Source organism: Lutra lutra, chromosome 2, assembly GCF_902655055.1.
Source record: "Lutra lutra chromosome 2, mLutLut1.2, whole genome shotgun sequence".
In the NCBI taxonomy this organism is placed as follows: Eukaryota; Metazoa; Chordata; class Mammalia; order Carnivora; family Mustelidae; genus Lutra; species Lutra lutra.
This window is the reverse complement of record NC_062279.1, coordinates 171304614-171376702: the sequence shown is the minus strand read 5'-3', so window position 1 is coordinate 171376702 and position 72089 is coordinate 171304614.

Here is a 72089-nt window from a genome sequence, read left to right as displayed (position 1 = left end):
GTATAAAAGTTGTGTTGGTCCACAGGTATCTTGAAAAAACAACAACAACAACAATAATCCTTTTGGTGGAGAAATGACTTTAATATCAAGAACTTATGGGGAGAACACATTAAAGCCAACAGCTAAAGCCCTCATCACCTCTTCATTGTTTTATTCCCTCCACTTTTCCCAGCAAGCTAGAGGACCAGTCACTTTAGCTGACTCAGGATGAGCTAATCATGATGAGAACAAGGTTTACAATTTGAGGCACCTCCAAACAATGCTGGCTAGAGGAAAACCAACAAGAACAAACAATGGGTCTATAAAATTTATGACCCATTTGAAAGGACAAACACTGACATTTGTATTTTCCTTAGAGACACCAAAAGCAGAGATCTTTAAAGAGAAGAGACTGTGGAGAGTAAGGGGAGAAATGATAAAGATAAGGAACTTGGGAGGTTTAAGCTAAATATCCTCTTGAGGGTGTAGGGACAATCCCTTACCTTTTTTCCTTATTCCAGTTGGTCAAGCAAGGAGGCTTCTTTGAAGTGTGGCTTGTGGACCAAGGATACATGCTCTGATTCTGTCTCACCAGTCCCTGTCCCTCTATACTTTAGTAAAGAACTGCTTAAATCCTCCTTAGAGCATTTTCTGGCAATATTTGGGATAAGTCAAAAAGTGACAGCCTCTTCCTCTTGGGCACAGGCAGACCCTGGTAGCATCATTTATGTGGATCATATGTCATGGAACATCTTCTTTTGTGGAATATTCTTTTTTTTTTAAGATTTTATTTATTTATTTGACAGACAGATCACAAGTAGGCAGAAAGGAGGGCAAAGAGAGAGAGAGAGGAAGAAGCAGGCTCCTTGCCGAGCAGAGAGCCCAATGCGGGGCTCAATCCCAGGACCCTGAGATCATGACCTGAGCTGAAGGCAGAGGCTCAACCCACTGAGCCACCCAGGTGCCCCTTGTGTAATATTCTAATTAAAGAAATAATATGGGAAGTTATCCTTCTTTTCCTTTTCCTTTCAAATTCTGAATGTGTCAGGACACATTGTATGGGCCAAGAAAGAATAGTGTTACCACATTCACTAAGGTTGCTTTTTTCATGTTTTGATTTAGACAAGCTTCTAGCCTATCAAGTCCTTCAATGATAAAGCACAATAAAAGTGTTCTTGTTAAAAAAGATGTATTTATTTACTAGAGAGAGAGAGAGAGAGAGCACTCAAGCAGGGGAAGGAGCAGAGGGAGAGAATCTCGAGCAGACTAGCCACTGAGCCACTGAAGGCAGAACCCTACTCAGGGTTTGATCTCATGACACTGAGATCATGACCTAAGCCGAAACCAGGAGTCCAGAACTTAACTCACTGTACCACCCAGGCACCCCAAGAGAGTTCTGATTCTACTGTAACTGACAAGAAGCTATTAACTTCTTGAGTTGGTATATTCACTCATTTTGCAGGTAAAGGAGGAGAGGTGTCAAGACATTCCAGATGGAGACAGAATGACTCTACATCAATAATAATGTGAAGAGGGTTCTGAAGTGGGAGTCAAGAGACTGAATACTGATCTTACTTGTGCATAGTGTCCAATAATGATGCTAGTGACCAGGGAGCAACACCAGTGACCATAAGTGAAACAACAGAAAATTCCATAGCTTGACCACTAACCTCAGGCCATGATGCATGATACAAGCCTGTCTGACTGCTCTTCCAAAGAATCTAGAAATTTATCATAAAACAGTCTCAACTTTATTTCTTACTAAAGACTTGCTGAAAAGAGCAATTACAGTGAACAATTACAGAACAATTGAATCCAAGTAATGGTACACATATAGAGTCGTTGTTCTAAGTAACTTTAATGATGAGAGGACATTTTATGAAGATTAGGCTTGAGAAGTATTTCTGAGGCATAAATTCTAGTGGTGTATATATCAAGTAAATTTGTTTATGGCAAAAGTTGACTATGTAGAGCTTTTTAAATGTGTCCAAAATGTGATTTATCAAATTATCAAAATGTGATAATATATTGCACATGCTTTTTAGTATTTTAAAATTGTTTGTTAGTTGAAGATTACATGGGTTGTGCTGTTTATATATGTAACATATATTTAACATGTATTTCCAAATTTTCACAAACACATATAATAAATAGATACCTGTCCTTGTAAAACTCTATTTACTGTGTATTCCATTAATGTGGTACACATATTTCTGTACTTATTGTGGAAAATGATGGAGCCTCGGGTGTCTACTGTATTTTAACAAGTATTTCCAAATTCTTGCAAACACATACAATAAATAGATACCTGTCCTTGTAAAACTCTATTTACTGCATGGTCCATTAATACAGTACACATATTTCTATGCTTATTGTGGAAAATGATGGAGCCTCAGGTGTCTACTGTAAATATCAAATTATGTTCAGGGTTATCTTTATCCTTATTTTTAATATAGACTTCTCATGAGAAAATACTATAATGACACACCTGCTTCTTTAAACCTCATATGTTTCATGTAAAAATAAGGGATCAATTATCATTTCAGCAGGGAGATTAAATGTTTGATCATCTTAAGGAAATATCTCTCTTGTACCATTTTGGGAGTCTGGTAACTTAACAGCTTAAAAATATATGCTTTTCAAAAATAGAGGTCTATTTAGTCAGGAAACCTTAAGAACATGTAATTGAGAACATTTTGAACTTGTTTACGCATTTTAGAATTCAAAATGTACCTATAAAAGTCAATTATTTAAATTGTTCTAAGGCTAGCTCTCCTCCACTAGGAAATTGTCATTAAACAGATGACTTAAATTTGGGCATTGTGAGTTTGTCAGGTCTGGAGGAAATGTTAGTGAATGGTAGTAATTATGATGGCAAGGTCTTCTAAAGATAGTAAGTAGTCTCTCTTGCTCTTTCAGTTTGCACCATGATCTCTGCCTGCACAAGCTGGCACCCAGCTGGCCTCAGGGGATTGGCTCATTATATGAAACTAAACCTCACCCACCTAAGTTAGCTAGTACTTTGTGAAACTGGAGCATGCAATATTAGTGTTAAAATATTCACCAAGCAGAATAAGAGGATACCTCAAAGCATGTGTTAGACTCAAACTCCAAAGACATTAGCAAATACAATCAGTAATTCTACCTTTCCCTTCCTTTTTTCTTTCTTCTTCTTCTTCTTTTTTTTTTTTTAAGATTTGTTTGTTTATTTGAGAGAGAGAGCACAGAGGAAGGGAGGAGGGAAAAGGATAGAGAGAATCTAGAGCAGACTCCCTGCTGAGCATGGAGCCCAATGCAAGAGCTTGATCTCAAAACCTGGAGATCATGAACCACCTGAGGTGAAACCAAGAGTTCCAGGCTCAACCGACTGAGGCACCCAGATGCCCCCTTTCCCTTCCTTTTTAAAAGCATTTACTAAATTGAAAAACACTAAACAAACATTAGTTACTATTGTTTATAGATCTTAATTTCCAGAATGTTGCCAACATCATAAATTGCTCATATATATTCTGTAAGGTAGTTAGTTGTAAGGTGAGCACTCCACCTTAAATCATCTAATAGATGACAAAACCAGCCCAGAGAGCTTATGAAGCTTCCTGAATGAAGTTTATACTGCAAGCCGGGAGACAATGAGATTAGAACTCTTATTTGTGACTTTTATTTCACAACTGTTTTCATATTATAACACTGATTTTTTTCTTAAATTCACTCTATTTGGCTTTCTTTTTTTCCCCCAACAACGTATTTCTTTCTTTATTTTATATATATATATGTATATATATATATATATATATATATACATATATATATAGTTATTTTGTTATGTTAGTCACCATAAAATACATCATTAGCTTTTGATTCAGTGTTCCAAGATTCATTGTTTATGTACAACCCAGTGCTCCATGCTATACATGCCCTCCTTAGGACCCACCACCAGGCTTACACATCTCCCCATCCCCCTCCCCTTTAAAACCTTCAGTTTGTTTCTCAGAGTCCACAGTCTCTCATGGTTTTTCTCCCCCTCAGATTTGCTCCAATTCATTTTTCCTTTCCTTCTCCTAATATCCTCCATGTTATTCCTTATGCCCCTCAAGTAAGTGAAACCATATGACAACTGAATTTCTCTGCTTGACTTATTTCACTCAGCATAATCTCCTCCCATCCCATTCATGCAAAAGTTAGATATTCATCCTTTCTGATGGCTGAGTAATATTCCATTGTATATATGGACCACATCTTCTTTAACCATTTGTCTGTTGAAGGGCATTCCGGCTCTTTCCACAGTTTGGCTATTGTGGCCATTACTGCTATGAACATTGAGGTGCATATGGCCCTTCTTTTCACTACATCTACTAACACTGATTTTTTAAAAATATTGATTCTTGAACTAAGTCTCTACTCTTACTTGTGAAAAGCTGCCTCAAATTGATACACAGACATTCCAACTTGTCTACATATAACAACAATAATGTCAAAAGCACCAATGGAACCTTAAAGTCCCATTGTGTCTCAACTCAGTAATGAGCAAATCCTGGCAAAGAGAGGCAGGGAGAAGCTCCATGATTCCTTAGGTCATTGGTGACAAAGACAGGACTTGAGTGGGTTTTGTTGACATTTCAACCATGATAAAAGTTAAAAGTTGTGCCTAAAGAGTATCAGTACCATGGGAAGGAAAAGGTAGAATGGGGAAGTATGTCAGTACTGGGTGGGTTCAGTGAGGCTTTGACCCCAAGGGCTTGAAAGTAAGGGAGCAGGATGGTTGCCTTTTCTTGCAGAGCCACTTTCCTTTTGCTTGACTTAATTTTGCTATTATTCTATACGAAGCACCTGATCCAAGACTGAGTAATTAAAGACAATCATCATGATTCCATTTCTCTTTGCCAGTGATTGGATTGGTGGTGGCTGTGTGGCCCAGGTATAGCCAACAACATATAAGGGAACATATTCTGGAAAAGATTACCAGATCTAGCAAAAGAGAAATATAAAGAGAAAGCTTCCTGGCCCTCTTCTTGGCTTTGAACTTACTTGTGTAATGATTATTTGATTAGAAGAGAAAATCAGGAGGTCCTTGAAGAAGTTTAACTAATGCCTTACATTATTGAGCTGCTGCACCGGCTCTGAAATTTCTATCATCAGACATTTTTTTAATGAGAAAAATAATTACATTTTGCATAAGCCACCTTTAGGCAGGTAACATATTACTTATAACATATTACTTATAACATATTACTTATAACATATTACTTATAACTTACTTATACATATTACTTATAACATACTGCCATAATGCACCCTAGTTCCCATTAGTCTCCCTTTGCCTTGCGTCCACTCTTTGACCTTATCTGTCTTACTATGTGCCCTGGAAGGGTGACCCTTGTGCACTATATCACCTGAAACTTTCTGTCTGTGATCACTGTGCTCCTGCTCAGCATAGTTCTGACCATGCTGTGCTCCCTAAGATGGTGGATTCTGTATGGTAGCCTTTATTTCATGACTACAGCTCTCAATAAGACTTATTGACTATTTTTTTTCTCTTTCTTTTTCAGGCAGAGGGGAATGATATCAGCCTTTTGCTATTTTCTTCTTTTTACAGGTCCCAAAATTTTGTGGATTCCTTTAGCCTTGCCCCTTTAGCCTCAAAATATTGTTTCTTCAATAAAAATTCTCAGCTGAGACTGTTAACTGTCTCTAATTGGGACCTGGATGATACATACACTTTCTAAAAGCTTTTAAAAATGAATCTGAGTAGAGTTATGACATTTCTTTTTTAAAAGCAGAGTAATTTTAGGGGCCTGAGTGACTCTGATGGTTAAGCATCCAAGATTCAGCCCAGGTCATGGTTTTGGGATTGTGGGATCCAGCTCCACACTCAATGAGGAGTCTGCTTGAGAGTCTCTATCTCCCTCTCCCACTGTACCTCCCTCCTCATGTGCATTCTTTAATTACATAATTAATTAATTAAAATCTTTAAAAAAGAAAACAAGTGGAATAAGTTTAGGCCAACACATGTTTATGATCAGGGTGGAAGTCTTACCCTGTGTACTCATTTGGTAGGGCTGTTGACAGTGTAACACAAACTGGGTAGCTTAAACACCATTAATTTGTTGTCTCACAGTCCTTGAGGCTAAAATCCAAGATTGAGGTATTGGCAGGGTTTATTCCTTCTGAGAGTCATGAAGGAGAAACTTTACCATGCCTTGCCTAGCTTCTGGTGAATTGCTGGCAATTTTTGGCATTTCCTTGACTTGTGGATGCATCACCCTGATCTTTTGCTTTCATTTTCATGTGACGTTCTCCCAGGGTGCATGTCAATGTCCAAGTTTTTCCCTTGGTAAGAAGCTAGTCATATGAATTAAGGCCCAACACACTCCAATATGACCTCAACTAAACTAATTACATCTTTAATGACCTTATTTTAAAATTGAATCATATTTTGATGCCCTGGGGGGTCTTCAACAGAATGAATTTCAGGAGAACGTGGTTTGATCCATAGCACCCTGTCTAAAGAAACCAGTATAAGCTGGTTCTGCCATGGAACAGAAAAAGGATTTAGAAAAACTTGTCAAACACTTGCTGTGGTTCATGAGACCCTGGACTAGGGATATAAACTTTCCACATAAACTCTCCAGTTTATAGTCCCTGGACTAGGGATATAAACTTTCCACATAAACTCTCCAGTGTGTAGTAGACACACCACCATCTTAGGCATGGTTATCTCACATAACTTTAACCTTATTACCAAGAAATATTCTATTATTTATCTAGCCATTTAAAATGTAAACATTTATTGAACATTTAAGGCACTGCTCAGAAACTTTACATGTTTTATTGAATTTGATATTCATAACAGTCTCATAAGATACAATTATTAGTATCAAGTTTTTCAGATAAGTAACTAAAGTTTTGGATCAAGGCACTTGACCAAAGTTTCCTTGGTTGGTCAAGCCAGAATGGTAAAGCCAGAATGAAAACCTAAGACCTCAGACTTCAGAATGATCATTCCAAACTGCAATACTTTATTTGACCACAACAAGAGAAAATGATTATTAAAGATGTTGGGACATCTTGGCTTTTCAGTGTTTTATTTGTTTGTTCAGATTGTGCAACTGGAAATCCCATGTGCATATCAGTATCAGTACTTTGTTAAATGCTGGACTGTCCTACGACTGATGTTTTATGCTGTCAATTCCAGTTCCCAATACTCAAGTCTAAAGTTCACCGGTGGCAATGTCTCCATTCATTTTCTTTAGAGGAATAGACAATGGAGTTACTCTGAAAAAGATTTAGCTAAAAATAAAACAAACAAAAAAACAAAGAAATGAAACCAAAACCCTGCTATACGTCCTAAATATAATTTGAGTAAGCTTCCTTAAAAAAACTTTTTTCATGTTGAATAAGAAGAAAATATTCCTCAATACCACTCATACCCAACCACATAAGAAATTATAACCTTCTATAGAAGCCAACTAAATGGGAAACTGTGGAGCAGTTAATAGGAATTGCTGCTTGCATTAGGAGTTAGGATATTTGATCTTTGGCATTGCCTGCCCATGCAAAACAAAAACAAACAAACAAACAAACAAACAGACAAAAACATTGTGAGCAACCTGCTTCCCTTTCATTCAGCGGGAAATAAATAAGCAACAAAGAGAGATACATTGTAAAGCAGATCAAATTGGAGGATTGAAAGATGAGCATTGCTCCAGGAATCAGACATTTCAACCTAAATTGCTTTTCTTTTCACATATTGCTTACTAATGGGTGTAATTCCTTACATTTGGTCAGAGAAAAATTGCCTTATTGAGCCAGATAAACTTTTCAGGTAAATCTTGTTATCTTTAAGGATGATTAGATGCCTATGGTCAGAGTGGGTTTTGCTACTGTTTTACCATTTCTAATGTAATTTAAAGGCTTTGATTGCATTTCAAGCCAATATCCTCTCCTTTCATCCTCTCATAATTGGGCTTCAGAGACTTGAGATTCAAACTGGTCTTTATATAAAGTCATAAATGGAAAATTTATGGATGTCAAATAAAACAAAGTGTTGGATTCTCAGTATTAAGGAGATTTGGGGAGATGAGTGTCCATGATGTGCCAACCAATCTCTTTCACATAGGTGAATTCCCTTAATTCCCTCAACAATTGTTTGAGACAAGTATGCTTACATTTACCAGCTTTATGAGGATGCTAGCATTCAGAGATATTAAGTTGTCCAGGGTCTCATAGACAGTAAACAGAAGAGATAAGAATGTATATGTATGTATACCCATCTATCTATCTATCTATCATCTATCATCTATCTTTCTTAGTTCTGATCTTAAACTCTTACAGCGCATTGCATATATATAAAATTAAATTCCTCACCAGATATATTATATAACACAGTGTTTCAAAAAGCATGCTTTGTAGTAACTGCACCAACCAATTTACATAAGGACATTTCCTTTCTTCCCTCTCTCCTTCGTCTCCCTCTCTTCTTCCTTCTCTTCCAACATATTTATTATACACCACAATGAACCAGGTCATATTTCAGTTTAATGGGAATGTGGGTTCATTGATCCATATTTCTTAGGGGATGACTGACTGCTGACTCAGAAGGTAGCAGGCCTCAGAGAGCAGAGACCTAGGACTATATGGTAAATGAGGTAGGGACTCATATCCCCACTGCCCAGTGAGAGCATGTACATCTGGTGGGAGAAAAGGAAAATTTGAGAACAACTCACAGTCTAGGTACCTCTTAGAGAGAGCAACATGGCCAGTTCTCTTTTTCACACTGAAATTTTATTACCTTAATCTTCGCTAACAGAGCAAATTTAAGGCTTAAATATGATGTTGTGTTGCCATCTTTATACTTCTCGGTCAGGTACTTCTGTGTTTCGAAGTCAGCCTGGGGAGGGTAGCAATTGACTGTGTGGATGTAGCTGCTGGACAGTCCTTTGCCCCACATCTCTAGAGTCAGATTTAATACATTTTTGACATACTACCTCTATACCTGCAAATGCTAATTAGAAATCAGTCTCTGATTTTTTATATATTCATGATATACTATAATTATACTTTAATTATGATTTTTTACTTTTGTCCATTCACAATTCATAAACTAAATATAAAGTTTAACTTTTTCTCAGTTCAGTGGTAGGCTCTGGAATTAAAGAAGAGAAGATACTAGAAAAGTCTCTTTTTCTGAATGCCATCCAAAATGAGACTGGAGTATGCTTGCTGTATTTCCACATTTTCTATTCAGCTTTCAGCAATAAGCATATTGATGAGTATTATCAGAATAGGCATATCAATGTATTTAACAGAAATCAACATTAACATGTTTCCTGCTCCTAGAATTTGAGTATTGAATTATTTTATTGATGTAATACATGACATGATAATATAAGACATGTGCTTCAAAAAATCCACCATTCAGATTTAAGTATTGCACGAAAAACTCTTTGGGGAAAGTCCCAAGACACCACTTAAAAAATCTTGAGAGGAGTCCAAGATGAGTTGATTGCCATCTTGAGACAAGGCAGTGCTGAACTTTGTCAGGATTCAAGTCCGTCCAATTACCTTTGTGCTCTGTACTTTCAGAACTTGATTTAGCATTCAACACCATCTCTTGGCATTTGAAGCTCTGTCGAACTAAACAGCTCTGTTTTAGACACATGTTTTGAAAAGCCTCATAGGCTTTCAGTTTGCACATACAGTATGTCTTTTTAAATATTATAACCCTGAAGCAGCACTGAGATATTATTTTCATAAAAGGAAACTAGAAACCAGTGAAGCTTACATAGTTGCTGTCCTCACAGGAAAAAAAGAACATACTCCTTGCCTTATTTTCACACTTGTAATGGAGTTCTGCCATTTTGAGATTGTAAGCTCAATTTTTTTTTTCCAAATAATTTGAAGCCAAGATATGGTCTTGCTTCATTTCTCCCAAACCCTAAGAGCCTTTCAACCAGAAAGTAAATGTTTTCTCAAAAAATTGAAATTCTGGGGCACACATTTACCTATTATTTGTAACCCAGAATTACAATGAATATCATTGGTAACCTATGAATTCAAAGACTGGTGACAACACAGAGCCTACTACAGTTTGCGCTTAAAAAACAGAGTATGAACAATAGGAAAAAAATAATTTTTGTGGTTTTCTTTTTGTTATGCCATGGTGCTACCTACATTTGTATCTTAATATTAAACCCTTTATGAGATAGGATACTATCTTATATACTAAATAAAATTTCTTCTCAGACATTATAACATAGTATTTACAAAAGCTATGTTTTATAGTGATTGATCCAGCTAATTCATACATTTTCTTTCTATCCTCTTTTCCACCCCCCTTTCTCCTGCAATTACTCCCTTTCTCCTTCCTTGACTTTGTCCTCCTTTCCTTCTCTCTTTCTGTACAACACATTTATTGTGTTCCACAATGAACTGGGTCACGTTCCATCTCCATGGAATACACGTCCTTTGATCCATAATGCTTTCAGGATGATCTTTGTCCCATTCCAGAAGTTTCAGAGCTTCAGAGATCAGAGACCAGGGCCTAATAAACTTTTCAAAGTTTAGAAATCTCATTTTTGTTCTCTACCTGTTTCCATGATGGATGTATATGAACCCTTCCCTTCTAGAGGTAAATGTCTCTTAGCCTTTTCTATTCTCTGGACTTAGTACTGCATATACAGATCTGAATTCTATAGGTGTTACTTAGAATTCTGAATCTAAAGACTGCAAGCTTACATTAGAAATTTGATTAAAGGAAGAACATTTTAAGGGGCAAGATCGTGGGACTGGAGTGCTTCGGTGATTTAATTTTGCACATTCCTAGTTAGTGCCACATGTTTCTAGCTCATATCCAACAGAGATGAGCACCTTAACAGGCTTAGAAGTAATTCACACTGTCAGCTCATAAATAAAATCACTGACATTGTGCGATAATAGATAACATTATCTAGAAGAAAAAGATTGGCACAGAAGAAGAGACAAAAAGAAAGAATATCCTGAAATGTGACATTTCCATGGTCTTCTCACTACAGTCTTATAAGGATATTTGTAAAGATAGGCAAATTATTTGAATTCATTTAGTTCATAGGTAAGCAGAGTGATATAAGTTAAAAATTTATTTTATTTTATTGATTTTTTTCTTTTAATTTTAGAACCATATCTTGAAGTCTATACTCACTCCATTATACTGATATGATCCTTCCATTTGCTTTAGCCTGAGGCATACATATTATAATCATGTATTTTCCAGTCTTTTGATATTTACTGAATATCTGGCATATATAAGGCATAGATTTATAAGAAATGCAAAAGTGAATGAAGTAACATGATGTAGTTGATTAATTGTTGGAATCAGCTAGACTTGGATTGAATTACCATTATTATTATGGAGACTCAAGCTTGTAGTGGTAATAGTCATGCATCAATGGAATATAATAATGTCAAAAGTAAGCACATTTGTAGTGCCATATGAATATGAGAAGAAATAAATGCTCAGAATTCACTCGAGGGAAACTTCACAGTGTGTGTTTGTGTGTGTGTGTGTATCTTAGTGCACGTGTGTGTATGTGTTTATATTTAGTTGTTTTATATCTATATACATAAATCTGTCTAGTACAACCAGTCTAAGAAAGACACCCATGTCTTTGGAAGTCCCCTTGGAATTATTAAATTATATAGGTCGTTTCTATAATTTTGCTATATTTAAAATAAAACTGCTAAAAATTTAACAACATTTAATAATCCTACTATAACACTGTGTCTTTGCTTTACTTTCTAGAATGGGGTACACATTTAAAAAATATGTATAAATGGAGTAAAAATATTCCTAATTTATTAAACAGAATCTATTGTCCAGGACTCCCTTTTAAAAGTTGTTAACCTCAGTGCTTTATATCCTGTCTGTTGAGTAACTGGAAGAGGAAGAAGAGACATAAACTCATTTAGAAACATATTACTGGTTTATCCTATTCCTGCCTCTCTTGGTTTCCTGTGCTATCTTGGCCTGAAACAAATCTTAAGTGCTATACTGAGTGTGTTTTCCTATCAGAGGTTGCAAACCAGCAGCTGGAGGGCCCCCTATGTATTTTGTTTGACTCATACAGTGTTAGCCTACACAGTATTTATATTGTATTCTTAATTAGAACTGGGAGATTTTACTTCATATGTAAATAATTGACTTTTCCTGAAAAAAAAAAAAAAAAAAAAGAAAATTTAATACCGGTGAATTTTTTTCAAACATGCTGATTACTGGCTGATTACCTTCCCTGTAGTTCACGGTAGTACCCACCATTTCCTATTGTATCCTAGCACTGAGACCAAATGTCATTTGCTGTTTAGCAGAGTACTAGTGCTGTTAGTTTTCTTATTGTTAGGTGAGAAGGAAAATTCAATATTTCTTATAGTTCTGCCTCTATGTGATAGAAGGCCAATTTTGCATGTTCATATTATTTGCCTTCCTCTAAAATTACATGGTATTAGGGCTTTTATGTTATTGGATAGTTAACCCAGTAGAGTGAAAAGAATCAAGAAGATTTAGAACCTGATGGAATTGGGTTCAAATCCATTTGCCATTTACCAGTGACATAACAGTATATGACTTAAGTGAAGTGATTTAACCTGCTGGGCTTTGAAGTACCTAAAAAAGTCTTAAAAATATCCCTTAACCAATCCAGGATTCAGCCAGTCTAAAGTTCATCCTTACATCTCGTATTAGGAAAATATCCAGTGGAATGATGTTTGGTACCAGTGCACCATTTGACAAGTTCACATATCCAACAGATATTAGAATTTCAATACCAAGCAACGAATAAATAATTTAAGCCTTGGTTTTATGAGTGTCTCTCCCTAACCAAGAATGCTGAAACACATTAGATCAGAATTAAACACATGGAAAAATCACAGAAGTGTGTCCCTTAGGCAGAGTACATGGCAGTCATTCTACTCTTCCATTCCTCCTTCTCCCAGAATAGAATTTCATTCACTATGGCACACTTCCTTTTGATATTAGATACGGTTTCATGATCCTTGCCATGACGGCACACCAGCGCCATCAGCACTGAGTGAACTGAATTGGTATGTGAGGTGAAGCAATCAGGCAGCCCGATATTTATGTATGAAGAACCAGGCATGCATCCCTTATCATGCCTCATGTGGGGGAAGCTTTCCCATTGCTGGTGCTATTCAGTAACTCAGTGGCTAGAGTAAACTGGTTGGGAAGATGGAAAATGAAGAAATACTGGTTTGGAAGTGTATGACTTGAAGTTTCCAAAGTTTTAGTCATATAATGAACCCCGAAAGATGCCCACCATTGCCACAGTAAAGGAACAGATCCTATTCATATATGAACAGCTTCCCCCACATCAGCTTAGTGATGTTTTTCTCTTTCAAGAATTCCCTCGACATTAATCATAATACAATGTAATCTAGTTAATAGGATTGGTTGAACAATTATTAAGGAGAGAGTTTTACTTATCCTGTCATAATTCATAACTACTGGGAATCCACAACTCTTTGCTATAGCACTGAGTTTGGGAGATGAGAAAAGATCAACTAGTGTAACATAAAGACCGAGGCTAGGCTAGAATTTCAAAATAATATGACTAGTCATAACCAAGTTACTTTGTTGAAGATTTAGACATTGTTACTTCTCTAATAACTACAATATGCCAGACAGGGAGAAATATAATGTAATAGGTAATATATTTGAAGCACATTGATTTTGAGAAGTTTTTTGAAAGACATTCAAGGATTATGAAGATTTCAAATATTGCTGTTTTATCATGAAGTTATTATCTTATTTTAAAGTAATTTTAAAGTTTTGCTGAATTCATTTTTTATTATAAGAACTGACCCATTTCTTTTAGTTGGATGCACCTGGTTTTATAAATCATGTAAAATAGAAAGAACTATTCTCCTTATATAAATTCAGGTTACAAAGAAACGCATGCTAGAATCTTTTTCCCCCCTTAACCAAATGGGCATGTGTCTCTTAACATTTCCATTTTTTAATATCTTTCCTTGAAAAATGGAAATGATAGATATCTGTTCACATTTAAGTATCACTTTTAAGTAAAAAAAAAAAAAAAAGAAAAAGAAAGAAAGAGAGAAAGAGAGAGAGAAATAAATAAATAAATAAATAAATAAATAAATGCAGGCTAATTGTAACATGAATCTTCTTCTTCCTTGGGAATTGTGATGAGCTGTGTTCAGTCAAGAGTGGACCCATGACCCAATATTGTCAATTTTCTCAATCCCTTTCTCTGTCTCTATCTCTCTCTTCACCCCACAGATTTGATTCTTTCCCGTGGCAAGGAAGATAGTCATCAGTAGCTCCAGAATCATATACCCTTCAGCCTCTTGACACTGGGGAGAGAGACAGTCTTTGGCAACAACTATAGCTGGAAGTTTCACACTTGACTGCTTGACTCAACCTGGATCACACCATCATCCCTGGCTATTGTGATTGGCTGGGCCCGGGTCCCATGCTCATATGTGTGATACAAGAGATAAGCTGGATCTGTTATGAGAAGAAGAATAAAAAAAAGGTAAAAACAAAGGGCAGCCTAAAACAATTACTACCACATTTACCCAAGGAAAAGGGCCACATGTTTTGGTTTAGGCCTGATACCTGACCTTCATTCTAACTCCTTCATATTTCAAAGATGGATTATTACTCTTTGCCTTAAAGGTAAAACAAAATAAATTTGGTCAGCTTCCCATTTGTACTTCCAGCTTCTGCTGTGGAGTCTTCCAGTACTTGTGTGAAACGCATGTGTTGTGAAGAAAGAACTCATTTCAACACCTAGTTCAATGTGCAAAACAAAAGAAAACAAAACTGAGATACTTCCCTCTCTTTTCCTTACCTTTTCTCAGAATGTAAAATACGCCCTGATGAAATGAATTCAGAAATAAGCAGCTGGTCAGTCACCTCCTAGTCTGGGGTGGCAGTAGGTGAAATATTTGATCTGATGTGCCTGCCTTTCTGCCACTATGCCAGCCAATTGGGTTGTGGTCCATGTTTGGCTTGAGAGATGCAAGAAGGCTGCCACTTAATGGGCCCAGTGGTAAACATGGAAAAGCATAGGTACAGTACTCATGAAACAAACACAGGAAATAGGGACCAAGCTGTTTTGCCATAGTGAATAGTCTGAACTCTCTTTGCTAGAGTGATTTTTGTCACATATTATGTGGTGTAAATCAACAGCGATTTATTTTATTTTTGGTAACAGTTTCTTTTCAAATTTGGCAATAACCCTTTCAGCCGTATGAGTTAAATACAAATGAAAATACATTTTTGATAAAATATTAAGACACTGAATATGGCAATATGCAACTTGCACAAAACACGAATATTCAACATTCAACTTGCATAAAATATTTTGACATTTACCATCTACCATGGAGATCATAGTGATGTTGCTGACCACATGCAATTCAGAAGAAACAAATAGGAACAACAGTGCTGAGTTCGAAATTTAAAGAAGATAGAGTGCCCAGAGAAGATTTAACCCCATAAAGTGTTTTTACATTAACATGGAAAACATGACCTCTTATTTTGATCAGAAATTGTTCTTCTAAATTAAATTTTGTAATTTCCAAGTTTCTTATACATATACAAATTGGGTTGAAATGTATTAATATATTTGCTACATTATTTGAAGAATTTAGTTGTTTCTCAAGAAACTAAATACTAACAGTTTTATATCATCATCATTGCATGCTTCAAAGTATCAGTTAATGAAGCACAATGATTTACTTTTATATCCCATTCAATGAAAATATATTTGAATTTCATACTGTTGAAGAGGAAGTACCTGTTACTATTATAAATACTACTGTAAATTCTGTTAAGATTTTTGCTTTAACAGTGATATTAAGAATACTTTTTTTTTTTTTTTTTTTTTTTTTGCTTAAAGAAGTTACCCTGGCAAAAATCAAAATCAATGTCCTTAATGAATTAAGAATTCTATGGAGCAGAAATGTACTTTGAATTGGTTGAGCTGTCCATAATTCCTAATTGTCTCTAACCAAGCTGTAATGTACCACCAACCCAAAGAAAAGCTATGGTTGTCAAAACCGACAAATATTAGAATACACACGCAGAGTAACCAAACACATTTTTTTAAAAAATAAGGATGATGTTGAATACAAAATAATGTATCTTTGTGAAAACATGTGCTTTCTTTGGTGCTTATCACCAACTAGATTTTAAAAATGTTTGACTCCTACAGGAACTTCTAAGCAGAACCTACTTAGACCCTCAGTGTCCTACAATGATATTGGACATTTTAAGACAAATTTTAAACTTGGTTTGCATTTTGGTCAAAATCAGTCGGAGATCTTTGATTATTCCATGAATCAGGCACTGTGCAATTGTTAAAACAAAACCTGCAAACAAAAGGCCATTGAACTTTATTCCAAAAATATCAAGGCAGAAACTGAAACTTAATTAGTAACTGAAATTATGTAAAAGATTTATGTTTTATAATTCTATAAATGTATTTTGGGTATCTTGACCCATGGAAAGTATCTTTGATGGACCTCTTATTTTTAATTGCATACATTTCTTTCTGCAACATTATGGAATAAAATTGAAAATGCCTATTATTTGGCAGATCTAATTTTGATAAAAATAATTTTATTTGATGAGTTTATCTTCTATAATATACTTGTCAAGGAAATGTACTTTTAATGGGGATAATATTAACTATGGATATTTTAGGGATACAATATTTATGAATTTCAATACAAAGATTGAATTTAAGGTATTTGTCTTTGAGCATATTGGCTTTCTATGGAAAGATTTACCAAAAAAAAAAAAAAAAAAGTGTGGCTGCTCATATTTTCCTTTCAGAGAGACTGCTGTAGGGAGAGTAGTTGTCTTATAGCCTTCAGCTGCCACCTAGGGATCTGCTGTGGCATTCATGCTGAGGCATATGTCTTCTGAGATCAACCCAGCTGCAATGAATTGAATTGTATCTCCTCAATTTATATGTTGAAGCACTAATCCTCAATGTGACTGTATTTCAAGATAGGACCTGCAGGAGGAAATTAAGGTTAAACGAGCTCATTAGGATGGGGCCCTATTCTAACAGAAGTAGTATCATTGGAGAGATGTTGGCGAGCTTGCTTTCACCCTCTCCTTCTGCCATTTGAGAAAATGGCAAAATGGTGGCCATCTACAAGCCAAAAGTGTGCTCTCACTAGGAATCAAATTGGCCAGCATTTTGACCTTGGACTTCCCAGCCTCCAGAACTGTGAGAAATAGATTTCTATTGTTTAAGCTGGCAAGTATGTGGTATTATATTGTAGCAGTCTGAGCAGACTAAGACACTGTCCAATAAGTGAGCATTATGGAGGCACCAGCGCTGGGTCCTTTGTATACACAAAGAGCGGCCTAGCTAGACTTTCCCAGACCACTGCTCTTTCTATAGCGTCTTCATTTTTTCAATCTCTCTTTGGACAGATGTCAGACCTGCATCATGGTCTTGAGAGTTTTCCTGTCAACTCTTGGTTTTTCTCTCCTTTATCCTCCATAATTTTTCAAGTATAAATCCATTTTGGTATGTTCTAGAATCTGAACTGACACAAAAGCCAAAAGCCAAATGAAAGTGATGACGATTTAAACATAAGTTTTAATTTTGAAGTAGATTTCACATAATTTTATGAGAACAAAAAAGAATAGTCAGACCATATTGAAAAGATGCATTTTTTTGAAAAATAAAACATTAAATACAATAAATACATTATTAAAGAGATAAAGCTAAGAAACTAGTTAAAGTGTATGACTAGGTACCTAGAATATTTTTTCTGTTCTTTTTCAATTTTAATGTCTAATTAGATCTTAATATACAGTTTATTTTAAATTTTTATATTTACTCACAGTTTAATTTTTGAAAATGGCTATATCTTTTTTTTAAATTTAATTTTTTAATGGAATAAGTATTTCTTTTTTCTTTTAAGATTTTATTTATTTGTCAGAGAGAGAGAGAGCACAAACAGGAGGAGCGATAGGCAGACAGGGAAGCAGACTACCTGTTGGTCAAGGAGCCCAATGTGGGACTTGGACCCAGGACTTTGGGATGATGACCTGAGTGGAAGGCAAAGACTTAACTGACTGAGCCACCCAGTCATCCCCAGAATAAGTATTTCTGAAAATAATTTTTAAACAGAAGTATTACATAAGTCTGCCAAAATAACACATATTCAGTAAAAAAACAAATAATTCAAGAAGTATATAATTATAATTATTTTAGTACTCAATGTGACTCAGTTTAGACAATAAATAATATAGTCACATTACCCTCAGGGTGCTAATTGTGATCACATTGACCATTTAGGTAAAAAGGCTATGAAGATTTTAATGTGATGTCTCATTCAGGATAATTTAGGTTATTCTGTGACAACAAGTAACTAATATTGTAGTGGCTTTAGGCAACAAGCAGTGGCAGTTACCTATTTCAAGATAATTTCCTCTTATCCTTCTTTTCCTCCTCAATTCCATTTCTCTCTTACCTTCTTCAAATGTGAATAGAGCATTTATTCTGTTTATTGTTTTGTACTTTGAGCAGTGGAGTTACAGAATCAGCAATGTACAAGAAATTTCTCACAACAAATATAAAATTATAAAAAGCTTCTAAAGAAGTATTTGATTGGATATCAAATGGCATTGAAAAGAAACAATTATATATTTATTCAAAAATATTTATTTATTTATTGACAAGCTACTGTATGCCAGACATTATTCTGGCATTAGAATAGAGAAGAAAAATAGGGAAAAAATTATTTCCTCATTGAGTTTATATTCCAGTCAAGAGAGGTCAATGGTAAACATAAAAACAAGAAGAATTTCCATTTTTCAGATGTAATAATTGCTGTATGTCAAGGAAAGCTTCACACAATTGTGACATTTAAGCACAGACTTTAATGGAGATAAAGGACCAGGTTACATAGACATTTGGATGAATATTCAAAGCAGTTAGTAGCTCGATTTAGAACATGGAACTAACATGGCTTGCTGATGCATAGGACTGTCAAAGTATAAAGTTCCCATTTATTGACATAGGGATAGACTGGGAAGAGTAGTTTTGGCATAGGTGAGAAGATCAGAAATTTGGATGTGTTAGGATTGATGCTGGCAGCTGAATTTATATCCTTGAGGTTTCATGGATAATATTCTGGCTCTAGATATAATGTTGAAATCATTAGTATATACATAATATTTAAAGTCAAGGGGCTAGATGAGGTCACCTATAGAATAAGTATAAAAAAAAATGGAAGTATTTGAGGAGGGGGTTCACATCAACATATAGTGGTTGGGGCATTTGGGAAATACCAAAAAGGAGGTTGAGAAGGGACAAGCATGAGAAAGAAGAAAAATCAAAAGAGAATGACGTCCAAGGAGCCAAGGATGCGTCTCAAGGATAAATAATGAAATTTGTCAAATGCTGCTGATAGTTTAAGTAAGGTAACAGAAAAATAACCACTAGAATTATCAGCTTAGAGCAATTCCTGACCTTGGTTTTTGTACTGTCAGTGGAACACTGAGGACAATGTTTTCATATGCAAGAGTTCGAACAGGTACAATAAAATGAGAAAAAGAAATCACAACAGGGAGTACATACAAGCATTGGAAATAGGAAAGAAATGAGTCACTATCTGGAGGGGGATGGTGAAGGCACAGTATTTTTACTTTATAAGAAGAAGAAGAAAAGCATGCTTGCTTCTGGGACTAATTCATTGGAGAGGGAGAAACAGAAGGAGTCAGTGAGAGTCGGTTGGAAGTAGGAATCTGTGCCACAGTAAGGATAGAGAACCTGCAATGTCTCTCAGGAAGTAAGGTATCTCAGTTTTTTTAACGTGAAAGAAGTTTGTCAAAAGGATACATTTCTTGCTTTGATTTAAACCCCTTTCCTTTTGTACATACATTTGTGGCCAGAGAGAGCAACAAAGGAGATCCCCCACCATGAAAATGCCTGAGCCCAAATAGAGATAGGTAATATTATTTTGTCCTTTTTCTCTTCCTTACCTTTCTTTTATTAAATCAAGGGGCTGATATTTATCTCTTTTTACTTCCTTGCTGCTAAGTGGAAAACTACATAATGAACTTTAGTATAGAACAGGGCTATACAAGTGATTCATTTTGTATTTATTATCTTTATATTCTTGCTCTATCTTCATAACCTTAAGTATTTTTAGTGTGTATTTTAGATCCTGCTTCTTTAGGCATGCTCTTATGTCCCATATAATAGATTAACAATAGACTTAGGTTTATCATATATGTGTTTGTGCTCTTCTGCTACCACGTTTAGTTGTACACATTTTAGCAAGTTACTCAGTGACACTAAACCACAGATTCTTCAAGTATGAAATGGGCATAACATTTCTTTTTTCTTTCTTTTTTTTTTAAAGATTTTGTGTATTTGTTTAATAGACAGAGATCACAAGTAGGCAGAGAGGCAGGCAGAGAGAGAGAGAGAGGAGGAAGCAGGCTCTCCGCTGAGCAGAAAGCCCGACGTGGGGCTCAATCCCCGGACCCTGAGATCGTGATCTGAGCCGAAGGTAGAGGCTTTAACCCACCGAGCCACCCAGGTGCCCCTGGGCATAACATTTCTTGATGCATGACTTTAATATAAAGACGTATTAAGTAATTCAAAAATAAAAGTTCACTTAAGGATTTTTTGCAGGTATATTTACATGTAATCGAATTCTAAAAATGCATTGATGAGGTCACTGTTATTGGGGTGGTCATGCCCACATATCATTAACATGACTATTGTGAAGCCTGATGTCCACTCCCGTCATACTTCTGAGTAATTTTGAGAGCATTCAAAATATCATTATGGGTTGAGGTTAATAATAACTTATGTGAATCTAAAAGTAGGACCTATGCAAGGAAATAATCAGTTTTGTTTCTTGTAGAGGTCATTGAGATTTTTCTCCCCACCATTTGTTCTGAAGAGTTATCATTTTGTTTGAATTGAGCACCAGTTTAGGATTGATTTCTAATTTGTAAAAATTAACCATGGATAATTAATCATAGATAATTCCATCACCATGAGACACTCCCCTGATGTTTCCTCACACCCAGGTATCAGCTGAATGATAATATAAGCAGTTTAACTGCATCATCTTTGGTGGGGAAAACATTGTGGTGGTGCATATGTCCTGCCTAAGAGTCACAGTAATTTTGCTGTAGTGACAGAAGCCTGCTTGAATTCTGTATTTAGAATAGGACAGAGCAGAGAGAATTGCAGGGGAAAAGAGTAAGAGCTCTAATCAAACCAGACTTGAAACCGACTCTACTTCTGGACTTTTCCACAATGTGAATAAACCAAAGTCTTTCTTAGAGCTGTTTGGGTTTTGTGTTCCATAACTTGCCACAGGAAGCATCCTAATTCATTCAGTTTAGCAGTCAAGAGTGAAGGAAAATCAGACTCAATTTTTGTGGCATTATTCTCTTTGAACATAAGCCACTTCCAAATGTAATATGAGTCCCTATTTGCTCTATAACTTATCTAAGAATTTTTTTTGCAGGTCTTTTGGATATGCCTTTTCATTATGAGCCTGATTTCCCATGCGAGTAGGAGAAACTAATTTATATTAAATTATAGTTCCATATTGATAAGACTTTTTGCACATTTTATCACAGTCAGACCATGTATGTTTTCAGCATCTAGTAAGCTGCAAATTGAATGACAGAATAATAGTAATCAAGGAGCATGATTTTAAAAACTTGTATTATAGCATCTGTTTATGATAATTTACAAAAGATCACTAAATAAACTTTTTTTTATTATGATCTAATAAAGTATAAATATTTGTACTGATCCCTTAATATGTACAAAGTCTAATTCTAAGTAATCTCTAGGATTCACAAGAAGAGTTTGTGGAGATATTTTCTCCCAAGGAAATTAAAATCTAGTCAAGGAGATGAGACACTTCTGAAACACAAGTGAGAAATCAAAGACCACATGTAATTAGCTGTTGAATTATGCCTTAACCTCAAATTCAGAGCAGAAATACATCGTTAGAGATTGAAGAAATCAGAGAAAGCCTGCCTGATTTTTATTGGGTTGTGGCTAAAGATATCTTCATGTAACAGTATTAGTATGACATTCAATATCTGAATGATTAAAGACCCTTGTGGTCTGTAACCAAGACTCCTACTCTTTAAATTGCTTTTGTAATTGTACTTACACTTACATTGATAAGTTTCCTACATTAATTAATTATTCTCTGTGCATGTGTTTTTTATAGGCTGTGGGTATAATCTAGCACATATTCATAGACACCAACATAAAGTGATGAGCAGCTGAGTTCAGTATTAAATTGGTATTTAACATGCTTGAAAAACAAGCATCTTACATGGGAACATGGGAAATCAGCTTCTGAAAAGGTCTATTGTTGGAATGAAGAGTTGAAAACATGGAATATAAAAACCAGGTTGTCAGAGGAGGAGTCAAGATGGCGGAGAAGTAGCAGGCTGAGACTACTTCAGGTAGCGGGAGATCAGCTAGATAGCTTATCTAAAGATTACAAACACCTACAAATTCAATGGGAGATCGAAAAGAAGAAGAACAGCAACTCTAGAAACAAAATCAACCACCTTCTGCAAGGTAGGACTGGCAGAGAAGTGAATCCAAAGCTACGGGAAGATAGACCGCAGGGGAAGGGCCAGCTCCCAGCAAGCGGTGGAGCAACGGAGCACAAAATCGGGACTTTTAAAAGTCTGTTCCACTGAGGGACATCACTCCAGAGGCTTAACCAGGGTGAAGTCCGTGCGGGGTCAGTGCGGCCTCAGGTCCCGCAGGGTCACAGAAGGATCGGGGTGTCTGAGTGTCGCAGAGCTCACAGGTATTAGAACGGGGAAGCTGGCTACAGAGACAGAGCCGAGGAGTGACTCTCAGCTCGGGGTTACCTTGAACTGGTCGCAGGCTTGGTCAGCTCGGAGTGCGGCCGGAGGCCAGGGTGGCGGGAGTCATTGGGCGCTGTTCTCTGGGGGCGCACTGAGGAGTGGGGTCCCCGGGCTCTCGGCTCCTCCGGGCCAGAGACCGGGAGGCCGCCATCTTCATTCCCGCCCTCCGGAACTCTACGGAAAGCGCTCAGGGACCAAAAGCTCCCGAAAGCAAACCCGAGGGGATTACTCAGCCCCACCCCGGGTAAGGGCGGTGCAACTCCGCCTGGGGCAAAGACGCTTGAGAATCACTACAACAGGCCCCGCCCCCCAGAAGATCAGCAAGAAACACAGCCAGGACCAAGTTCACCTACCAAGGAGTGTAGTTTCAATACCAAGGAGAGCAGCAGAATTCCAGAGGAGGAGAAAGAAAAGCACGGAACTCATGGCTTTCTCCCCATGATTCTTTAGCCTTGCAGTTAATTTAATTTTTTTTTTCTTTTTCAATTTTTTTTCTTCTTTTGCTAAATTTTTTTAACTATTACCCTTTTCTTTTTTAACATTTTTTAACTAGTTTATCTAATATATATATATATATTTTTTCCTTTTTATACTTTTTCTTTATTGGTTTTCTTTTTTTAATTTTTGTTTTCTTTCTTTCTGAACCTCTTTTTATCCCCTTTCTCCCCCCTCACGATTTGGGATCTCTTCTGATTTGGCTAAAGCATATTTTCCTGGGGTTGTTGCCACCCTTTTAGTATTTTACTTGCTCCTTCATATACTCTTATCTAGACAAAATGACAAGGTGGAAAAATTCACCACAAAAAAAAAGAACAAGAGGCAGTACCAAAGGCTAGGGACCTAATCAATACAGACATTGGTAATATGTCAGATCCAGAGTTCAGAATGATGATTCTCAAGGTTCTAGCTGGACTCAAAAAGGCATGGAAGATATTAGAGAAACCCTCTCGGGAGATATAAAAGAACTAAAATCTAACCAAGTTGAAATCAAAAAAGCTATCAATGAGGTGCAAACAAAAATGGAGGCTCTGAAGATGTGGTATATATACACAATGGAATACTATGCAGCCATCAAAAGAAATGAAATCTTGCCATTTGCGACGACGTGGATGGAACTAGAGGGTATCATGCTTAGCGAAATAAGTCAATCGGAGAAAGACAACTATCATATGATCTCCCTGATATGAGGGAGAGGAAATGCAACATGTGGGGTTAAGGGGGTAGGAGAAGAGTAAATGAAACAAGATGGAATTGGGAGGGAGACAAACCATAAGTGACTCTTAATCTCACAAAACAAACTGAGGGTTGATGGGGGGAGGGGGGTTGAGAGGGGGGTGGGATTATGGACACTGGGGAGGGTATGTGCTAAGGTGAGTGCTGTGAAGTGTGTAAACCTGGTGATTCACAGACCTGTACCCTTGGGGAAAAAAATATATGTTTATAAAAAATAAAATTAGAAAAAAATCCAAAAAAAAAAAAAAAAAACAGGTTGTTTCCCAGATCTCCAATCTAGTAGTGTTGTGGATTGGTCTGGTTTTCTCTGAGTTTCAGTATTTTTGCATATAAAACTGGGATAGTAACAACATTTAAACCACCACACTTTTGATGATAATTGTGTTTCCAGATAATATATAGAGTATGAAATTACTTGTAAACTGCATGTGTTTATATGATTATTAGTATTATTTCTGTTTGTCCTAGGAAGTTTCTAGATTTCTGTTTTATTTTTTAATTTTTTTAAAAAGATTGTATTTATTAGAGAGAGAGACAGAGGAGGTGAAAGAGAGTTGGAGCAGTGAGGAGAGGGAGAAGCAGGCTACCCACTGAGTGGGGAGCCTGAGGTGGGACTTGATCCTAGGACTCAGGAATCATGATCTGAGCCGAAGGCAGACGCTTAACTGACTGAGCCACCCAGACACCCCTAGATTTCTGTTTTTTTTTTTTTTAAAGATTTTATTTATTTATTTGACAGAGAAAGATCACAAGTAGACGGAGAGGCAGGCCGAGAGAGGGAGGGAAGCAGGCTCCCCGCCGAGCAGAGAGCCCGATGCGGGACTCGATCCCAGGACCCTGAGATCATGACCTGAGCCGAAGGCAGAGGCTTAACCTGCTGAGCCACCCAGGCGCCCCCCTAGATTTCTGTTTTAATAGCTGGGGTAAAACTTGCAAAATTTTCTGGTGGAAGGTAGATATAATAGAATCAGAATCTACAAGAATTGTTGTCACTGATGACTAACTTTTGTCTAAACTTTTAACCACCCAATAGAATACCTCCTTCAGATTTGTAACAAGTGTTTTTTTCTTTTTTAATATTATACTTTTTTTGGTAGTATACAGTAAAATCTCTACACAAATCTGCTTCTAAGATATCAATAAATGTTGAAAAGTTCCCACTCTGAAGATTATGCAGGAAAAACTTCACAAATAATGAAAGGAAAAAGTCAATCTCTGTATGGAAGAGAATTGTACAAGCTGTGACCTTCTTTTTTCCAATTTGTGTAGTCCCTTTTGTTTCATACTGTTAAGCATGCAACCCAATTTCTAGAAAAGGTGATGTAAGAACAAAATGCGAGTACAGCTCTTCATCAGATATCTCCTTCCCAAACTGAATAACTGATAATGTATGCAATTTTGGCAACTGGGATTAGAAGGAGAAACTAAAAAAGCTATTTTCTTTCTATGAAGCAATTTTTTAAAGATTTTATTAATTTACACAGAGAGAGAGACACAGAGAGAGAGATCACAAGTAGGCAGAGAGGCAGGCAGAGAGAAAGGGAAGCAGACTCCCCACTGAGCTGAAAGCCTGATGTGGGGCTTGATTCCAGGACCCCGAGATCATGATCTGAGCCGAAGGCAGAGGCCCCAACCCACTGGTGCCCCTATGAAGCAAATTTTTATAAATGTAGCACCTGAAGCATTAAAACACTAAGATTTTGAAATCCTGACAACATGAAGCAACCAAGTTCAAGAATAGTATAACTGTGCTAAAGAGATGTAGACATTATATGTCTCATGTACACTGACTGTTTACTCTGAGAGCTGAATAGTGCACTTACAAAATGATGATACATGATAATTTTAGCCTCCTATTTTCTTTTTTTTTTTTTTAAAGGTTGTGCCTGACACAAGTCAGCCTTCTTTTTTTTTTTTTTTTAAAGATTTTATTTATTTATTTGACAGAGAGAGATCACAAGTAGACGGAGAGGAAGGCAGAGAGAGAGAGAGAGAGAGAGGGAAGCAGGCTTCTTGCCGAGCAGAGAGCCCGATGTGGGACTCGATCCCAGGACCCTGGGATCATGACCTGAGCCGAAGGCAGCGGCTTAACCCACTGAGCCACCCAGGCGCCCCTTAGCCTCCTATTTTCATGCAAACTATTCTTCTATCCATATGCAGAAGAAAAACACAAGGCGGGGTAGAGATGATAACAGATAATTTTATTATTCACATATCATAAACTATTGCTCTTTTTACAATACAATATGTTTGTAAAGGAAAATTGATTTGTGGTTGTGAGGAAGATATTTACTGTAATATTTTCCTTGAACTGCAAAGATCAGTGAATGATAGACAATTCACTGAGAGCTATTCTGGGATTTTAAATGACTCCTTGTTGTGTTATTGTCTAATTCATTCTCCATTGCTTTGTATGTAATTTTTTAAAAACATTGTTCATACGTGCAAACACAATGGGCTTACCACAATGAGGAAGGATCACACAATCTGGATAACATTGAAATATGTTAAAGTTAGGGATGCCTGGGTGGCTCAGCCTGGGTGGTTAAGCATCTGCCTTCAGCTCAGGTCATCATCCCAGAGTCCTGGGATGGAGTCCCACATCAGGCTCCTTGCTCAGCGGAGAGCCTGCTTCTTCCTCAGCCTGCTGCTCCCCCTGCTTGTGTTCTCTATCTCTGACAAATAAATAAATAAAATATTAAAAAAAGAAATATGTTAAAGTTAGTACACAAAGAATAATTTCAGATACATTTCCATCACAGTAGCAACTTGGAAAACCTGTGTATCTTTTTCCTTTTTCTGTGAAGTAAGCATCTTTCTTCTGTTTTGTCTTGCTAGAGGAGAACAGAATCTACATGTAATGTTGACCAGAATCTTCCAAATAGAGAAATATTTCTCTGAAGAAAGGTGACATTATGAAGATAGAATTTCTAACGTGAACTGAATTTTTCTGAACTTAGAATGGTTCTTCTACCTGTATAATTAATCATTGATACTTATAATGTTTATTACTGTTATCACATTCAAGTGTGGAGACAGGTTGGTAAAATGCTTTACAAACACTGCTGGCATGCAGAATGAGACGTCATAGTTGTTGCCCCAGTTCACTGACTACTGAAGTGGTGAGGACACACACAACTGTTTTGTTGGTAAGGACAGGTCTAACCCTCTAATGGGCACATCTGATACTCCTATCCAATATGTTATAATCATTCATTGAGGGTTTTCTGTGTCTATAACTTTGGTAACTTCTGTAGAAATTCAAAATGAGAGTAAGAGGCGAAGGGGGCAAGGAAATACTATAGTGAGAAAATCATGTTGCAGGTGTGTGCAATGATATAAAGAAATGGGTCTTTTTTATCCTACAGAGTTTCTCGTGACTGTTGTAGCCTAGTATGTCTGTAGCTCTCCCAAACTGCACAATGTAGCATTTGTACTGTTTTTATTGTTTGCTATATTTTCATTTTGTAGCACTGTCACATGTGGCACACACTCCTTAAAAATCACATTTTCGCTTCTTCTCTAAACCCAATACACTTAAACTTGGCAGAGTGCTGAGCACAGGGGTGTGTTCAGCGAATTGTTGTTTGTTAGCTTAAATGTGGTGTCTCCCCCCACCTGCCATCACTGTAAATACAGTAAGTTGAAAATAAGCCCACACCCACTGCAGTTTACAGAATATAAAGGTCTTTGGGCATCGTTCTCTATGACGGATATTATCAAGATGGCTCAGTCCAGAAGTCTCTATTGGCATTTGACTGAGTCTTAGACTGCTATAGAGCACCGTTGAGTTATATAGGGATCAAAGAATAAACAGGACTGAATCATTCAGAACAAAGAATTTCTCCATATTCTTTTATTTTTTATTTTTTATAAACATATAATGTATTTTTATCCCCAGGGGTACAGGTCTGTGAATCGCCAGGTTTACACACTTCACAGCACTCACCTTAGCACATACCCTCCCCAATGTCCATAACCCCACTCCCCTCTCCCAAACCCCCTCCCCCCAGCAACCCTCAGTTTGTTTTGTGAGATTAAGAGTTATTTATGGTTTGTCTCCCTCCCAATCCCATCTTGTTTCATTCATTCTTCTCCTACCCCCTTAAAACCCATGTTGCATCTCCACTTCCTCATATCAGGGAGATCATATGATTGTTGTCTTTCTCTGATTGACTTATTTCGCTAAGCATGATACCCTCTAGTTCCATCCACGTCCTCGCAAATGGCAAGATTTCATTTCTTTTGATGGCTGCATAGGATTCCATTGTGTATATATACCACATCTTCTTTATCCATTCATCTGTTGATGGACATCTTCCATAGTTTGTCTATTGTAGACATTGCTGCTATAAACATTCGGGTGCATGTGCCCCTTCGGATCACTACGTTTGTATCTTTAGGGTAAATGCCCAGTAGTGCAATTGCTGGGACATAGGGTAGTTCTATTTTCAACATTTTGAGGAACCTCCAAGCTGTTTTCCAGAATGGTTGCACCAGCTTGCATTCCCACCAACAGTGTAGGAGGGTTACCCTTTCTCCACATCCTCACCAGCATCTGTCATTTCCTGACTTGTTTGATTCAGGTTGACAAAAGCAAATCCCAAACAACATTAAAAAACAAAAAAATGCATTGTGTTAGTATAAGATTTGATGCAGCGCTTACTTGAGAATTTCTAAATGAGAGGGGCACAGAGCTATTCTGATTGGAAGAAGCTGGGGGCTTAATGCCAAACATATGCATTATGCCAAATGCATAGCACTGTGCTTATGAGCTTATGAGCACTAATATCCATTGTCCTTGTCAAAGAGGGAGTGCCTATCTTTGAAGTGAAGGAACTAGTTATTGTTTAAACCCCAAGCTCTCAAGGATGGGAAAAGTGGGGAGGGGACAATAGTGGCAGCAGGTGAAAGAGAGCAGATGGCTTTCCAATGGCCAGACCTGCACAGCTCCCCAGACCCCTGGTCCCAGCCCAGCTGAAGACTTCTTCCTTCTGAGTCATTGTGGCCCACTTGTTAAAAATCATGTTGGGGCTGGGCTGGTGTCACTTTCTTTGGAGTCCAGAATGAGTGGTGCTCTGGGAAAGCAGTACTAACATAATCTGTAAGTGATCTGCCTTCTTACATAAAGAGGAGCTCACCCCCTAGGGGTAAGGAAGAGATGTTCCAGAATGTGGATATCCTTTGAGAACCAAGGTGCTGGAACCTCCTGCACTGGGAGGGAAATGGTGGTTCTCACCTACTGTGCTATGCCAACATGCAAACACCTCACTCAGGGATGGCAGAGCAGGCAAAGGTATGATGTTCTTGGGGTGGCTTTACCAAACACCACCAATCAGGGGTTTCAAAAAAAAGAAGAAAAAAAAAAGAGGGAGGAAAATATAGAGGGTTTAAACTAGACCCACTCAACCTGACTTGGGATTATTTCTAGGCGTGTGCTTTGCTCATAAGACAAGGGGTAGGAGATTCTCTTTTCTGGGTTTTAAAGATATTCATTATTAGAACAGCTCATAATTTGCTAAATCTCATACTATGGACCTCTTCATGCAAATATAATAAATTATGTAAGTAAGCATTCTTTATGTAATTCTTTATACAGTATAGGTCTTAAAAAATGTTTGTTATTTTCTACATATATAAATGTTTTGTTGTTTCTTGTGAATTCAAGTAAGCTAAAAATTTCCCAACTATTAAAATGTAAGCAATCACTGATAAGAGGTAACATTTCTCAATTCAGAAGTTTGCACATCTAATATAATATTAATAGAAATAATAAATGAATGTTCAAAGTCTGAGTAAATGCACTAAAATTTCATTGGCAAAATCAAAAGTGTATTTTCGTAAGGATGTGGAAAAGTTGTGGAAAACATGTCATCTTATTTGGTTTTTGTGTCATTCACTCTTTGAAATTGTGTTACTAATTAAAGTTTTGATGAAAATCAGCAACTATCCAATTTCTGCAGGCATTTTGATGTTTTTCAGAAAACACAGATTAGTTTCTTATAAAGGAATGGTTTGATTCACTTACAGAGTGAGGATTTCATTTTAAAAAGACAGGCTTAGATAGCAATGTCTATTATTTATGTGACATGTATATTTTTAAGGATTTAGGTGAGATCACTTGTTATTTTCATTTACTTCCCTTCTCTTTTTATGCTCTTATCATTTTATAAATGTATAATTTTTATTCTTCTTTAATTCTTCTCTAATGGAGAGGATAATTTTTGCCTACATGTCCGTGTCATATTTCCCATTCTTCAAAATCCTCATTTACGACTGGGAGATCCTTGTAGCTTCAAGGAAGCTAATCCCATTCCTGCTTTTGGGGATAGAAGCACATGACGTAGAAAAAGCCCACTGGAACACTTCAAAATATGGCCAATGTGATTAGTTCAATATCACTAGTGATCTAACACTTAGTTTAATTGGAGTAAAGCTCAGAATTTGCTGAATATTTTGGGAAAAAGATATTCTCCCATATCTGCAGAATATGAAAGAGGACTCATACAACCAAGTAGCTGGAGAAAGCATTTTGAGACCTTGAGGGGAATTCTACAAAGTGGAGACAAAGTAGAAGACCAAGTAGAGAAGTAGAGACAAGGAAAAAAAAAGAAAAAGTATGTTCTAGTCTGGTAACATTATTAGGGTTCTGGCTCAAGCCTCAGGACGTGTGTTTGAATTGGGTTTGCAGTTATTGAAACTGAATGTATTCAAACAGAAATATCAGTACTATGTATTTTTTTTAATTCATGGATGAAATGCATGTAAGAGTCTATTTTAATTGGAAAGAAATGCACATGTCGCCTTTCAATAATTGTGTGAATTCCTAAGCCCTGGAGCTACTTATCTAAGACTAGAAATTAGCTTTCTTGATTTCCATTACAAATCTATTTTATTTTTTTTTAAAGATTTTATTATTTATTTATTTGACAGACAGAGATCACAAGTAGGCAGAGAGGAAGGCAGAGAGAGAGGAGGAAGCAGGCTCTCCGCTGAGCAGAGAGCCCGATGTGGGACTCGATCCCAGGACTCTGGGATCATGACCTGAGCTGAAGGCAGAGGCTTTAACCCGCTGAGCCACCCAGGCGCCCCACAAATCTATTTTAACTACTTTACCATTTCCCCATCTGATGTCCTTCAAAACACTTCTACTAGTTAATAGGTTTTTCATGGAAATATTCCTTTGTGCTTAAATAAATTTGAAACTTTTATTCTGGAGTTCCGACATATTCAAGGGAGTTTCCTTTCTGCATACACCTCAGAGCCTTCAACACCACATGAATCCACAGAAGAGGATTTAAGTTCAACCTTTCCCAGTCTTATGTGAGTATTACATTTTCAAGGCACTCTTAGTGTCTTCTAGATCAAGGCTCCAAGGAAGCAAACTTTGCTAATGCCAGTCCTGTTATTCTTAAAACTTTATACTGCCTCTGAAGGAATAGGCAATTTACTGTGTAAATTTCTGTCTTTAATAATTTTATTCTCTGTGATATTGATGTTTCCATTGTTTGCAATATGATCTGCATCTAGTAAGGAGCTGTGTTATAATGGGGTTCTATTTCTATTTTTATATTTCAAAATATAATTTCTTAATTTATTCTTAATATATTCATATATATTTAATAGGCAAATATAAGAGGTATTTGTACAATGATAACATCAGAAAGAAGAGAAAAAAAGGAATTATTAGATGTGTTTTTATTACTGTCATTGGTGGACAGGGCACTAGGGGAAGCAGAATAATAATAGTACAGCACAAGCCATGTGGAGAGAATTCACCAAAATCCCATCATCGAACCAACTACAAAGAGAAGGAAGAGGCTGAAAATATGGAGGTGATATTAAGGTGGAACAAATAATTTTCAACCATAACGATTGTTACCATATTCTTTGTAAATGTCTAGTTTAATCTGAAAATTAAGGAAATAAAATGTACATTTTGGTGGGTTTTTTTCCAGTCAATTAGTTTTCATTAAGTTCTTATTTTATGTTCCATATTGGGTAAGATGTAAGTATGTTGATTTTACTGTGCTCTTGAGATATTTGAATTATATTGGCAAAAGAAGATTGATAGTAGCAAAACTATTAGAGACCAATAGTCAATAAGGGCTGTGAAAATATAAGAAATGAAAAAACAAATTGCTATGGACTTATACCGTTGGAAAGTCTCCCCAAGAGGACAGTTGGAATGAAGAGTGAGAAATTAATAGCATCTGAAGAGATGGAGGAAATGATCAGATCTCAACGGGGAATTTTTTCTACATATTCTGAAACACTGTGGATGTTATTAATTGCTTAGATACTTCATTTATGCTTATTAACTATGATGGGCACATATACATGATAGATATCCTCAGTTACAAGCTGTTACTATGGGTTCATGTCAGGTAAATTTCAGTAAAAATTGGCTTACTTTAACTTTTATAATTAATATCTTTGTTTATTGTTTAGGCTTCACTCATAGATCTTGTGATTAATTCTAAACCTTAAAATAAGAGAGAAAAAATAATCCTAATGCCAAGAAGATAGACACATATCGTAAAAACTTTTCACTATGCTACTACTGACTTCTCAGTTTGGGATATTCAGCAATGAACATTATTTATAAGGCAAAATTCATGGAACAAAAATATGGAACTTTCAGCCATTTTACTCAATATTATAATTCTTTTATTCAACAAATATACTTTGAAGACCTCCTATATGACAGAGGCTTAAGCAAGCAAAAACGGTTTGCTCACAGAGAGGAAGAATAAAATTGCGACTGCAGTACCCTAGTTCATGAGATTTTCTTGACACTGGAATGTGTTTGAGGTTTCAAAGAATCCTGCCCTGTATCACTCTGGACCTGTGCTTCTGCATGGCATAGATGTGTACCTGAAAGGGATGATATGATTATTAGGATGTTTTGACATCTTGAATGTGAGGTATCTTTCAGTACCTGAGGGGAACACATTCAAGCTGGTCATCCAAAAGGCAACAGAATTTATTCTCTCTTAGTCATGTACAGTAAATATTGACCTCAGGCTACTGAAGAGCTGGGTCAGAGAATGCTTCTGCAATGGGAAATACAGATCATAGAAATTCCTGAGCATGGAGGTTGTCCTTGATTCGGTGGCCTCAGTGACTCTTTGGAGTGGAGATTATAGTAAGAATCACAAAACAAAACAACAACAACAAAAAAAAGGGTTCATTCCTCAAAGAGTCAGGGCAAAGCTTTGGACATGATGGAGACCATACAGTAGTACTTGTGTCATGTTTCAGCAGCTAGTTTTAATAGAAATGTCAGAGGATCATGTGACAATCTGACCAGAGGGATGTTAATGAGAAGAGAGAGGTTGGATTATGAGAGTTTTGTAAAAGAAATATAGAATTATTTGGTAAACATTGTGATTGGCTTTTCAACTTACATCACTCTGCTTTACTGGTGAAGAATTGAGAAACAGTTGGAGGAATTGATCCAAGACAATGGGTCAGTCAAGATACTTTGAAGCTCTTGACAATCACTATTGCAAGAACTCTAGTCTAAGCCAGTGAATGAATCATATTCCTGGGGATGGCAGGGATTGATTTTGCAAGGGCCATGCCATTCTAAAGAAGCAATGAAAAACAAAAACAAACAAACAAAAAGTTGTTTGGGAATTCTGAGAAAATGTTTCTCTTTCTTAAGTGTTAATCAAAGAAAAGGTAATCTCCTATTATCTGTGTAGAGAGCAAAATAGGGTCTCTCATGTCAAGCAGGGGCCTGTGTCAAGCAATGGCACAAGTAGGCAAGGTATTACAGCTAGGAGATATCACTGGCACCAATGTTAGTTGGCACCCCAGAACTGACAATGAGGAGAACCAGACAAGGTCAGCAGAGACTCAAAACTGATTAAATTCCTTTAAAAAGGGAAGGATTTTGGTAGCAAACTGTCAGATTCTTCAGTTCTGACCCCTCTATGTCTGACCACTTAAAAAAGGCAACTGCCCTTGAAAGCTCTGCCTGATTGATCTCCATGATCTCCAAACAGAACCAATATCCTTCCGTGCTTGAACACCAGAAGCGGTAAGCACCGAGAGCTGAACTGGACAAGACCCGGGCCTTATCTCAGCTGTGCGCCCACAGACTGACTTGGCATTTGGTTCGTTAACTCCCTGCACCCTTCTGTTATCACATTTGTTGTGAGGCTTGTCTTCTGTCCTGCTCTGTGTGCTGTGTAAGAAGCCAAGTTTAATTACATGGTGAAGCGTCATTGAATTTGGAATTCTGAACCTGCTTTATAATTTAACTGCTTTATGATTGAAAAAGCGGACATTGTGGAAGACACAACTCGTACATGCACCTTCATAGCATGCTCATGACAATCTGGAATCATTTTGCCATGTGCAAGACCTGTTGCTTTCACTGATGTATTTTACTAGCTTCCAAATAAAGCTACATAGAAAGGAAGGTAAAACCAATGAGAACTGCCAATAAAGGAAGCCAGAGCTGTTGGACTGAGTTATCTTTGAGGCTTGCCCTGGACTGTACTCCTAGGGTTTTCTTACTACTTAAGAATACTGGAAATGAGTGTTTTGGTTTTTTTTTTTTTTTCTTTACTATTTTTAGCTGGAAACATCATAATGATACAGTCTATTAGGAAGATATTGCCTTTTTCCCCTAAAGCTTAGTGTTAGTACTCAAAGGTTAAAGAGGCAAATGACTTAGCCTAGATTATATTACTCACAAAAATCCCAATTGCAGGAAATATTTTATTTAAACTGGGATAAAAAGTTTTTTTTTTTCCAGAGTAGTGTAATCCTTTTAGAGTGGTCATGAACACATTCTTTATTTTCTCTTTGTTACCTAGAGCAGTGATTCTCAAATTTTAACATGTATATAACCAACCAGGGTGAAACTTGAGATTTTGCATTTCCAAAAAGCTCTAGGTGACATCGATTCAATTGGTCCATGGCTCAAACTTTGAGTAGCAAGAAGCAAGTGGACTTTAGACTTTTGCATATAATAAAACCAATAAAAATTAGTAATTATTGGACTGTGATCATGCATTGTATTATACTCAAAAAGATCTAATACATATGTCTACATAAAACTCAACTCTAAACAGATCTCTACATTACTCATTCATTGCCACCACAAATATGTATATATCTTATATATACATACATAAATTTTACCTTATAAATTTCTAAAGTATAATGAGAAGAATGGAGTGCTGGAGGGGAAACTTCTTGATTAAATTTTCTTTTCCCACTTAATTCAATTTTGCTGAAATGACTGACTATGCAAAAGTGGGAAAAACCATTACATACAAACTGGGCAAAATAAACAATCCCAAAATATTCACGCAGTTTATATGAAGAAGGAATGTGCATAATATGGTTACTCAAATAGCTTAGTCTATTTTTCTTGGATAGTTTTAACTGGGCCCTTATCCAAATGCTTTCATTGCTCTAATTAGCTCTCAATGTGGTCTAGATTCTCTTTAATTATTTGTATTGTTCCTTTTTTTAAATTTCTTGAGCAAAATGGTACTTCAATTGTGTGTGCTAAAGTGAAAACCTAATAAAATGGAGAAATTTAATGAAGATGCAAATTTTGTGATATGTTCTAAATGAATATTCTTCAGTGTTTTTCTCCTCCATATTAGAAGGAAGTAGTATATTTTAAATGCTAGATTGTTATATTATAACCATATTTTGGGAAATGCAAGGAGGAATGCTTTCTTGTTTTGCTGATTTTACCCATTTATACAAATGTATAATATGTAGGTATATTATAAACATTTATTTCAAAATACTTAAATAACTATCTAGTTATATTAGTTGGAATAATTAGTGGCCACAACACCTTAACAAACATGTTTTAATACAGTAGAAACTTCTTACTCATGTTCCCAGTGAATATCCTTGCAGGATAGAAGCTCCCCTCTAATTTGTGCTCAGGGATAGAGTTTTTCCATCTTTTAGCTTTTTGTCCTACAAAGCCTTGGAATTTTCTGTATCCATCTAGGGAAAGATAAAAATGAGAGTAGCATACACCAAATTGTTAAAAGCCCTGGCCTAGAAGTGATATATCACTTCCACTAAATTTCACTGTTGAGAACTAGTCATGTGCATTATAAGGGAACTTGGAAATGTGGTCGACAGGTGGTTAGCTGTTTCCCCACACAAACTCAACACCATGGAAGGGAAGCACAAATTTTGTAGATAGCCCGTCATCTTTGCTATAGTCTTAGTTGTACATTTCATGCACTGGATAAGGTGAGTCAATGGAAAGGTGAGTGACACACTGAGCATTACTATCTAAAGGTTAGCAGGAATGAAAAAAAAAAAAAAAGTAGTCCAATGTGGTAAATATCGTGTCTCTCCAGTTGGATGGGTAAGTATTGTGTCTCTCTAGTTGGATGGGCCCCAGAATGTGGGATGACCTAATCTGGTAGAAGCCAGTAAATTGGGTGGTGAAAGAATTCACCTGAGGAATAACAAAGGAGATAGAAGTTTAACAAATACACCAAAAGGGAGCAGTGGGTAAGACAGTAAAGCACAGACTACGTGCCATGAGTCAGTGGGTGGGGCTGGCTGTCTTTAAAGGAGGAAAGTGAGAGTATATAAGGATATGTAGAATTTTATGTATTTTGGTAACTGTGCTTGGTTGTAAGTAGCTCATTGGTTAGTTAAGGCCTATGGTGATTTCAAAGTGTACTTAATCAGACTGTTTGTATTCGGTCAGGAGATTGAGGTCACTGTGGGCCGGTCTATCCTACTCAGGTTTCCTCTGTTCAAACCTGTTGCCCAAAAGTGACCTCTACAGTAAGTGTTAGAAGTTGGTAACACAAGAAAACACATTTAGGTGGAAAATTTGGTTTTTGTGTAGTGTATTCTGGTGACATTAGAAGAGAAATTGAGTAGATTTAAGAGAGAAAATACTCAGGAAGAAGTTGCAACCGCTTATTAAGTCTTGACAAGAGCTTAAACTTAGATATGGCTGTGTGAAAAGAGAGAAGATTTAAGAGATATCAATTTAACAAAATTAAAGAAATAGTGAACAATAAAGGAAGAAGGAGAAGTTACAATAGGCATGACTTAATGATGACCTTGAGAAACTGGATGGAGGATGACATTGAGTATTATAGGGGATGAAGAAATCACAGTAGATTTTGAGTGGGTGAGTGTTAATCAGTTCATTTAGAAATACACAGTAAAAATATATGAAAGGGTATGTTTTGGTTTCAACAATAAAGGATTCAACAGTATAAAAATGGTATTTAAAGTCAAGAAAGGAGCTGAAATTGTAAGGAAGAACATGCATAATTAGAAGTGGCAATGACTAAAGACAAAACCAAAATTTAGTCTGAAATGAAAATGACACTGAATCAGAGAGCAATGAGATTTACAATCAGATTTTTGCTCATCAAAAGACTGATCAAAGTTACTCAATCTTTAGTGAAGCAAGTACAGTTGAAAGTACAGTTGAATGAGTTTTCAATGGTCTTTAGTGTTTTGTTGATCATAGACATTGTGAGGATTTGTTGTTGCTGTTTTGTTGTTGTTGTTGTTCTTGTTCTTGTTGTTTTTAAGAGAGAGAGGTAGGGAAGGGGCAAAGGGAGAGATGGAATTGTAAGCAAACTCCATGTCGAACTTAGAGCTTGATATGGCAGCTTGCTCTCACAGCCCTGAGATCAGGACCTGAACTGAAGTCAACAGTAAGACAAGCAGAGGAAGGCTGAATTCTTTCCCTGCTTGCTTAAACTGAACTTCTGTTTCCTCCTGCCTTTGTCCTAGGACCATCTCCTCTAGGTCTCAGGCCTGTGGATGTGAACTGATCTACATCATTGGCTTTCCTGGGTCTCCAGCTTGCAGATGGGAGGCAGTGGGACTCCACAGCCTCCAAAATTGCATAAGTTAGTTCCTTAAAATGCAACACTTCATATATATAAATGTAAGTATAAATTAAATTATATGTAATGATGTGTTTAATAATAATATATAATATATAACCTATTGGTTCTGTTTCTCTGGAGAATCCTAATACAGACATATTTAATAATTCAATGAAAATCCTATCCCCTCTCTTAAAATATGAACATCATGGATACGCATCATTCCAACCAATTTCATGATTTGATAGAGTACTGGAAACCTAATCATGCTACATGAATTCCAGGTTGAGAATCTGGCTCTGTGTACCTGGAGGCTTAAACTATAAAATAATAAGTTTGAATAGCTTTGGTAACTTGCTTCTTGTAAAGAAAGGAATGTCCTGAATACATTTTTATCAAATTGAAAAGTTTAAAGGAGATGCTATTAACTTATTGCATTGATATAAAATATTTCCATCAGAGAATTCAAGGACATAATAAATTAAGATTTTTAAAATTTTACTCACTTTGATTTTCTCTTTTGTAGGGAAACCCTTAAATATTATAAGGTAAATAAAAATGCATTTTATATTGGTGTTTTAAAGCCAGATAGGTCATCTGCTTCTCATTTTACAATGACATGGTAAGTTCCAGTGTTGTTTTCATTTCATGCTCAGTTTATTTATGAAATCTTTCATATAATATAGTGACTTTTCTTCCCTCACATTTTCTGTTAGTAAAATGTGAATTCTGCTTCTAGTTTTCTGATTATTTCTAATGAATTTGGAAAATGATATTAGAATGGATTATTTGTTAATGCTCATTAGAAGAAAAATATCTTTACTATAAAAAATGATGTCCAATATAAAGATAAGGTCTATTAATGACTGAATCAGCTAGAAGAAAGGTAAAAGATGGTCAGGAGAATGAGACCGATTTGAGTTAGGCTGAGAGAGCCTTTTTTGCAATGTGTTTTCCAGTGTTTGTCCACTCTGATTCCAGAGAATCAAAGCAACTGATATTTTTTAGTTTTCTAGAGGGATGTATCCTTTGATTGATCTTTATCTTTTAATTCATATCACTCCTCCATCACTACAGATGATAAGATATATATTAATATATTTCACTTATATTTTGAAAGCCAACTTAATTCATTTTTATTAATATAGATTATTATAAATTGCATTAAACTCATAATTTAAAATATCAGCTACTTCCAATTCTTGGTCATTTTTCACATCTTAGTGAGTAGTTAAGTTTCAGTTGTTGGGTTTTTTTTTTTTTTTGCCATTTATTATGCTTTGTTTTGCAATAATTACCCTATCTGAATGAGTGATCACTGTGCACTTTAACTTCAGGATAACAGGCACTTGGACACTGTAACAGAGAATTAGTCATAACATACTGTGATGAATTTATTATTTCATCCTTAAATCCCAGTGCAAGATCTCATTTCTACTCTCACCACAAGTACAATAAATAGATTCCTGATATCATTGGCCATTCACATAGACATTATTTTACTTAGTTCATTTTAATTAAGTATTAATCATATACTAGGTACTGTGTTAGGAGCTGAGAAATAACTAGACAAGGGTATATACACTAAGTTCTAGAAGAAGTATAGATATTTACACTCTCACATTAAATGCAAACTCAGATTTTTATTACCCATTCATTTAACTAGTAGTTATTCTACTTTTTCATGAACCCACTCCCAGTCAACACTCTTCAGCTTTCCTTGATCTAAGCAGACTGGATTCCCCTTTGTAGAGATAATCTTATACTTTGAGAACACTATTTTTTTTTTTAGACTTTGTATTTTTAGAGCCATTTTAGGTTCACAACAAAATTGAGAAGGTATGGAGATATCCCACATACCCCTGTCCTCACACATAGTCTCCTTTTCCACCAGTGTGTATATTTGTTACCAAGGATGAATTTACTCTGATACATCATAGTTACCCAGAGTCCACAGTTTACCTTAAGGGGTTTGCACAAATCTCTAAAGACATATATTAATCATTATGATATCATATGGAGTATTTTCACTCCCTTAAAACTCTGATGTGCTCTCTCTATTCATTCCTCCATCATCCCCTTCACCCCTAGCCAACCACTGATCTTTTTATTGTCACCAAAGTTCTGCCTTTTCTAGAATGTCACATAGTATGTACCAGTTTTAGTTTAGCTACTTGAACTTAGTAATCAGCATTTAATTTCCTCCATATCTTTTCATGGCTTGATAACTCACTTCTTTTTAGTTGATGAATAATACTCCATTTTCTGAAGTTACCAAAATTTACTTATCTGTTCATCTACTGAGGGACAACTACATTGCTTCCATGTTTTGGCAAGCATAAATAAAGCTGCCGTAAATATCTGTCTGTAGGTTTTTGTGTGGGCATACATTTTCAACTCTTTTGAATAAATAACAAGGAACACGACTATAGAATATATTATATATATGTATATATATAATATATTATATGTATATATATATAATATATTCTATAGACTATAGAATATAGAATAGAAACTGGGTACCATGATAAGGATATATTTAGTTTTATAAGAAATTGTCAACTGTTTTCCAAAGTGGCTGTTCCATTTTCTATTCCTACCAGCAAGGCGTGAGAGATCCTATTGTTTCATATCCTTGCCAGAATTTGGTGTTGTCAGTGTTCCAGATTCTGATTAGGTTTGTAGTGGTATCCCATTGTTGTTTTAATGATATAATGCTACGGACACCTTTTTGTATGCTTATTTGCCATCTGTATATCTTCTTTAGTGAGGTGTTTGTTATGGTCCTTGGCCCATTTTTTAAAAGGGCTTTTTGTTTCTTATAGTGAGTTTTAAAGAGTTGTTAATTTTGGATAACAGTCCTTAAGATATTTATTTAGCAAATATTTTCCCTCAGTCTGTTGTTTATTTTCTAATTCTCTTGACATTGTTTTTTTCACAGAACAGAAGTTTTTAGTATTGATGAAGTCCAATTTATCAATTTTTTTCTTTCATGGATTATGACTTTGGTGTTGTATCTAAAAAGGCATCACCATACCCAAAGTCATCTATGTTTTTCCTATATTATCTTCTAAGAGGTTTATAATTTTGTTTTAACATTTAGGTTTGATCTACTTTGAGTTAATTTTTATGAAGAGTATAAGGTCTGGGTCTAGATTCACTTTTTTCTTGGCAAGAAAATGTCCAGTTATTCCAGTGCCATTTGTTGAATAGACTATCTATATTCACTGTATTGGCTTTGCTTCTTTGTCAAAGATCTGTTGATTATATTCATGTGGGTCTATTTCTAGGCTCTTTATTTTGTTCCATTAATCTGTCTATTACTTTGCTAATACCACACTTTCTTAAATACTGTAACCTCTATAGTAAGTCTTGATGTCAGGTACTTTCTGTCTTCCTACTTTGTTCTTGAATATTGTCTTGGCTATTTTGGGTCTTGGCTTATAAACTTCAGAATCAGCTTTTTCATACCCATAAAATATCTTGCTGGTATTTTGTTGGGATAGCATTGAATCTCTAAATCAAGTTGGAAACAACTGACACAATGATAGTATTGACACTTCATATCCATGAATATGGACTACCTCTCCATTTATTTAGTTCTTTGATTTCTTTCATCAGTTTTGTAGTTTTCCTCATATAAATCTTGTGTTCATTTTGTTAGGTTTAAACCTAAGTATCTCATTTTTGATGTAAATGGTACTATGTTTTTAATTTCAAACTGTACTGTTATTTTTGGTATATAGAAAGGCAATTGACTTTTGTATATTAACCTTGTATCTTGAAGTCTTGTTATAATCGCTTATTAGTTCCAGGAGTTTTTGTTTGTTTGTTTTTGTTTTTTTTTCTGTTTTTTTTTTCATTCTTTCAGATTTTTTTGTGGAGATGATCATGCCATATGTGAACAAAGGCATTTTTATATCTCCCTCCCCAATATATATGTCTTTTTATTTCCTTTTCTTGCCTTGCTGTATTAGAAAGAACTTCCTGTACAATGTTAAAAAGGAGTAATGAGAAAGGACATTCTTGCCTTTTACTTGGTCTTCGTGGGGAAGTTTCAAGTTTCTTAGTATTAAGAATGATATAATCTGTGGGAAATTTTTTAGATACTTTATATCAAGGAGAGGAAATCCCTCTCTATTCCTAGTTTTCTCTCTAATGGATGTTGGGAGAGCAATCACTTAAAAGAAGAATAGAAACAGGGCTGTTTGAAAGTACAAAAAAGATTTTTCTCTACATAAATGGATTGGTGACAATTTCTCACCCACAGAGAGCATGCTAAACACATTAAATGATAGGAATGGAATGTAAGTAATGGAATTTTTAAGGCTTTCAAACTTTAAAGGACAATTTCAAAGGTTTGAAGGAAAGACAGATGTATATAACCAGTGTGAGATGAAGTCTTTCTCTCTTTCTCTTTCTCTCTCTTTTTTCTATTCTAATCCCAAACGTTTACCCCAATATGCATTACTTCTGTAGAGGAAGGCCACTGAGGGAGTTTTCAAAGACAAGAACAGAGTTTGATATGTGATGAAAGAGAAAGAAATGTTTTATATGTGAAAAGGAAAAAGCTAAAGTTCTGACTTTTCCATGGCATTTCTTTTTAGGATTTTTTTTTCCTAGTGGATGCTGAGTAATGATTATCTAAGTGTCCACTCCATTCCCCTTTTGCTGCAGAAGCTGGAAAAATAAAATCATCTACATTAACAGATAGAATTCTGAGTGCAAATTTGATTTCATCAATTATATGTATTCAAGTGAAGCTTGAAAATAAGAATGAGAGTTATATTGCTGCTCTTTTGATTATTTTCTCCTCATCGTGGAGTGGTGAATATATATAGTTTACCTCCCCACAGGCCCGCCAGGTGGAGGCAGAAATTACGTGTGCATCTATCGGTGGTTCAGAACCTCACCAGAGTTCCATAGAGGAGCTTGGGAAGTGAGCAAAACCTCTTAGTCACAAGCTGACATGGAGCTGAATACATATTTCTTCTTCAAGTACTGAGTGGAGTCTATTGCAGTTATACCAGGAGGCTGAGCAAAGCATACCTGATTTGATGTAGGGATTCTGCACACCTCTCTTTTCTCTTTTTACCTCAGAAAAAATCTTCCTCTTCTGCACTATAGCTTTTCTCATACATGTTGTTTTACTCTTTGTATAGATGGATGGCTAACAGACTAGCCTCTGAGCTTCTTGAGGGCTTAGTTCAAGACTTCTTATATATTTGTGTCCATGGTACTATGCTCTAGATCATGGAACTCAAAAATATTTTTTGAGTGAGTGAATAAGTGAATTAATGACTATTATGCATGAAAGTTTTTGGATTAGACCATTCTTCAAACTATTAGCAGAAAGTCTCTGCTTTCGGCTTAGGTCATGGTCCCAGGGTCCTCTGATCAAGCCCTGTATCAGGCTTTCTGCCCAGCAGGGATACTGCTTTCTTTCCTATCCCTCTGCCTGCCTCTCTGCCTACTTGTGACCTCTGTCTGTCAAATAAATAAATAAAATCTTAAAAAAAGATAAGTATTATGTTTTTTTGTCATTTCTAAAATAGCATAAGTCTTCAAATCCTCTAGGGGGTAGGAAAAGTGTTTTAAAATAGATATTACAGTATCAATTACTTAGCCAACCTGAAGAGCAATAAGAAATGTGGTAATTTTCTTTAGCTCATATCTATTAATGTGTTAAGGAGTTCTGTCATGGTGTGGGTCACTATCAGGAAGGTGGTATAGGTCTTGGAAATGTAGGTTCCTGGTTAGTTTTTAGTTTTGGACTTGGACATTTTTATCCTTATGCAGGAATTGCATTTACTTTTTGACTAAGTATTTAATGCAACACTTATTCCTGTGGTCTAAATTCACTTATGTTCACATTTCCTATTTTCAAAGGTGATTTAAATTCAGAACTAAAGGTTGAATAGGCCAAAGGGTTGCAAATTCATGTGACTCATCACTACTTTCTTGTTTATAACATCTTCCCCTTCACAGCCTTATGAACCTGAACTTATACAGGCTATATAGCATAAAAGCTGAATTAATATTAAGTGTGTGATCTCTGCATGTCTCATTTTTTGGCTCAAGAAACTGAAGCAGTTAAGCTATACATTCTGCATAGAGACCAGAAAGCATAACGCCTTCAAAGGAATATACATACATATAATGTGTACTCCTTCTCTAAAAGCATTCTATATTCCATGAGAGCAACCTTATCATTTTTCAAATTGGAAAATAGCTCAGGGCTTAATGATTGCTGCTTGAACAAGCAATATAAATTCATTTCATATGCTATTTTTTGGCATCTTTCCTAGAAGACAGCAGGAAAACTTAGATATATGGTTTATATCATGTCTGTTTTGTCTAATTATTTATTTTTTTTCCTACCAAGTATAATCTATGTTCCTCCAGTTCAAACAGGCCTGGACATGAAGGTTGTATTATTGATAAGAAGAAACATCTCTGTTTCCATTTGTAATTGCAAATCAAAAGAAATCCAGAAACTCTTAAGTTGCTCTGAACCACTTTCAGGAGATCTCAGGGACATTGTTACACTTATTCTCCAACACTGTCCTCTTATACATTTGTATAAGCTGTTTAAAATGACCTGAAGTAACTGCTCTGAAGTGGGTAGTTCATGTTCTACTCTTCATGTATCACACATTTTAAAAAGCATATCTCAGTAAAGAAAAAAAGACAGATTTTTAAAAATCTCTGTGTACAAGATTTTAGGTGAATTCCTGGGGATAGATAAGACTTTAGGCCAGATGTTCATCATTATAGCTATCTGTCTGCTGATCATTTGTTTTTGGAAAAAGCATGCAGATCCCGAGCCCCTTTCCCCTTTTGGTGAAAATACCATGGTTGCTTCTGCAAATGGATGGCTGGAGAGCCTGCTTCAAGGGCATCTCAACATTGGGTGAGTTTTCTGTGGGGTTGTAGCTGACGCCAAGCTCGGGTGCCTCCATTTCATTTGAGAATGCATTCATAAATTACTCTTGTAAAAAATGACCCTTTTTCTGCCCACATAACTGTTGGCAATTTCTTTCTAATTCACTAGAATACTAATGAAAAAATATCCTGGTATGTATAATATGTTTATTTTGTTATCCTTAAGGTTGTATTTACTCACATGATGATTTTATAGTTAGATGACTTTTTTAGTCTTCATAAATCTAGTTCACCTAAAGATTTTTCTCCTTTTCATATGTGCTAAAAAATAACTTTATCATGGCTTCAAGAAATTCAGCTAGGTTTAAGGAAGTATAAATGGATATTAACAGTCTATGTGCTACACAACTTTAGCTCAATGAGTAAAATGCACATGGAAAGGATTGAGATTGATAAGACTCTGGAGCTTAATGGAGATATAGTATAGATATTATACTGAGTGGAACAGAGCTCCTGCTTTCCAACTGAAATTTGTACATCAGTGTAGTGCTTTTCAACAGCTAGATGATTTGGTAGGTAAAATACTCCCACCTTCTCTAAAGAAGAAGGGTGACTTGTTTCTAACTAGGACGTAAAGTTCAAATTCACAGGATGCCTTGCCTTAACTATGGAAAGAATGCTCAAACATATTTTTCTATCACGGATTAAATGTTTATTGATTTTCTCATTTTAACTCAGATGCTAACTGTGTTTAAAATCTCTTTCTCTTCTCCATATGTGGAAACCTCCAACTTACATTTAATTTGCTTATCTACTGGGAATCTGGCTGCATGTTATTGGGCCCAGAGCATGGACCTTTAGAGCTAGATGCAATCTTAGTGCTCATTTCACTGAATCTCATCATTTTGTAGTTCAAAAAAAATGACGCTCAGATGGAATATGATACATCTTCAATGTTACACAGTGGACTTTGTAGCAAAACTTAAATTTGAACTCAGATCAATGACATCCTAACCACCCACACACTTTCTTGTGCTGTTTTCTACTCAAAGTGATGCAAATATGTCAGTTCATATTCATAAATGAATGATGCTGAGTAAGTCATTTTTATTAAAATAAAATCAAAGCTACTCTTCTGGAATTTTTATTTCTCTTCTATTCTTACAGTGTTAAGATATGGGCACAGTTGAATAGTTTAAGATGTGGGCACAGTTGGAACCCATGTTTTGTTGTCAGAACTGTACAACTTGCGCAAAAAAACCCTGTACATAAAATTGCATCATTTTTGTATGAGTGAAAAGTGTTAGAAAAAGGAAACATAGGAAAGAGGAGGAAAAGTGTGATTTGTGTTCAAGGATTTGGAGAATGAATTTTGTTTGCAGGATTGTTATAATTTTACACATAAAATTTAAAAGCAGTTAATAATTCATTAAGTCTGTTTTTATATTTCCTTATCTTCAAATTCCTTTATATTTTCTTAGAGGTAGTCTTCAGAATGTAGCTGTTGAGTGGAAAATGATGACATAACCCCAAATGGAAAGGAACAAAAATGCCATTGCATGTTTTTATAACATGGGACAATATGGTACTCATGGAAAAGTTGCAAAATATGTGAACCTTAAATATTTCCTGATTCAGATTAATCCTTTTATTTCTGCAGGCAAAAATAAACCAACTGATTCATTCTTTGCCCTGTGACTTTATTTTGATCTCTACTGTTTTTTCCTTTTCCTGCAACATTTTTGCCTTGGTGCCTATTGCTGTAAGAGATGCTAATCAAATATATGTGGTATTTTATTTGATTATATGATTAGCAGGAAAGGCAATTATCTGCCTAGAAATAAATGCTGCTATCTTTTGTATGCAAAGAAGAAAGTGCACCAACTGTAGGATTTAGTCAATGGCAGAAAACTGAGAGATGAACATAATTCTCCCAACTTAACATGGCCCATCGTCATCTAATTTAATGTCATATTTCTGTGTGCAACTAATGATTATGGTGATGATGCTGGAAAATAAATTTTCAATTTGTGTGTGTTCTAGCTGCTAAAGATTGAATGCAGGCTAATGTCACTTGTGATTACAGAATCCCTATTTGAATATTTAGTTACTCTGGTTCTGTTTGCAGCTCTACCATTGACAGCTGCACATTGAACATCCTGAGACATATTATTCTTTAGAAATATTTGCTGAAGAGGATCCATTGGTCAGAAATGTTAAAAGAGGGCACTTCACACACAATTATGAACTTCGAGTCTTTATCTCATATTGAAATGCACAATGAGTAGTATATATTAAGGGATTCTAAGTTTGTAGGCAACTGAATTTGTCAACATATGAATAATTATCTGACTTTGCCAATGATTATTCCATTTTAAACATTTAGATCTTGGTGTTGAGATCTCTGTGTGAAAAGAAGTTCTAAGAAATAAGTATATGAGTTTATTTATCTTTGAGGATTTATTTTCAATCTACAGATGCAAAGAAACTAACATCAGGCTATTGCTATTAAATTTTTAGAAATACTACCCAAGCAGTAAGATTTCCTGACCTTGCAGGCTAATAAAATGTTTTAATGCATCAGAATCAGTAGAGCATGTGGGCGGATAAGTCACTGAGCTAATTAGTCATCCCTCTCCCAAGAGCTGTGTATGACTTAGTGGAGTGTGTTTAGCATTACAAGTAAATCAACATTGTTGCAGCAGGGAAGCATCATTTCTGAGTCATTTCCATAACTCTGCCACCTTGACTTTCCAATAAAATCTTCCAAGTTTATGATGCATACAGCTTGTAAAAAGGGAATGTAGCAGGAAGGAAAATTGATGCCACATATAATCATATGATAACCATAGGACTCTAACTTTAAGAATCAGAATGGATTCCTAAGTAATGAATATATAGATGTGAATATGTCAGTTCATATACATAAATGAACAATAGTAAGTCAGTCACATTTATTAGAACTGACCTACAGCTTTTTCACTGGTATTTTTGCTTATTTTCTACCCTTATTTCCCATTCACAGTAGAATAGGAAAACAGAAAACTTGATTTACAGCTAGAATCAGCTGAGGTTGACTTTCAGGCAGGTCCTTGCACAGGAGTAACAAAGAGAACTCTTGTGGCTCTCTTTGGAATTCTTCCAAGGAGCAGGGAACAAGTAATAATAATAGCACATGATTTTAAACTTTCTGTATAATTATATTTTAGTGTATAATTTTTATGTATGCAGTTTTACTTATTTATTCTACATTTTACTCACCCCCTGAGTGAGTAAACCCATAAGGTTGGCCCGACAATTTTAATTTTACAAATGGAAAAAGTCTATTGTTAAAGATCATATGCTTGAAAGTGATACCTATATACCTAATATAACTATATACTTAATATGCCAATATACCTAATACATGAATACAATGAAAAATGGATCAAAAGATTATAATAAGGAGGAGAGTAAGAAGCTCCTCTCCGTGAGCAACATCTTCTGTCTTTCTCTCTCTCTCCTCAATTATTTCTGTCCTTTCATCTTTTAAATAAGGCAAAACTCTCTGATCTTAAACTTCATTTCCTTGACTATTTTCTTCCACCATTTTATTCATTCTTTTTCTTCAATTCCAACACCTGAAAAGAACAAACAACCATCAGATTCTTAGCCACAATTCCCCTTGAAAATTTTGGAATCTGGCTCCTGCCTCTCACTACACAGAAATTGCTCTCTTGATAGTCACCAGTGTTTACCCTTTACTCCAACATTAGTTCTCTGTAATTCTTCATTCCTCCTTGAGCTCTCTGCAACATTTAGACCTCTTGAAAATTTGCTGACTTAAACTCTCTCCCCTCTCTGGAGTTAAATGACGATGCAGGTACCTAGAAGAAAGAACATTTCTCAGACCCCACTTCTACTTCTTCTTCTTCCAGGTCTTTAAAGAAAGCCTTGTTCAAGTTTTTTTCTTGGGATGACTTTCTTATTTGTCGATCTCATGGTATTTCTACGAACTCAAATATTACTTTCCTGGGTTCTTCCCAATTTCTTGTCTCAACTTTACTTTGCTCTTGAGCAACTGACCCATACTTCCAATTACCTGTTAGACATTGTCATATAAACTCAGTTTAATGAAAGCTAGACTTATCATCTCATCTTTAAGACCATTTCAGTTATTACTCCACTGTGCGCCTAATCCCCTAGATCAAAACAGAAACCAAAAAAAATTAAACAAATACAAGAAAACAAGCTTGACATGAATCATTTCTTCAATCTAAGCTTTTGTTCTTTCCTTTAGATTCTATTTCCACTCTGACTCTCATCTGTTTTTTTTTTTTAATTCTACTTTCACTATTTCTTTTCTATGTCAGTTCTAATATAGGCAGTAATGAACTTCTATGTTGCTTCAGTTTTTTTTTTAAGATTTTATTTATTTATTTGACAGAGAGAGAAATATCACAAGTAGGCAGAGAGGCAGGCAGAGAGAGGGAGGGAAGCAGGCTCCCTGCCGAGCAGCCTGATGTGGGGCTTGATCCCAGGACCCTGAGATCATGACCTGAGCCGAAGGCAGAGGCTTAACCCACTGAGCCACCCAGGCGCCCCTGTGTTGCTTCAGTTTTTTAACTATAAAAAAGGATGTGTGTTAATAGTATATTTTATCACTGTTAAAATGAAATAATGTGATACACAAAGAACACCTAACTCAGAGCCTGGCACGGAGCAATTACTTAATACAGGTCAGCTTTTACTGACACCACTACTGATATTACTACTACAACCAGGACCACCTATATAATTTGTGGAGCCCATTGAAAAATGAAAATGTGATCCCTTGTTCAATAAGCAGGAAAAAAATGTTTAAATTAGTTTGTATTATATGTTCTGTTTCTAACCACATTTCCAAGGCCGGTTTCTGTTCTATAGAGTGATGAAGTTAATGTCAAAGAGAAATTCACTAGACACTGTTTTAAAGTTGCAAGACAGATTTTATTCAGACTACTGCAGTGGGGGAGAAACTTCAGTGTAAACTGGGCTCAACTCCACCAAAACAAAAGATAAGAGGTTTAAGGAAAAGTACTGAAGGCTTAATTTGTCAATATGACTAGGCCATCCAATTTGTTAATTGACACTTATCTAGGAAAGAAAAACTTTATATCTTTAAAACAGGATATAGTTTTGCAAACTGGAGAAGCTGCTCACCAAAATTAGGTTTACTCTCCTTCAAGAACTGGGAGATAGGGGACATCTCCTTGGATGTTTGCATTTCAAAGGGATGGCCCTCAGTTACTTGAGGAGACATTTTTGGGTGGTATAACATTTATATCTCAAAGGTGGAATGGAAAGATTTATAATTGCAAGGATGTTTTGTTTTGTTTTGTTTTGTTTTAATAGTAGTTGCTCTAAAGAAATAGAGAGATCAGGGGTTTATAATCAGGTTCTGGTTGGACCAAACTAAATTCTTTGGACAGCTGTATTAGTGATTTCCAGAGAAACAGAATCAAATGGGATACACACACACACTCACATATATACAATTTATTATAAGCAATTGACTCACATGATTACAGAGGATGAGAAGTCCCCAGATATACAGTCTGCAAGCTGGAGATCCAAGAAAGTCAATGGTGTAGTTCTAGTCTGAATTCAAAGGCCTGAGAACCTAGAGAATCAATGGTTTAAGTTGTAGCCTCAAAACCAGATCAAGATCCAAAAGAAGCTAAAATGTTTCCCTTTGAGTCTTACGTCATGAACAGACCAATGTTTCAGGTTAAGGCAATGAGGAAGGAGGAATTCCTTCTTATTCTAGGGAGGGTGAGTGAGCTTTTTGCTCAAATGAGGATCCCCACATTAGGAAGAATAATTTTTCTCTACTTAATGAAAAGCTAATTTCATCCTAAAACACCCTCTCACCCAGAGTAATGCTTCACTGAACACCTGGGTACCCCATGACCCAGTCAAATTGCCTCATGAAATTAAACATTAAAATAGTGTTGACCTTTCTCAAGTACACTTTTTAAGGGGGTGTTGGTGGCTATCATTGTCCTAGGATGTGGTCTTGGGCCAATAGAAGCTATGTTAGAGTGTGGTTAATTATCTTAGCGTGGGGTGTGTTGGACAATGTCAATTGCCCGAAGTTTTATAGCTCTCAGCAGTCAAGTGACATTATTATTAAATAATCTCTTGTAAGAAAGTTTCATGAGATTTAATTGCAATGTCTTAAGCCACTTTAGGATTCTAAGAAAATTCTTATCTTTTTAAAAAGATTTTTATTTTTTAATTTATTTTTAAAGATTACTAATTAAAGATTTAAAGTATTTATTTATTTATTTGAGAAAGAGTGAAAGTGACAGAGTACAAGCAGATGGAGCAGCAGGGGGATAGGGAGAAGCAGGTTCCCTGCTGAGCAGGTAGCTTGATGTAGGGCTATGTCCCAAGACCCTGGGGTCATGACCTGAGCCAAAGGAAGATGCTTAACCAATTGAGTCATCCAGGTGCCCCAGTATACTAAGAAAATTTTAAATGAAGATTTGTTTGGATAAAAATAAGATAAAAATAATTATACTGATTTATATACTCACTGTAGAATTGTGAGTTTGGGAGGTGAACTAGTTTCTGTGTTGTGAAGGGCTATAGATTCAGCTCATGTTGTTTCTTATATTCCAGTTGCTGCCTCATTATGTCTTTATTCACACCTTGCTATGCACATGATCTTGGGTACTTTGAAAATATGGACGTGGTGAACTCAGTAATATGGCATTGTAATTTCAGAAAACATGCCTCTGGCAAAATAAATAGAGGCAGTTTTATGTCATCTGTAGTTTCTCCTTTAAAGATCAATGTTCTTCAATTTACTGTTATTACATACTGGGATCTTGTTATAGAATTTTATCACTATAATTAAATGAATAATGAGTATACTAAATATTTAGTTAGTGTACACATAGCAGCAGGTACTCTGGAAAACAAATTTTCTCTCATCTTATATGCGTACCTCCTAACCAAGAGCCCTTCTTAATTTGAAAGCCCCTTTTTCAAAATGTGAATACTCCTTTCTCATCTAAATGAATCCTCAGACTTTAAGCAAAATATTTAAGCTGTGTATCTGGCACTTATTTCATCCACTGTAGCTTCCTAAAGTGTCTGCTGTTGAGCTTTCTAAAACTCTTGCATGAAGGGAAGCAATTAGCCAATACGCCCTCCAAAAGGAAGTTACCCTCAGTATTTTGTTTGATGTCCTCTCAGATCATCCAGGCTTCTAATATTTTAACTTATGTCTGTAGGATCAAGATTGTTTATAAAGTGGACTATGTTTCTACCTACAAGGGATGATTATTCATGTCATGAAAGATAGAAAAATTTCCAGTATTTCAGACATGTTTTTGTTTTTGTTTACTTAACTTTAATTATTCAACAAATATTTATCAAGTTCCTATTATGAGCTATAAATATATATTGAGTGTCTTCTGGTGGCAGGGAATGTATCAGTCAATTAAAGAGAACATGGCCTCATCCACACAGAGCTTTTATTTCAAAAGAGGGACACAGAGAGTAGTCAAATAAATCAAACCTATAAGAGTAATAAGTGTGATGAAAAGAAAGTAGAAGGACTGATAGGGGGCTCGGTTACGTTACCATTTTTAATAGGTGAACAGAGAAAGTTTCACTCTTAATGGGACATTTTGGGAAAAAGTTATGAAAAATGATGCCATAATTTTTAAGGAAATCTAGGAGAGCAGGATTCTAAGCACACTTAAAATAAGTGTGAGTGTCCTGAGGCAGGAGTAAAATTTGTGTATTGGGGGAATAGCAAGGAGACCAGTGTGACTGGAACAGAGTGAACCATGGAAGAGTGGTAAGAAATGAGCTCTTAAGTAACGGGGGTCAGATCACACAGGGCTTTGTGTACCATTATTAGGATATTGCTTTCACTTTTTTTTTTTTTTAAAGTGGGTTCCACATCCAGGGTGGAGCCCAACTGGGGCCTTGAATTCATGACCCTGAGATCAAGACCTGATCTGAGATCAAGAGTTGGATTCTTAACAGACTGAGCAATGCAGGCACCCCTGTTTTGCTTTGAATACAAAACAAAATACGAAATTCAGACTAGTGACATATACTGCCTACATTTTAGAAAAATTTCCCTTATGACTATGTTAAGAATGGTGAATCTACAAGTATTATAAAGGAATTAGACCTATTGAGACAATGTTGGCTATGACAAGGGTGCTAACCGCAAAGGTGTTGAGTGACTTGATGTTGGTTTTATTTTGAGGCTAGAACTAATAAGGATGATGATATATGGACATGTGACAAATAGAAGAGTCAAGAATGAATCTGAAATTTTTCTCCTAGGAAACTGGAAAAATGTAGCTGTCATTTTCTAAGAAGAGTAGAAAAAGCAATATCATATGTCCAACCTGTACTATATTGGACATAATACTCTTGAAATTCTATTATTAATCTGAATGGAAATGTAGACTAGGTAGTTGGTTACATGAACTAACAAAATCCTGGCTGGAGGCATACTTTTAGAAGTTGTCAGCATATCAGTGGTATTTAGAACAAAGAGAACTGAACAAAGAGGCTGAATAAGTCACCAGAAAAGTGGTATAGATAGATAGTATAGATATAGAGAGAAGAGATCCATGGACTACCATGATCTGAGGGCCTCTTAGTGTTTAGAGGTTGAAGGTTAAAGGGGGTCATTGAAAGGATATGACACAGGTTGACCTCCCCCCCCCCCCCCCCCCCCGCTGGATCTGGGCAATTGCGAGCTCCCCATCCCCTCCCCTGTGCTTGGAATGTGTGATTTACTTGCTGTCCTCTTGCTGCAAGGTGCCCTGCCCAAGGGCATAGTCTTCAGGTAGTAACATGTTGTTGGGACCATCTGAATGGTATGAGTGGGCTGAGTTAAGACCTCTGTGCAAACTTTTAAGGTTCTGGCTGGTGGGTGCTGAGATCAACTCTTCTTGTGGTCTCCCTGGACAAGCCTCCTAAGTAAGTTCCCTTGCTTATTAATCCTGCCACTGACCAATCTGGTGAAGCCTGCATTTTTCTTTGTTCTCTTCCTGTCCTTTGTGTTCAGGAGCCCATTTCAGATTTCACCCAGGAAACTCCTGAGGTTTTGAACCACAAGCAAGCGGTAAATTGAAAAAAAATACAGTAAAATATATTTATAGTAAAGTAAAATGCTGTTAAGTATAGTTTTATGTAAGAAAATGACATCATAAATAGAGAACTCAAGAGAGATTTGTCCCAGATGGTTTCTAGAGCCACAGATAGAGCCCAATCATCTCGGAAAAAAAAAAAAAATCTAAGATAAAATTAGTTTAAGAACTTTGACAGGGAGCTAATTATTGAATAAACTCTGTGTTATCTGTTGTAGAGAGGGAATTGCTGTCCTTGTTAAACAGATTTTTTAATTAATAAGGAATTATCACATACACCATACAGGGGGATTACTAATTTTCCAAAGAATTAGAAAACAATAGAATGCATTTAACACTAAATTAAATCAAACACAATTTAATCATTATAATGATTCCAAAGTTTGCTAGAAATACTTTACAGAAGCAATTTAGAATATGACAAAAATACATGTGTATATAAGAGCATGCAGTAAGAAATCAGGTTATTGACTATTTTGGGTGGGAAGCTAATAACCCTCATGTTCAGATCATAGAAAGGTATGGGCATAGCTAGTGTTCATTATGTAATACAAGAGGATATTATGAGTTAACAAAACCATTCATTCATTCATTCATTCTTTCCACATTTATTGAAAGCATGCAGAAAGCTTGGCATTGTATTAACTGAATTGTTATTAGTAGGAATAATGTTTACAAAACTTTCTATCTTCAGGAAGTCGACAGTGTAGTTTAGGAGGCAGGAAAGTAAGTAAGGCATGTTAGAAGCTTATGCTTGATGGTATAGAAGTACCAAACCATCAAGAAGATGAGCTACTCAGGGGTGTCTGAGTGGCTCGGTGGGTTAAGCCTCTGCCTTTGGCTCAGGTCATGATCTCAGAGTCCTGGGATCAAGTCCTGCATTGGGCTTTCTGCTCAGCAGGGAGCCTGCTTCCCCCTCTTTTTCTGCCTGCTGCTCGAACTACTTGTGATCTCTCTTTCTGTCAAATAAATAAATAAAATCTTAAAAAAAAATGAAGAAGAAGATGAGCTACTCAATGTAGTCTTAGGTTGGAAAAAAATAAAATAAAATTTCTAGGGAAATTCACATTGCTACGTTTGAAACCCCAGTGTTTCTTGACATTGTATCTATCCTGCATATAAGAGCATATTTAAGTGGAAGAGACATAAGTCTCTTCAGACACTTCAACTCAGACACCCCTGAGTAGCTCATCTTCTTGATGGTTTGGTACTACAGTTGAGTAAAGAATTAGAGGTGTTGCTTGTTCAGACTACTTGAATATATAAGAGAAGACAATTCTTTCTGCAAATCCATTGGTGGCAAAAGAAAAGATATTGGGAACCAGTTTTCACTGAGTTATTAATGTCAAGAATAACTCATTTTTTTACTTAAATAAGTGAAGTGTTTACATGCAATTGTGGTTTCTTTATCGATGGCTTCTAAGGATTGAAGTTCAGCTGCAAAATTTGTAAGGATTCACAACATGGATTTCATATGTCAGTAAACAAAGATTCGTAGGCAAAAGGACTTGTTAATTCATAATCATGACCTATGTATCATTCAGGGTCCAGTCAGGACATAGAAGCTATGACAGTTTTTGTTGCTATTGTGGGTTTTTGTTTTTGATCAGGAATATGCAATATAATGATTTGTTATAGTTATTGGAGGAATGAAAAGGCAGAAAATACTAAAGCATCAGGGATAGTAACTACTGGAAGATGATTCCCTCCCACGGATGGGACAATTAAGGTTGGAAATTATTAATACTTCGGTGTGATGAGGTTAGTTCAGAAGGTGTTGGGCAAGTGCAAACTGAAATCACCTGCTGCTACTGAAGTGAAATGTCCCTATCAGGGTGAAAAATCATTGCTGCGGGACCAAGAGCAAGAAGCCAAAACAGACACGGGAAACAAATGGGAAGGAGTAAGCCCCTTTCCTTTCTCCTAAGTCTTCCAGTCCTTTTCTAGTATCTTCTATTGGCAGAGACTCGGAGAAGCCAGCATAACAGAGCAGAAATAGGATAGGCAAGCCCCAGTCCCAATATCACAATCCAGAAGGTTGTGCTGAGAGACCTAACAATAACTGGGACAACAAAAGTTAGCGCTCAGATACCCTAGAAGTGAACATATTTGAATGTACTTTTTCATTAGCTCTATATATTTTAAGTTGCAGGATGAAAGTGGAGTTTTATGAATAATTTGCTTTTGTTCTTATATAATTGAAAGTTGGTTATTCAGTCAACACATTTACAATTAAAAAAAAAGTTTAGTTTGACAAAAGCTGTGAAACACTATCAAATAGTGTCTCAACTTGCTTCAGAACACAGAGACCTCAATAAGTGGATGATTCTGTTTTGAAGTCATACAATTCTTATTTGTTGTTTTGTTAAGGATTGGTATTTAATTTTGTCGCTTGGAATTCACTGTGGAAGTTTTGCTTGAGTTTGGGATAGCAGAACATAAAAAACAAAATATGTATCAAAACAATACATCACTTTTGTATTTCCCTCCTTTTTCATGTTACTAAAAAAAGAGTGCTTTCTTTTAATTCTGTAATAGTCTAATTTCAGGCCTATTAAGCTCTTACCATTTTTTTCAAATATCAATCAACAATTAGCAAAAGGAAAAGGTGAAAGAATCTGGTCTTCTGATTATCCCTATAAAAATCTGAAAAGAGCATGAGATTGGCATAGACATGAGCTAAACTATTGGCATTCTTACAAAAGCTATAGAAATTACTCCTCACAGAAATTCACTCAACGGTGAAATAACATTTGGAGAAATTATTTATTTTACTTTATTAATGTTGGTGTTAAATTGTGCAATTGGGCATCATGTCAAAACTGAGCTTTTTGTTTCTTAAGGGGAAAAGGTAGGCAGGAAGTTGACCAAGCGAAACAATAAGAAATAAGATTTTGTAAAATAAGTAGATTTTAATTGCCTCAGTTGCTAAAGTGCTACTTTTCCCTCAAGTATTCTAAGTCAAATTTTCATATGCATCATTGCATAACACCAAAGTTACTTATTGTCCCCAGTTTAGGCTCTTGCTTCTAAACTTAATTCTTTGAGATAAACTGGTAAGTCTGTAAGTTTCACCTGGCTTCTCAAGATAATGTACTAGATTTTTTTTTTTTAATGTTTGATTCCACAACTCTATTAGCTACTGTAGGTTTCTTAAAAGTATTATGAAGTTATAGAGTTCTGTAAGCTTTCTGAATTAATCTCTTTTAATGTTTATGCATTGGGAGAAATTTAACATTAAGTTAGAAGTTCATATCTAAGATGAATTATAATATATATCTTCAATATGAAATATTGAAGAAGACATTTATCTTAATTTCCAAGAAAGAGGTGCCCTTTTGAATAGTTATTTTTTCATCTTTTTCAAGGTAGGCAAAGAAATATTAATATGATTATATTTTGGTACATTTAGTTAACAAACATATTAGACTCGATTTAATAGTGAGGATGATAAGATTATAATCTTTTAATCTCAACTTTTAAAATGCTAAAATTATAATCTCAGTTTAATCTCAACTTTTAAAAATCAAGAAAATGTTTAAAATTCTTATTTAAAGGACACCTGAGTGGCTCAGTCATTAAGCATCTGCCTTCAGTTCCAGTCATGATCCCAGGGTCCTGGGATGGAGCCCCGCATCAGGCTCTCTGCTCTGCAGGAAGCCTGCTTCTTCTTCTCCTACTCCTCCTTATTAAATTCCCTCTCTGGCTGTCTCTCTCTTTCTGTCAAATAAATAAAATCTTAAAAAAAATAAAATTCTTATTGAAAACAAAGAATAAGCTATGGAATTCCAAATTATTTGCATATGTTTATGCATATTGAAATATGAGTTCCACTTCTGACTAATAGTTTATCTCTGGGTCATAAGTAATCATGAAAATAATAATGAGAGTAATAAAGTGCTAGTTATCATTTATTAAGAGACTGCTCCATTGCCAGCACTGTATTAGACACTATTTATGTTTTTATTCAATGTTGGAGTGCTGACAACACTGACTCCATCTTTGTTCCTCCATCTTGTTCTTCTTTGGTCACAGACAGGCACCACTTTAGACAACTACCCTGTGAACTCACCACCATGTCCCTTGCTCCATAAAAACTGAGAATTAAGGTCCTGATGGGTAAGAGAATAGGGACCCAGATTCCAAATGCCCTGGATCTTTAGTCCCTCCATTAGCCTGATTTTCCCTGACAGTAATTTACCCTGAATAAAAGTCTATGTAAATGGAGTGGAGTGGCTTACTTCGTTTTGCCATATTACATTGTCTTCTCAGTCCGGAGGATATGTTACTGACCCTCATCCATCTTCTAACAGCTAACAAAGATTTTTTGATTAATTTTTGTGTATTAGGCATTAAAGGAGACAACTAAAACCTCAAAGATTAACAAGGAAAGTCTTCCACCTTCAAGATGACAATATAATATGATAAGCATAGGAGATAGAAATGTTTTTTTAACTTTCTCATTTTTAAAAAAATTTATGCACTCATTTAATAGGTAAATCATGAAAATTCAAAGGTGGATAGATGCAGACCAAATGCTTTCTGAAAAGGAACTTTTCATATAGGAGATGGGATAGGAGGCAGACATTACAAGATTAATATACTAGTAAATTTAAAATTGAGCTGTTATAAAAATCACTTTGGGGGGCTACATGATACTATGAAAGGGTAAGATGAAAGGGTAAGATGGCATTTCTACACTAATCAAAGAAGTTAGGAAAAGATGGTCTAATGGATATCTGAAGGATGAACTCCATTGTATTGGGGAAGGGAGGTGGCAGCAAGCTGGCAAAAAGAGCAGCATGGGGACACCTGGGCGGCTCAGTGGGTTAAAGCCTCTGCCTTCGGCTCAGGTCATGATCCCAGCATCCTGGGATTGAGCCCTGCATCGGGCTCTCTGCTCAGCAGGGAGCCTGCTTCCCTTCCTCTCTCTCTCTGCCTGCTTCTCTGCCTACTTGTGATCTCTGTCTGTCAAATGAATAAATAAAATCTTAAAAAAAAAAAAAAAAGAGCAGCATGTACTAAGGCCCTGCATGATGGAGTGGTAGGGAATAGATATATTTTAGGAAAGTGAAAGGAAACGAGTGGGATCACTTTGGTAAATAAAATTCAAACCCTATAGAGTCTTCCAATTCAAGTTAAGGATTTTGATATTTATTTTAAAAATTAAGAAAATGGGGGCGCCTGGGTGGCTCAGTGGGTTAAGCCGCTGCCTTCGGCTCAGGTCATGATCCCAGGTCCTGGGTTCAAGCCCCACGTCAGGCCTTCTGCTCGGCAGGGAGCCTGCTTCCTCCTCTCTCTCTGCCTGCCTCTCTGCCTACTTGTGATTTCTCTCTGTCAAATAAATAAATAAAATCTTAAAAAAAAAAAAAAAAAAAAAAAGAAAATGGTAATATGGCTTACTCAACTAGATGTACTGGTGGTATTGTATTTTTCATTTCAAAATATTATTCTAGCTCCAGTGAAAAGTCTGAAGAAAAAACAAGGTGAGGACAAGTGTGGTTTGGCCGGGACAAGGTAGAAAACTGTAGTTACCAATATTTGTATTAAATTCAGTGTATGCGTAGATCTCTTGGAGCTAACCTATAAAAAAGAACTGCTATTCTAGAGACTAAGTAACTAATATAATTATTTTTCAAAGATTTATTTATTTATTTATTTTAGGGAAGAGGGGCAGGGGGAGAGGGAGAGAAAATCTCAAACAGACTCCACACTGAGCATGGAGCCTACTTTGGGCTGGATCGCACAACTCTGAGATCACAACCTGAGCCAAAACTGAGTCTGAGGCTTAATCAAATGTGCTTCCTGGTGCCCCAGTGTAAAACATCTTAAAAGAACTAAGTAAGACTAGTTAAGGGAACTGAAGTCATTTTATGATGGAGGAAGGAAGTAGAACAAATCCATGGATTTTGAACTTTTTTTAATACATGGTGTGATTTTTATACAAGAATCCAAGATTAAAAACATGAGATTATCCTACCTTGCAAATATCTGTTCATTTTATAAAGATTTGTTCTTAATGCTCATAGGATTAGGAAGCATATCTTATAGCTAAACATCTCAGATCTTTAATCCTCATCGATTTTGCAATCTTTTTTTAGGACTTAGAATTCTGCCGGGAGAGGGAGGATGACTTTAATATTCATTTTGAATCCATAATAATGATGGTGATAGCAATAACAAATTAATAGCTAATATTTACTTTGTGTATATGGTAAAAGAAACACTTCTGAGGAGTATCTCAAAAATACAAAACCCTGAGGTAATCTTTTTATTGTTATTATTTTAACTTAGAATTTGAGGAAATTCAAGGTCAGAAATGTAACCCACATAAAGTTATACAGCTAATAATAAGAAAAAAATTAATTCAAGCCAGTGTCTGTTTGATTCTAGGACCCATACTTCATTTCCCTTATTAGGAAGCAGGTAGAGAGGGGTTTTTGTAAATGGTGAGCAAAATTATTTTCCGCATTGTCCCTTTGCAGCCAACTAGTTTACAGAGGTATTAAGTAGAATAAACAAGGGTTGTTTGAGGGAGAGAATAAAAAGGGAAACAGAATTTTAATGAATACTGGCAGAATCATATAAAAATAGATATTCTAGATTAATACAAAGATTGCTGTTTTCAACTTCCCATTCCAAATTGCAAGAAAATGTTTAAAACAATGCTGATAAGAATTTATAAAAATCTTCCCTTTCTTTTCTTATAAGAAACAAATATTAGTGTAATATTTCTTTTTGTTTTCCCCATCTGTTCTCTTACTTAAAACTTTTTACAGAATATTTTGTTTCTCTATAAATAAATGAAAGGATTTCACCATCATTTAGTTACACTTTTTAAGAAGTTTTTCTGGCATACATAAAGAAGTAATAAAAATGAAGCTGGATTTGTTCAGATAGTACAGTGATGATAGTATAATATTTTAATATCTTTCCTAGAGAATATTCAAGACATTGCAATTTCTCTTCATTATAATCAGTGTTGGAAGGAGCTTGTAATGGAAATTGAATACACTATGTGAGTTTATAAAATATAATGTGAGGAGAATAGGCCATGCTTTGTTGTGAATATGAAAGGTTGATTCTGCATTCAATATTTAAAATTAAAAAAAAAACTTATTTGATGTAGTCTGATTTTAGTAAGTTTAAACCATTTTTTTAATTCATTTAATGCTGTCCTCTGTCTAAGGTTAGTCTTAAAAGTTAGGCTTTACACAGAGAGTAAAAAAAAAAAAAAATTATCTGAGTATATTATCTTTCTAAATTTCCACAAATTTAAAAGTCTACTCAGATTAAAGAATATCAGTCCCATCCCTTTCCTCTTTAATGATGGGTTCCAACCACTGGAAATATCTGAGCTACGTTCAAAGTTTATTTTAAGTTACGGAGCTAATGTGCAAGATAACGACACAGCTACAAAGAGAGTACATTCCTGTCACTGGAAAATTATATGTACAATACCTAGCATTTTATTAACATTCTGGTATATCTCCCAAATAAGTTCATGATATGAAGACATAAAATTCTGTTTTTCCTAATCATACATTCTTAAAGTACTCCGAAAAGAAAAATAACATGCTAAAATTGTTTTGTTCTTTGTGGCTCTACTCAGGTTTAGGTTAAACTCAAGTCTGCATAATTTCCTGCATGGTTTGACAATTCTCTCTCTGCTTAGTGCAAACCCAGTAAAGCTTTTCTGCAAGATAAAGCCTTGATTTTTGGAAAGGAGTCACAGAAGGCTCAAAACGACAATGAAATGAACAACGCTAACCTCGATTTGTTAATTGAGGTCATTGGTTAGCTTTAGAGAATACTGTATACACAATTAAGCAAGCATTTCACACTGTTCTTCTTTGTTAACTGGTTTTGAGATATTCTGCTAGACAGAAAATTGATAGGCATGGTAAACATGCTCTAGTTGCCTAATTAACTAAGGTAGTACAATTACTGGTGTTCAATATCTATCAACAAAGCAAAGGTACTTTAAATGTCATATAAACACTAGAAATAAAGCACAAAGGGATTTCATACAACTAACCATCCAATGAAAGTTGACTTCTTGTTAATCCTGTCTTGTAATGTAGAAAACTCAACTTAGGGAAAGAAAGACTGAAAAGAAAGGCCTTCTTTCATTTTAAATTGCCATTTCTGAGAGTTAGAGAGGCACTTTAGAGGGTGTTTCCCAGCTTTATGAAACCTCATATTAACTTAAAAGGCTAAAGTGGGAGCACCTGGGTGGCTCAGTCCTTAAGCGTCTGCCTTTGGCTCAGGTCATGATCCCAGGGTCCTCTCTCACTGTCTCTCTCTCTCTGTCAAATAAATAAATAAAATCTTAACAAAGAAAGAAAGAAAGAAGGAAGGAAAATGCTAAAATATTAATCAAATAATTCAACTTACATGATACCATCAGATAGTCTCCCATTTTATAGTTTCTCTCGCCTTGTTGAATAGGCTACCAGTAGACTCCAAGAACCAATGATTCTATCCTATGGAATGCAATGTCTCTGCAAGGGTAAACATATTGGTCCTTCAGAGTAAATTTATACACACATGTACATTTTTAGAATGCTGTTTTCTTATTTTTTCACCAATTCTTACATATAGTCTTTCTATTATGCCTGCCATTCATCCGTTTGGTTATTTTTAAAATACTTATTCTGTTAGTAAGGTAGTAACATATGCTTGAAATAACTTTGTATGTGAAATAATGTTCCAGTGTAATGGGCTGGCTGTAATGGACAGCTCCATTTGGCTCTTCAGTGTCTACTCCCATGTCCCTTATTTCTATATGCTTTTCACATAGTCCTATGACTTAGGGAAACCTGACTGTACTCTGAGCTCTAGGTGGTGAATGACATAAAGGTGATTCCAGCCCCCTTTCAAGATACTAGTTCAGTCACAGCCTCCTCACCCATTGAGCAATTGAGTAACCATTAAAGCTTTGTTGGATCTTTTGGAAAAGTTATTGAGTTTCCAGAGCTCTTTTCCTTTGAATCTGGTAAAGAATAAATGACAACACAGGAAATGTTTTGATCATTTTTCAAGGTGAAGAAAAGGACACACAGAGAGGAAGGTACATTTGGCAACAGTAGTGCAAAGAAACTGGAACAATAGATTGAGTTGATCCTCAGGAAACTCAAATTACCTCTAGACTTTATCATTTTTATGTCTGTGCGTATTGTGTTTTCTGTTACTTAGAATCATAACAGTTCAGCTGATAAATAAGAAAAAGCCCTATATCAAACAAAATAAGAGTTTTTTTTTAAAGATTTTATTTATTTATTCGACAGACAGAGATCACAAGTAGGAAGAGAGGCAGGCAGAGAGAGAGAGAAGTGGAAGCAGGCTCCCCGCTGAGCAGAGAGCCTGATGCGGGGCTCGATCCCAGGACCCTGGGATCATGACCTGAGCTGAAGGCAGAGGCTTTAACACACTGAGCCACCCAGGCGCCCCCAAAATAAGAGTTTTATTTATTCTTGTTTTTTCATCTTTCTGTCACAATTTACCATAAAAATATACTTTATTTTCTTAACAAATGAAGACAGCCTGCTTAATAATATATTATATAAAGGAATACCTTAGTTTTTCATTCTTGTTACTGATATACATGCCCATACTTTATAAACCAAATAATACTAACATGCTTTTGGATATAATATTTTCTTTGAATTCTCTGAGAGTACCAACTGATTATTTTCTGAGGACTTCTACCCCTGGTTTTGATACTCTATTTTCTTCATTGTTCTGTTTAGCGTTTCTCTTTTAATAAGAAACTTTTTATCAAGTATCTGGTGATTCTTGGCTATTTGTTAATGCTTAAGATTGGGACACTAAAAGATAATTAAAAGTTAAAAAAAAAAAACCAAAAACTTGACCTACTTTCACCAAGTAACTTCTGGTCTCTTTATTTTCCTCCTATATCACAAATATCTATCTGTATCTTGACATCCTTAGCTGGCTTCTTCTTCTGTGACCAAAAGTTAAATTCCATTCTCTGCTGAAATACTCCACCTTCAATTTGCTCTGCAACTTACTGAAAATGTTACTCCCTTCCAGCTACTCACTACCCATTGCTGTCAGTGCTTTGAAGCACTGATATTTTTTAAAATTATGTTACACAACTTTATGCACTTTGATGGTCTGTTTCTTTCTCCTTGTGCCTAAGCTCCTTGAGAGTGCCAATAAGGTTCTGTACCAATGTGCATTGCCATATGATATAGTGCCTGGTGCATAAAAGATTCTGACGAAGTATCCTGTGGTTGAATCAGTTCTGAATCAGTATTGAATCAGTACTTAGTTCAAAGTGTCCTTTCTTAAGGACAGAGTGTTCTTTAAAAATTTTTTTTTTCCCCCAGGGGGAAGGGAGTAAGAGGAAAAATTTGTCTCAGCAGAGATTCCACAGAAGACAGTACCCTTTCAGACCTCTTAGGTTATTTATTTGATGTGTGCATGGTAGGCGTGTTAACTATTGCATTAAAAATCACAGGAAAAGTCTCTTGGCATTTCTTAAAATTAATCTCAGTGCACATATCTTTGACTTTAGGTCTTGGATGATTGGGAAACTGAAATAATTCTCCCCCCTAAAAATACTGATCTGTTCAGTGAATCTGTCATTCTGTCAGATAAAGGACTAAGGGACTCTTCTTAACTTAGTCTAGAGAATTTTTAAAGCAGTTCCTCTGGAAAAAATGTTCATTTTGCTTAAAGCTACACTTGGTAAATGATGCTCAATAAGGCAAATACTTAAAGTTCATCTAAATCATTCCATATGTTAATAGACAAATCACAAGAAAAGAGGAGAGAGCACTCGGATATCATTTTGAAGAAATACGGAAAAGAATACATTCTATGTATTTGGGGATTTCATTACTGAGGGAAAGATGGACTGAAACCTTTGTTATTGTTCTCCTCCCCACCCCGCTTCCCCCCACCCTGTGATTTCAGATATCCAACTTCAACTAAATGCAGCAAATGTCTATTGACTGGCTTCTGTGTGAAAGGTGCTGTTGGTTTTAGTTACTAGGGATATATAATTAATATGGAAAACATTTCCTCACAGGATGAACTCAAGGAAAACAAATGCCTGTAGAACAAATAACAAGGTGGTAGGTGTCAATTCATATGGAATAGAGTGAAAAAGAAGAATTATTTCTGATTTGGATGATATATGGCTAAGGATATTCTAGAAAAATTAAGGTAAACTCTGAATGTTTGCTGGAACTTTAGGGACCAGAGGGCATTGTATTTCACCTAGGACTGTTCCAACATTGATAGAGTTTTAATGGACTCAAAAATTTCAGGTTGAGTTTATTGAAAACTACAGGGTTGTAGAGGAGAACCGTTTGTGTGAATGTATGCATGTGTGTATGTTTGCAGGTTTTGGAGAGACAAAGAACCACTCCAGTGATATTTATATAAAAGAAGTCTCAATTATATTTTGAAATAGGCTTAAAACTTATAAAGTTTGAATCAAATTAAAGTTTGACTTTGGCAACTATAGTTTAGGCTTATGCAGCAGGAATCTAAGATGTTGTTTCAATATGACTTTCTTTTAAAATAATCAGCAGGGTTGAAAAGTCCCTATAACTTACATGATTTTAAATACATAAATGAGATCATCAATAAGCAATCTAAACTATTCATGACACATATGTTTTTCCTCCTTGATCATATTTACATTTTCTATAAAAGGAAGTTACAGAATTAAAAAAAAATAAAAACACCAGCAATTACTTTGGACTTGAGATACAGGGTGGGAAACAGGATTCATATCCATGACACTTCTTACAAATGCAGTAGTAAATTTTCCCAGATTGATCTTCATTCGTCTGTCTCCTTTAACCTTGGAACATGTTAGATTTTACTCCTCTGTGGCTTATAAGGCATAACATTTATTAGCTGAATATTATGCCCAGTTGTCACCATTACTTACTTTGACAGTAAGTCTAGATAATAATACTCAGTATAAAATAAATTAAAAGTTGCTGTTTTTATTTTCTGGAGTCTGACTTGTCAAGGGGGAAAAAACTCTCATATGCTGAAAGAAAACAAACATCTAAACAGGAAATACTCTATTATTAAATCAAAACAAAAAAACCCACAAATGCTATTTTTGGGTTCAAATCAGTGCCTCAGATTAGACAAAACTTAGTTTTTACAATAAGGCGAAATAATTTGTTTTGTACTAACTATATGTTTATGTATGTCAGCTGCTCATTTCTTATAAAATATTAATATCCCTGTGAGACAAAAGAAAATAGTGCAGGCAATGAATGTGTCAGTACTTGGGTTATATATTGTTATTTTTCTGCTTCCCTCCTTTATTTCGTATAATTGCTAGATTAGGACAAGATTCTAACTTTAGCCTTCAAGGACTTTAATTCTGAACATATAACAAAAGAAAAAGAAAACTCTGTGTCTATGTGAGTGCATATAACTTTGGAAGCAGTCAGACTTTTCTGGAAAGGTAATTAATAATTCATGAAAAATAGAAAACTCTCATGCATGGGCATTTGGTCTCTGTGGTATAGATGGAGGTGTAAGACCAAAAAATCTGTGGAAGCTTACACAACTGTAGGCTTCTTGCTGATCAGGTAACCTGCAGCTTTGGAAAAGATAAGCTTCCTCCCTGCCAGTAACAGGAGATGAAAACCCAAAAGGCAAACAATTTGTATGGAAAATAGAGACATGGCCTTTTAAAATGTTTCTACTTGTAGGAAGAAATGCTGCATAAAAGGTTAAGTACCTCACAAGACTTTATATCCTCTTAAGGATAAAATCCATGTATTTTTCTGAACTACAGCTGTGGGTTATAAAAATTGCATTTGTCTCCCTGAAATTATCATTTCTCTCTTTCCCTTGTCATCCTTATCATGAAGCATTTAAATAATATAAAAAATAAGAGAAAATATAGAAACCATAACATATTCTACCACTCTGATATAAGCACCAATCATATATTAGGGATTTTCATTTCATACATTTTTCTATGGATATACACTTGTATCCCATCATATTATCATCTATTTTATAAGTATCATTGATTTCTCAGATTTTCTTTTTTTCCCCAAACTTCTAAGTTCATAATTTCAAATTCATCTTTTCATAGCCTTTTCTAGGCCCTAACAACATTTTAGATTCCTGCTGCATAAGTCTGAATTATAGTTATAGTCATAAGTTTATGTAGAAACCTTTGGTCATTTTTTACTGTGTGAAGTCACGCTGCTACATTGCTCTGTGCCCTCAACCACACTCCTTAGAAATCTTTCTGAGGGGCACCTGGTTAGCTCAGTTGTTTAAGTGTCTGCCTTTGGCTCAGGTCATGATCCCAGGGTCCTGGAATGGAGCCCCACCTTAGGCTCCTTGCTCAGCAAGGAGTCTGCTTCTCCCTCTGCCTGCTCTTCCCCTTGCTTGTGCTCTCTCTCTTTCTCAAATAAATAAATAAAATCCTTAAAATAAATGAATAAATAAATGTCCGGATAAAGAAGATGTGGTTATATATATATATATATATATATATATATATATATATATATACACACAATGGAATACTATGCAGCCATCAAAAGAAATGAAATCTTGGGACGCCTGGGTGGCTCAGTTGGTTGGACGACTGCCTTCGGCTCAGGTCATGATCCTGGAGTGCCGGGATCGAGTCCCGCATCAGGCTCCCAGCTCCACGGGGAGTCTGCTTCTCTCTCTGACCTTCTCCTAGCTCATGCTCTCTCTCACTGTCTCTCTCTCAAATAAATAATAAATAAAAAAAAAATCTTTAAAAAAAAAAAAAAAAAAAAAAAGAAATGAAATCTTGCCATTTGCGACGACGTGGATGGAACTAGAGGGTATCATGCTTAGCGAAATAAGTCAATCGGAGAAAGACAACTATCATATGATCTCCCTGATATGAGGGACAGGAGATGCAACATGGGGGTTTAAGAGGGTAGGAGAAGAGTAAATGAAATAAGATGGGATTGAGAGGGAGACAAACCATAAGTGACTCTTAATCTCACAAAACAAACTGAGGGTTGATGGGGGGAGGGGGGTTGGGACGGGGGGGGGGGGGAGTGGGATTATGGATATTGGGGAGGGTATGTGCTATGGTGAGTGCTGTGAAGTGTGTAAACCTGGCGATTCACAGACCTGTACCCCTGGGGATAAAAATATATTATATGTTTATAAAAAATAAAATTAAAAAAAATTTTTGAATTAGCTGGTTTATAATGCTAATCAATTCTGTTTAATGGTTTTACTGAACCTCAATTTATCCAACCATTCCCTGGTTGGTGGTTAGCTTCTAATGTTTTGTAACTGCAAATGATATTTTAATACATCTTCTGTAGTAAGTATCTTAAGGTACATGTGTTTATAATTGTATGGGAGAGATTGGCACCTTTAAATGAAATGCATATTGCCAGTTTGCTTTCCAAAGAGATAGAACTTATTTCCAGAAATCGTTCATGAGATACCTTCCATTTCATCTCAAAAATCAGTGGTTATTATTATATCTTAATTTTTTTTAGTCTGGTATAATGAGCACGAGACTGTTTTATTTAATGTCTATTCCCCTAATGACTACTGAGTTTGAATCTGTTTTCACTAATTCATTGGCAGTTCCATTGCTCCTTGTTATATGTCTATTTAACTTTTTACCCATTTCCATTAGTTTTTCTGAGCTTTACTTATCAATTTATAACTACCATATTTTATATTATAGATTATTTTCTTTATTTGCATAGCCATGTTACCAATCTCTCAGATTTTATTTGATTTTGTTTATGAAATATTATAGCAAAATTCATTTCAGTCAAATATGTTTATGATTTCTTAACTTCTTTACTTAGAACTTATATGCTTATCCTTAGCTTACTTTATCCTAATTGACTATAAACATTTTATGTATTTGTTTTATTCATTTAATATTTGAGTTTATAATTCATTTCATTTATTTTTTAATACAGTTTGAGGTAGTAATATATAATATGATTTTATCTAGATAGCTAGTTTTACTGATACTCTTTATTAAATTAATATTTATTTTCCTCTTTGAATTGAAATTGAAACTTTTTTAATAAAATGGGTTCAGATATATATTTGCTTCTACTTCTGGATTTTCTACTTTGATCTGCTGGTTTAGTAGATTGTTTCTTTAACAATCCTATACTGTTTTGATTATAGTAACTTTATGCTATATTTTAACAAGTGGTAAGGCAAAGTACTAAAAATTATCATTTTATTATTGCAACGGTCTTATCTCTATTTAAATAAGTGTTTTTTTCCATACTAACTATGTTGATTTCATCCAATTTCTCTCTCTCTCTCCATCATATTGAGGCTCAAATTATAATTATATTTAAATTCTTTATTAATTTTAAGAAGATAATTATTTATTTTTCTAGTCGAGAACAAGGTCAGTCTTCCTGTTTTCAGTTTGTATTTTATGGCTTTTAGAAGTAAAGAAATCTGACATCAAAAATTCTCAGTTTGGGGATGCCTGGGTGGCTCAGTTGGTTAAGCAGCTGCCTTCATCTCAGGTCATGATCCTGGCGTCCTGGGATCGAGTCCCACATCGGGCTCCTTGCTCATCAGGGAGCCTGCTTCTCCCTCTGCCTCTGCCTGCCATTCTGTCTGCCTGTGCTTGCTCTCTCTCCCTCTCTCTCTGACAAATAAATAAATAAAATCTTTAAAAAAAATTTCAGTTTGTTTTAAAAACTAATTTAGCTTTTTGTATCATTTGGTCATGGATATATGAAAAATTTGTTTTTTGTAAATAAAATGAAATGCTAGAATTTTTTTTTATTCTCACATATGTTTTTTTCCTATTTCAGAGAATTTTTTAATTTGGAAAACATCAGTATTACCAATTCTTGGATATATCATCAAATTATAGATAATTTAATTTTGAGGAGTGGGTGGCTCCTAGGATTTTTGATGCCAACACGAAACTCATTTCTTTATTAAAAAAATAAACACACATACAAACACGACACACTTTTTTCCCTAGATATTGTTTTTTCCTTTACTACCGCCTCCACGCCCTCCCCCTTTAATCTGCTTGGGTCTCTGTGATCCCTAGTCAGTGATATAAGAACGTTAACCGGAAACAAGATGATTTTTCCCATAAAGTTTCATTTTAAGGATATCGATCTTTTCAAATCTAAGAATGGGACATTCCATGCTGACCGAGAGAACTGTAGATCTTGTAGATCACATTATCTTCTCGCCTGTTTCTAATTTTGATCTAGTAAATGTGAGTCAAGAACTGTCTACAAGCTCTCTGCATCTCCAGTTCAGATTTACTTCTGGGGTTTTGAGCTTTCACAGAAAACAGAGCAGATCCAAGTTTGCACATTTATCTTAATGCTATGACTTCCAAGGAAACAGGTTTTTGAAGGCAGACTTGACGTTAACCATGTGCTCAGAATTCTTCTGCTTTGTTTATAAATCATCAAAATGGTGCTCCCCTTACATTTAACATAAAGTCCACACTTCCCCAAACCATGTAACAGCCTTGCCACACTTGTTGGCAATTCTTCCTTGCCCAAGTAAGAAATAAATTTAACTTGTGCTTTTTAGATATGTGTGAATTATGATTACGTTGAACAAAGCAAATAACCTCAAAAATAGTCTTCCACTCCAAATCCCTTTGGGCTTTTTGGGAATTCCTAAGCTTTATCAAATTCTCAAAGTGTTTTCAGAATCATAGTTTCTCAATATATTTCTTTTTACTTATCCAGAGAAAAATTTTGAAATAGAGTACAATTTTAGTATAGTCATGTATTCCATTCCCTTTTTCCTTTTCCTCCTGTTGACACAGTTATTGCTCACCTGTCTCTATCAGCTCAGTCCATATTCTCAAACACTACCTGTTTTCATAAAATCCGTTTCTTTTCCCCTAAGCTCAACTCCTCCATGCTCTCCAAAACAAATCTTCGTCCTTTACATAGCTCTGGTAAATCTCGAGAAGGCAACACAAGATAATTGGACAAACATTCCAACCAGAACGTATTAAGCAAACATGGATAAACATCAGAAATTTCAAGTGACTACAAAGGGAATACCCTGTGGAAATTAAAGGCCAAACCACTGGCTTTTAATATCAAATAAGAAATTCACACATATTCTCACCTTGTGTAAAATTTAATTAATTTATTTGCACAAAGTTCATTCTTTGTGATTTTGTTGTTGTTCTTGTATGAAGAAACCTGTGAACTATTTAAAACATATTTGCTTTGTTTGGTAAATTTAAATCTTCAAAAGAAAGATGTCTTCTCCTTTTAAAAATGATTATACAATGGAAAGAGAGCTGAATCACTAAACTATGAGTCAGCTAGGAACACAGCAATTGCTTTGTAGCATTTTTTGAGGAAAAGGATTTGTTCAACTCCTTGTGGGAGGGAGATATAACAGCTGGCTAAGACAGTCCACAAAGGGGGGAAATAGAAGCAGCTCCTTGCACAGAAATGCTAAGAAGATAATTGCACTCTCTTTCCTCCGTATGGCTGGAATAAAGTGTTATTAATTTCCTCCAATCATTAAGTGGTAAATAGATACACTAGATTTGGGAGGCAGTAAATGGTTTTCTGTGTCTCCTGCAGTTACATCTATTTCGCTGAGTTTGAGGAAAACAAGCTTTGTGATTGCATTTCCCAGTGAAGCAAAGTGGTAAATTGGAGTGCTGGAATTATTATTAGGAAACCAGAGTTCAGATTCCAGCTCTGCTACTTATAGATTATGTGATCTTGAGTGTAGATAACTCTGGGCTCCTATTTATTCAGGCATAAAGTAATTATGCTGCTGCTGCTACTGCTTCGTTGACTCTGTTCAAAAGATATGTTAGGTGAAGTATGGCAGGAGGACTACCTAAATACTGGCTATCTTATGATTGTTATAATTATTGATGATAACATATGGGATGAATACTTTTAGCACAAAATTTATGGTATATGAAAGACTCTTCTAAAAGCAGAGAACTTAAAAACATATTGTGGTGGACATATTTGAAGTTTTCCCTATGGTCCTCTAATATCTACATCTTCCTGCAATCCTCTTTATGAAACATGG